Genomic DNA, 59,033 nt, shown 5'->3' on the forward strand with positions numbered 1-59,033 from the left:
GTGCCAGGAGTTGTGGGGGATAGGCTGGGGCTGGAGTGACTTTCGGCAGGATTTACTACTGAACCTGTGTGTGTGTCTGGGGTGAGGGGAGCTGATACTAATTTAAGTGGCTATAAAGCCATTCTCACGGTCCTGATGCAATGCTCAAGGTAATAAGCAAGTGAGTAATTAGTAATTAGGTTGTGAACTAACCTCTTGACTCAGGGTACTTACGGTACCACTTTTGCACAATCCATCCCCAGGCCTGCAGGAAAGGGAGGACAGGTCTGAGTCCAGGTTCCTGGGCAGGGCCACCAGCCCCCGACTCTGGAGCTCCAGAGGAGCAGAAGGATCTGGTGGGGACCCCCATCCCACCTCCTGCTGGGCTCCAAGGCCAGGAAGGGGAGGCGGAACAAGCCACAAAATCTATAGCCTAGATTTTGTTTTGTTTTGTATTTTTCTTTTTTTAAATTTAACATATTTCTATTGATTTTAGAGAGGAAGGGAGGGAGAGAGAGAAATAGAAATATCAATGATAAGAAAGAATCATTGCCCTAGCTGGTTTGGCTCAGTGGATAGAGCATCAACCTATAGACTGAAGGGTCCTGGGTTCGATTCCGGTCAAGGGCATATGCCAGGGTTGCTGGCTCGATCCCCAGTAGGGGGACGTGCAGGAGGCAGCCAATCAATGATTCTCTCTCATCACTGATGTTTGTATTCTCTTTTCCCTCTCCTTTCCTCTCTGAAACCAATAAAAATATATTTAAAAAAAAAGAAAGAATCATTGATCAGCTGCCTCCTGCACGCCCTACACTGGGCATGTGCCCTGACCGGGAATTGAACTGTGACCTCCTGGTTCATAGGTCCACGCTCAACCACTGAGCCACACCGGCCCAGCTTGTTTTTTCTTAATTAATTACTTTCAAAGTCCCTCTCAGGGCTGCTGTGTACAATTGCACGGTAGTGACTGAGCACCATCTAGCCATGTTGGCCGAAAGATGCCTCCTCGGTTCACTGAGAACTGAAGAGAAAGAACGCTGCAACATCTCTGCCCCCCCCCCCCCCCCCCCCCCCCCCCCGCCTGCCCAGAGCTGACCGCCCAGCAGGTGAAGCAGCAGGGAGCAAGGTGTGTTACTAGTAGCAGCTGTTTGGAGAGGCCAGTTTGGAGAGGCCACACAATGCATCGGGCCTGCTTTTGGAGCGGGCAGGCCAAGTCCTCCCTCCACCTCCCTCTCAGCAAGGACAGCCCCTTTTGACACTCCTCCCCATTTGCATATTTTTCCCACATTTTTCCTTCTTCCCCATCCCCAGTTACTCTTTATTGTTCAACTCCATTGTTTCCTAGACTTTATTTGTTTTTTCTTTTCTTAATTAATTTCAGAGCCCCTCCCAGGGCTGCCATGTACTAATACAGTTGTACATGTTATTCACTTTGCAAGCACCGCTAGGCAAGGCTCTTGGCTGCACCTCCCTTTTCTAATTTACATAAAAGTGCTCTATGGGCTGGTAGTAGCCCTGGACGGTCGGTGGACCAGGCACTGTGCCCAGCACGGAGACATCCTTCTGTCCCTTCCTCCACCGGGTTCACTCTCCTCCTCCTCCTCCTCCTCCTCCCCCCACTTCAGTCCTGTGCCCTCACCAGGACTTGGAGACTTGGTAGTGTGCAAAGATCATGGGCGCCCAGGTTCCACAGACTCGGCTCGCTGCCTGCGCTGCCCTTACCAGCGGTAAACTTGGGGCAAATGACCTAACGTTGCTGAGCCTAGAATGCCCTCTGTGAGGTGGGATTATAGTTCCCATCCCACAGGGCTGTGTGAGAACCAGAGAGGGCTTTGTTTAGTGCCCGACAGCAGTAAATGATTACTGTCCTCGTTCCTCCCCTCCCATCCCCTGCCTCCCACCGGCAGCTCAGGGCCATTTCCGGTTCTGTCCCATCACCCCAGTCTACGTCTGAGCACCCATTATATGAAAACACTAGTCCCTCACGGGTAAATAGCATCGTTTGCAAAGCACTTGCACAGACACCTCCCATTTGCCCTCTGCCACTCTGAGGGACGGACAGGAAAGGTGTCAGACTGACCGAGGGTTTTGTGGCTCCCGAGTGGCAGGGCTGGATTAGAACCTAAGCCCACGCCCTTTGTGCTGAGCTCCCCCCTGCCCCCGGTGTCCTATGGGGGTTTCTAGAACTTCACTGACACCCTCCAAGAATAAAGAGGGGAGAGGCAGGTGACAGCTGAAACCCACACATTAAAAACCTGTGTCCCGCCCAGTCCAGCCCTGAGCAGATGAGAGCCAAGGACAGGGAGAGGCTGTGGCACTGGCTGCGGTGGGAGGCAGACCGCTGTCTCATCTAACTGTCGGCTGACACAGGAAGGTGGGCCCCACAGAGAGATGCTGAGGGCAGATCACAAGCAGGGCACCGTGGGAGCCTGTGATGAGAGCCTGCGCTGGCATCTCCGGGGCTTTCCTCCCCTCGCTCACATCTCCTAGATTTTATGTAACGTGTCAGCGATAGAGGCCTCTCTCGCTCTGCGTGGGCCACGCTATGCTTAGTTGATCTCAGACTCCCTCGCTCTGGGCCGGGCTCACTGCTAGTACAATGGGCAGGCTCAGTGCCCGTAGGGACGGAGTGGACACAAAGATCGTAGCTCATTCCCCCGAACATCCCTTTCTGGGCTTTCAACGTGGTTTCAGGTACAGGGTGTCATTCCGACCTCCCAATGACCTGGGGAGACAGGCATCATTAAAGGAGGGAGATGTAAACTTAGAGAAGTAGGCGGTGACTGACTGGGGCCGCAAGGCCGGCCCTAAGTGTTGGAGCCTGGCCTTGACCCCTAGTCCTCTGACCGCGTCTACGTCCAAGGGTGGCGGCCCCAGGGGATGAGGCTGCTGGTGCCCAGGCTGAGTACGAGGCAGACAGGACGGTGTCTGCTCTAAGTCTCTGGTGAAAAGGGCCTTTTCTTCCTTCGAGGGAGCGGGACAGTGGGAGGGCCTTGGCCCCAGCCCCGCGGATCTCCCCGAGGGGGTGGAGGAAGGACAAGGGGAAGGAAGGTGGCATCGCAATGCCACATCTGTGCACTGTGCTCCCCGCCCCCGCACCCCGCCCCCTGAGCTGGGGATGGCAGCCGAGGCCTCTCCTGCTCCCGGCTTCTAGTTCATCCCCGGCACCTGGCCTTGTATTCGCATTTTGATGCTGGTTCCTCCCCTCCACACCCCAGAGACTGTTGCACACACATCCCCACCCCCAAGGCCACACAGCGCCTCTGGGGATCTCCGGCTCCACTGGCCGGCATCGCTGCCACAGGAAGCGGGAGCCTGACAAGGTGATTACAAGCTCCCCAGGGAGACAGGCCTGTCATTAGGAGCAGACATTCCACTTCCCGAAGCAGCGAGCTCCCTGTCACTGTCTGTTTCTGACAACTCTCTGCCCAGGCCTCCCTCCTGTAGGGGCCTGCGGGGAGGATGTGGGGCCGGTGCTGGGAGGAGAGGGGGTCCTAGGGCTCCTCTGTTGGGTAGGTTGACTTTGTCTTTGAGAGCTGAGGTCCGGGGGAGGTTAAACCAATTTAACAGCCCCACCTCCCACCTTCTAGAAAACACTAAGGGGAAAGGGAGGTTGGATGAGCTGCAACAGGTCATGGGACTCCTGTGGCACACCCCTTTGGGGGCCCCTCCCCCAAAAGGCTTCATGGAGGTGCAGCTCCCCTCAGTCTCTGTCTAGATTCCAGGAGGCTGGCACTGTGTCTGTGGTGAGGGGTGAGACAGGGCCTCCCACCGCAGGCAGCAGAAAGCCCAAGGCACGGCCCCCGAGGCCGCGTGTCCCCCCAACACCCAGCCCCTTAGACAATCCCTTCCCCACTGTAGACCCAGCCAGGAATCTGCACGCTTCCTCTGCAAAGGACCAAGGAGTAAATACTTTAGAGGCCACGTCGTCTCTGTCACAACCACTCAACTCTGCCCTCGTAACACAACAGCAGGCATGGACACAGTGCACACAGATGCGGATGGGCAAGGCTGTGTTCCAATAAAGCTTTATGGATGGACCCTGGAATTTGAATTTCGTACAATTTTCACACGTCATGAAGCAGTCTTCTTTTAATTTTTTTTTTCAACCACTTAAAAATGTGAGAACCCTTGCCCTAGATCAGTGGTTCTCAACCTGTGGGTCGCGACCCCTTTGGGGGTCGGACGACCCTTTCACAGGGGTCACCTAAGACCATTGGAAAACACATATATAATTACATATTGTTTTTGTGATTAATCACTATGCTTTAATTATGCTCAATTTGTAACAATGAAAATACATCCTGCATATGAGATATTTTTTTTAAAATATATTTTATTGATTTTCCACAGAGAGGAAGGGAGAGAGACAGAGAGCTAGAAACATCGATGAGAGAGAAACATCAATCAGCTGCCTCCTGCACATCTCCCACTGGGGATGTGCCCGCAACCCAGGTACATGCCCTTGACTGGAATCGAACCTGGGACCCTTCAGTCCGCAGGCCCACGCTCTATCCACTGAGCCAAACCAGTTTCGGCCTGCATATCAGACATTTACATTATGATTCATAACAGTAGCAAAATTACAGTTATGAAGTAGCAACGAAAATAATTTTATGGTTGGGAATTACCACAACATGAGGAACTGTATTAAAGGGTCAAGGCATTAGGAAGGTTGAGAACCGCTGCCCTAGATGGTTTGGCTCAGTGGACAGAGCGTCGGCCTGCAGACGGAAGGGTCCCAGGTTCGATTCTAGTCAAGGACACATGCCTGTGTTGGGGGCTCGATCCCCAGTATGGAGTGTATAGGAGGCAGCCGATCAATGATTCTCTCTCATCATTGATGTTTCTATCTCTCTCTCCCTCTCCCTTCCTCTCTGAAATCAATAAAAATGCATTTTAAAAAAATATGAAAACCTTGCCTGGACGGTATGGCTCAGTGGTTGAACATCGACCTACGAACCAGGAGGTCACGGTTCGATTCCCAGTTAGGCCATATGCCTGGGTTGCAGGTTCGATCCCCAGGAGGGGGTATGCAGGAGGCAGCCTATCAATGATTCGCTCTCATCATTGATGTTTCTATCTCTCTCTCCCTCTGCCTTCCTCTTTGAAATCAATAAAAAAATATTTTTTTAAAATGTGAAAACCCTTATTACTCATGGGCCCTCTGAAAACCAGTGGTAGTCTGGATTTGGCTTGGGGGAGGCAGTTTTCTGTGTATCTCTCCATCAGAGCAGCCTTGGGTATCGGCCTCCTTAAATAAAAAGATTAAAGGAGTGTAACAGTATCCAGGCTCTATTTTGCTATCTTTGGATAACCCGGTGGATTTACTTTCTTTTAAATGTATTTTTATTGATTTCAGAGAGTAAGGAAGAGGGAGAGAGAAATAGAAACATCAACAATGAGAATCATTGATCTGCTGCCTCCTGCACGCCCCCTACTGGGGATCGAACCTGCAACCCAGGCATATGGCCTAACCAGGAATTGAATCGTGACCTCCTGGTTCAGAGATCAAAGCTCAACTACTGAGCCTCGCCATCCAGGCTGGATTTACTCTTCAAACCAGCGCTTATTCCATCTCTATTTTGTGCTTTCGCATAATTCTCTCATTCTCCCCACAATCTCAGGAAGCCAACTGGAAGCACTTCTCCTTGTCATCTGAGGAAGATAAACGCAAAGAGGTACAGCCATTTCTCTGGGGCTGCACCATTACCATCTGGCTAAGCTGAAGTCCAAACCTATGCTTGGTTTCCTAGTCTCTGGGGCCAGCATCCTGCCCTCATTGTGGCTCTTACCTGCCCCACTGCAACCTCAGGCGGGTTCATGAACATCCAACAAAATGTTAGGTAAGCCCCTCCCAGATGCGGGGGATACATTGGTAAATGGGGCAGACAAGGCCCCCACATCTTGAAGTATACATTTCAGTAGGGAGACCGCCCTCATAACTAAATAACTCCAGATAGCTAGGAAGGAAGAGAGACAAGACGATGAGTTAGAGGGCCTGTGGGAGGGGCTAGGGAGGAAGTCAAGAAAAACAGGACCCTCTGAGGAGGTGACGCTTGAGCTGGATTGTGAAAATTAAGGAGCCCACCCCAGCAAGGTCTGAGAGGAAGGCACAGGAAAATGGAACCGCAGATGCAAAGGTCCTGAGGCCGGGCCAGCCAGTAAGAAAGATGAGCGCCAGGAATGGGAAGAAAGCCAGAGCGAGAGGAGGAGGAGGAGGCGGCAGAGATGGGGCTGGATAAGTGAGCAGAACCCGGACTGTGAGAATTTCATTCTTGTGCAACAGGAAGACACTCGAAGGAGTCGTCAAGCAGAGCAGTGACAGGATCTAATTTATGTTTTTAAAGACCATTTTGGGCCCTGGCCAGGTAGCTCCGTTGGTTGGAGCATCGTCCCAATATGCTAAGGTGTTGAGTTCGATCCTGGGCAGGCACATGCATGCATCAATCAGAGAATGCATCAATTTGTTATTTGGAACAACAAATGGATGTTCCTCTCTCTCTAAATCAATAAAGACAGATTTTAATAAAAGAAAATAAACACTTTGGGAGGTATAAGTTTGGCAGAGGGAAGTATGAATAAAATCAGTGAAAAAAGTGATGCTGGACACAAAGACGTCCGGAACAGAATAGAACAGGACTTTTTCTGTGACCACGATGGTGGCATGCAGGGCCTGGGTGGGAGGCTCCTTCTGACTGGTTGCATGCAAGGGGAACTCTGTCTCCCTCTTCCTTCTCTTATCTCCCCTGCAGCCACCCCCACACTAGAGGAAACAAGCCGTTTGACACCCAAAGAGCCACGGGAGAGAGAACCGGCAGAGTGAGAAGCCAAGGCATTTGGGAGGGGGGTGGCCTGCTGCCCTCCGGGCTCTTCCCAGCCCCAGCTCTGGCCCCAGCCTGGACCTGGGAGGCGCCAGAGGCGGGATGAGCAGATGAGAACAGGGAACAGGGTGTCAAGAGCCTGCATCCCCTTCTCTTCCAGAGGAGAGGCCCAAAGGGAGGCCATTCTTGGGAACAAGGAGAGGGGGATTCGATTTCTCCAGCGGCTACAGCTGGAGAAAATTCCGTGATAGGATCAGAAGGTTAAACATCTTTGTCAGACGAAAGGCGAGGCTGGGAGAGGGCAGAGCTGGGGCCAGGCCGTTTCTGGAAGGCGTTGGAGGCACCCAGGGCTTTGGCTCCTTGGGATTTAGAATTTGAAGGGAGGGTGGTTTGTGGACAGTTTGCATGTGTTTGGAGGGGAAGGCACCCTGCCCAGCACACCCCGATAACCATTCCAAAGAGGGATGCCCACTGTCCATCTTAGGCCTCTAAGAAAGCCAGGAGACGCTCCCCTTGAATGCAGAAGAGCCAAGTGGCCGCGGGACCGGGGTCTCCTAGGCCCCTTTGCCTGGTCCCGCTGTGCTTTGAGGCGACACGTACGCTGCAGAGGGGCAGCCTGTATCTCACCCCCCCACGGCTGAGGCCCACCTCCCTGCCTGCGCTCAATCCACCCTGTGACTCTAGGCTCCCTTAGACCAGGCTCCCGGCCAGCCTCGCTCCCAGGGGGAGGGGAGGGAGGAAGGAAACACGTTTATTCAGGGGCTCCTTTGAGGGAAGAACTTCATATATTCTGTTTTCTTGATTCCCTGGGACTCTTCTGAGAAAGAGATTTATCTTCATTGACAGATGAGGAAGTGGCATCTCAGATGTGAGTGCCTTGCCCGGAACACACAGCTAAGAAGTGGTGGAGGCGAGATACGGCTCAGGCCGGCTTCCCGCGAGGCGCTGGGAGTCACTTCACACTGCCATGCTGTGTCCCTTGCCTCTTCCCTCTCACCTGGATTTTGATCCCTGCCCTGCCTCTTGTTTCCACTACAATCTGCTGTCCCGTCATCCCGACTGCTTAGGGCCAGTGATGACTGTGCGTCTGTTGATCAATCCTTTGGTCAATCTTTTCTTCAGACGGCGCCTTGATGCTTGGCTGGTGGTTGGAGGTAACCACCGTCACCCACCATTCATTCTCTCCTCTTCCCTCACCCCGGGCCAGACAGCAGTGCCAGGGTGATGGTGCTCAGTCACTACCCAGGAACATGGGCCAAGGATCCACTGTGGGCCCGCATGATGCAGTTACTGGATAAACGGACCCCTTGATGATCACATAAAACCTAGACGTGAATGGCCATAGCGGCCATATGTGTAATCGTCCCAAAGTGGAAACAACCTGAACGTCTTCGAGAGGTGGACAGTTAACACGCTCTGGTCCTAGCACCGCGAGTGCCGACCCACCAACACAGAGGGAGGAGCTGCCGCGGCTCAGGGCACCTTGGCGGCATGATGCGGAGAGAACAGCCAGACCCAAAGAACCGTGTGCTATGGGGTTCCTTCCACATAACGTTTTTGAAATAAAGCTTCAGAAATGAAGCACAGAATAGTGGTTGCCAAGGACTAGGGATGAGTGAGGAGGCTGTGGATTTAAAGGGCAACCAGAGGGGTCCCCGTTCGCTGCCGTGTGGTCACTGTTCAGCATGGGAATGTGACCGTGCAGCACACGCAGGTGATAGCACCGCACAGACCTCCCTGCACACATGCACTGCGCGTGCACACGGACGCAAAGCAAAGTGGGGATTCGGAATAAGGTCAGGGGATTGTACTGGAGTTGACACCCTGGCTGTGACGTTGTGCTATAGTTTTGCAAAACTTTGTGACGGGAAAACTGGGCAACGCGCACAAGGGATCTCTCTGTGTTATTATTATTTTAACTGCCTGTGAATTTATGATGATCTCAATAAAAAATTCAATTATGAAGACAAAGACTTAAGAGATCCCCTGTGCTCAAGAGGCTTAGAGTCTCCACGTGCCCCGTCTTTTCTCGGCCTCTTCATCTAACTCCAGGCTGGATGCAGCTGAAGCAGGGTAAGTGGTTCTCCTGGGAAGAAATTGCCGAGTGGGCAGCAAAGGACCATCAGCTCTGCCTGCTTTTCCAACCCCAATCTCCTCAACTTGGGGATTTTTAAAAAATATATCTTTATTGATTTCAGAGAGGAAGGGAGAGGGAGAGGTAGAAACATCAATGATGAGAGAAAATCATTGATTGGCTGCCTCCTGCACATCCCCCATTGGGGGGTCAAGCCTGCAACCCAGGTGCGTGCCCTTGACCGGAATCGTGCCCTTGACCGGAATCGAACCTGGGACCCTTCAGTCCGCAGGCCAACACTCCATCCAGTGAGCCAAACCGGCCAGGGTGCCCGGGCAGTTTTTTAAAGGAGAAGTGGGAGCGGGGACTAAGAACCTTGGAGTAGCTGAGGACAGGGGTCAGAGAAAGCAACAGAGCTGCCCGCTCCCGGCCGCCCAGCACCGAGTCCCTGTAGGGACTGAAGAGATGGCTAGCCACGGTGGGGTGTGTCCTCTCTCTCCCTCTCGCTCTGTCTCTCCCTCTCCTCCCCCCCCTCTTCCCATCGTGGAAAGAGGAGAGGTGCCCATAGCCCGCACATCATCCTGAAATTGCTTCATGAGTAACTTTTCTGGGGAAGCGGCAGCCAGCTGTTTCCTGCCCCATGAACGCTCCCTCCTGCCCCCCTCACCTATAGCCCCTCTTGGGACTGTTTTCTCAAGCCCCCTCCCAGGGACTCTGCTGACTGAGGGAGGCCCTGGGGGAGAGGAGGGCTTGGCAGCCCTGTCCCAGGACCTCAGCCAATGCCCCCCCTTCGTTCCCCCCTGTGTCCCAGCCCCCCTCCAGCCAAGCTTGCAGCAGCCGGCTCTGTGGCTCGGTCCCCAGCAGCTGTACACAGCAGGGGTGGGGCGGCCACACTCCCTCTCACTCCCCGGCAGCAGCTGAGGGGCAGTGAATAAACAACTCAGCTTCCCCAGGGCCCTGGTGACACCGGCCTCTTTCCACCACCTAATCTCAGCCCGGCCTTGGTTTTCTCACAGCATCCGTGCCACAGCCCTGCCCCCGGCAGGCTGGCAGGCTCCTGCTGGGAGGAGGGCACGTTCCCTCCAGAGTGGGCCGGGCACTCCCGGGAAGGGCAGGGGAGGCCAGGAGCCCGAGCAGCTCCTTTCTTGTCCTTCCCATGACACCCACGACCCAGGGTGACACCAGGCACTGGGGCGTTCCGGCTCAGCTGAGAGACTATTTCCTTTCGTGAAGAGCCTGTCGTCAGCTGGGGCAACGGGAGAGCCAGAGGGGAACACGGTCTTGGGCTGCGTTGATGAGCAGAGCTCCCGAGAGAAGCCCCGTCCTGCCCCCCAGCCTCCAAGGCACACAAACACTCGATGCTCTGCCCGTCTCTCTCTTACACAGGAGCACAGCCGCATTCAGGAAAGAAACACTTCTCTGGCCAGGTGGCTCCGTGGGTTGGAGCATCGTCCTGAACACCAACAAGTGTCAGGTTCGATTCCCAGTCAGGACACACACCTAAGCTGTGGATTTGATCCCTGGTTGGGGCGCGTATGGGAGGCAACCGACGTACGTTTCTCTCTGACATCGATATGTCTCCTACCTTCTCTCTCTCTCTCAAAATCAATTTTAAAAAACATATCCTCAGCTGAGGATTAAAAAGACAATCCTGCTGTAAAAAAAAGAAAGAGAAACACTAGGAGTCTGAGCGTATATGGAAGAGCTTTGCAATCTTGTGGACTCAGGTGCAGGACCACCCCTAGCCGGCAGCCACTTCCTCTAGGAACTAGCTTGGCACCCTTTTTTCCCTACTGACGTTTCACATTCACTTTCCACTCACCATCAGCTGTCCGCCCTCCCCGAGGCTGAGCCGCCATAGGCCTGTCCTAGGCTGGCAGTTGGAGTCTATCCACCCAGGTGGGGTGTAAATTCCAGGCCTCTCCTAACCACCCCCGCCACCTCCTCTATAGGAATCCACTGCAGCCTTCGGAGGGAGTCCACACCACTCTCGACCCCTCTCCTCCCCAGTCCACCTTGTTATAGTTCTATTTCCTAGGCAACGCTCCCATATTAAATGCTTCCTGAGGGATGCTGGTTACCTATCGTTTTCACCAAGCGCTACCCCCACCACCTGCCCAGGGAGATGCGACCAGCAGGGAGCGTGTTGCTCTGAGACAGGCGGGTCTGTGCTCTTCCTGATGCCTGGCTGCATCCACACGTACCCTAAGCGCATCCGGAGCCTGCAGCGCAGCTATTTCACAGGAAAGTATAAACGAGCAGGTAGTGCCTGAAGCAGGCGCTTGGAGAGGCGCAGAGAGGGGGCAGCCAGGAGCATGGAGACCTGGTGGCGGGGCGGTTCCCGGTCCTCCTTCCCATCCCCTCATTTACCTACATTGCACCAGCACCCCACCCTCAAGACAAAACAGTCAGAAATGCAATTTCGCCCTAGCTGGTTTGGCTCAGTGGATAGAGTATCATCCTGCGGACTGAAGGGTCCTGGGTTCGATTCCGGTCAAGGGCACATACCAGGGTTGCGGGCTCGATCCCCAGTAGGGGGCATGCAGGAGGCAGCCGACCCATGATTCTCTCTCATCATTGGTGTTTTTATCTTTCTCTTCCTCTCCTTTCCTCTCCGAAATCAATAAAAAAAAAAAAAAAAAAAAGAAATGCAATTTCCCTCAGCAACGGGCATGACAGGGCCTGGGGTCCAGCATCTGAGGCTATGGAGGCCTTAGTCCTCCTCGTCCCCGCGGGGAATGACTGCGGGAGGCCTCTTGCTGGGCAGTGTCACCTCTGCTCCTCACAGCTCTGAGCCGCGTGGGTTACGGACATCGTGAACAATCTGAGAAGCTGAGACCCAGGGAGGGAAGCGTCTTGCCAAGGGCCTCGCTGGTTAGTGAGAACCAGAGCTCAAAACCAGGTCCAGGACTTTCTGTCGAGAGTTTGCATTTTTTGTTTTCATCATATCTCTCTTTCCATCTATTTTCGGTCAAGTCACTGCTCCCCAAGCTCCTGCTAGAGGCTGGATATTCTGGGAAGCAAGTGCAGGGAGCCAAAAGGCAATTGGTCGGTGTCAATAAAAAGGTTGACGGGGTGGTGGCTGTCAGGCTATGGGATCTGGAGCGCACTGTTCAACTGTCTCCACCTCAGTTTCTTCTTCTGTGACTGGGTATCGTGATATTGCCAGTCCCTCATGGAACTACTGGGAGGATTCAATGGTAGAAGGCATGGGAAATGGCCAAGAGGATTCCTCCATTCCTCAAACAGAAGCACTCAAAAAGAGAAGCTACTGTTAGTAGCAAGACAACATTGGATGAAGTACAAGTTAGCGAAATGAGTTATCCAGGGTGAAATGCAGGCCATTAAAGGAGCTATATGCATGTTCTCTTTGCTCCAGTCTTTTTAAAAAATAGATTTATTTTTATTGATATCCGAGAGAAAAGGGAAGGGAGAGATAGAAACATCAATGATTAGAGAGAATTATTGATCGACTGCCTCCTGCACACCCCACACTGTGGCTCGAACCCGAAACCTGGGCCTGGGCCCTGACCGGGAATCTAATCATGACCTCCTGGTTCATAGGTCGACACTCAACCTCTGAGCCACACCAGCTGGACCTCTTTGCTCCAGTCTTAACACGAACATCTGTGGTTTGTCAAAGACATTTGCAGGGTCCAGTTGTTTTTCCAGAAAGGGAATGGAAAGAAAAACAAAACTCAGAACCAAGACCTGAATCTGTGAGCGGTTCACTAGCAGGCAGGATGCTTATCCGAAGTCACAGGATGAAAAGCGGACGCGTCAGAGGAGGTAAGGGACAGTGGGGTTCATCGAGGAGGAAAGGGTCCGTGTTTTCGCCGGTGACTCCCGCACAGGGACGAGGCACCCAAGAGCGAAGGAAATGACTTCCGGGAAAGGCAAAGAAGGCTCCCACCACAGGGTTTCATGGGTGCTGTCGTGCCAGACAGACGGGTGCCATGACGGGTCCGTCTCAACATCACCGAGGCCAAGTTACCGTCTCCAATAGGAAAAACAGGGTGAGGGTTGGGTCCAGCGGGCCCTTTGGCCTGAGATAAACTAGCAGTGGTTCTCCAACTTTAGTGTCCATCGGAACCAAACAGGAGGCTTGTTATACCCAAGCTGCTGGGCCCCACCCCCAGAGTTTCTGATCCAATAGGACTGGGATGGGGCCGAAGAGAATGCACTCAGTGGTGCATGTTTTGAACAAGTTCCCAGCTGTTGGACCAGGGATCACATTTTGAGAACCACTGGTTGAAACTCCTCTATGGCCAGCCAAGGTGTATCAAATACAAACCTTAACGCAGGTCCCTGCTTTCCAATACATAGAACAGTTGCATTGAATTATTAGCCTTTTCCTCTCTTTTATCACATTGATTGGAAATTGACGTGTATTCTCAATTAAGAATTTTATATCGAAAACAGAAAACGAACAAACAAAAACAAACACCCCAAGTCAATCTCTTTTGAAAGTGTGATGGACGCACGGCAGAACTGACGGCCTGTCAAATGAGCGGAGAAAGGGCCCCCCTTATCCTTATTCCTCCTGTTGGTCCTTCACCAGCGGATGCTTTTGCCTGTGTGCGAACCCGCTAGCATTCTGACTCCGAAAATGTGAAAGCCAAGCCCGGGGAGAAGGCTATCCTAGTTTTTAAGCGACGTTTTCTTTTAATACCACACTCTTAAGAGGGAACAAAAACCCAGTTCTCACGACCTCACTTATCTGCAATGTTTAATGAAGGGGAAGCATGTGTCATGCACATTAACGGAACTGATGGTAATTGGGTTGAGAAAGTGAAAATTTTACTACAGACACATGACCAGTTTTATCTCCTTAAGGGAGATTACATGACAAGAGGGACTTTCGCCTCCTGGGACTTATCTTATCTCACAAGAAGCACACAGGATGTTCCTAAGATCAGATGGAAGAGGAATGACAAGATAACAGGCTCCTGACCAGAATTTCGGTATTTATATAGCCTGGCCGTTACTCAACTTACATAAATCAAACTTATTTTTTAAAAGGCCTCCTCACTATCTGCTGAAATGGGGTCGTTCTTCCCTAAAGACTCAAGAGAATTTGTGGGGGAGGAGGCATCCATCTCGGAGCTCCTCCCTGGGGTGCAGTTGTCGCGACGCTGTTTGTCTGTAACAGGGTCTCCTGACAGGGGCTCCAGTGTCCAGGGGCAGTGGCCTGGCACCAGCCAGACATTTCAGTTGAGCCCCTGGGTTCTGTCCCTGATGAGGGCTCCAATCGATAGTTTCGTGGCTTCCTTTCTGCTACTAAATTTAAAAGACCAAAGACACAAAAATATAATGATTTCATATACCAAGAATGTGCCCCCGGCAAGTATTTCTAATCCGTTTTGTTGTCCCAGTGAGTGTTCCCTCATTTGAAATGTATGTCCCGTAACTAGGAATACTGTTTGTAACCACTGGATGAAAATACATTTTCCCATGAGAAGCTGAAGAGTCAAACCCCAATCAGTACTGTGCAGTTACACTCTTCCAAGACCCCTTCCTTAGTGCAGGTGACCTGGGAATTACTGCTCCCCTCCCCTCCCCTCGAAAGCCACCCTAAACTGTGGCTGGTTAAAGTTTACCCTTTTGCAAGAGTGCTCTTACTAATAAATAACTCGTTTGTGCTTCAGAGACAAAGCGGAAGGGTTTTCAGTCCGGCCGGAATGGTGCTTTCGCCGGCATGGACCCTGCCCAGGGAACACTGTGGCCGTGGGCCGCCGTGCCAGCAGCACCGCAGTGCAGAGCTTCTCTCCTGGGCGTGAGGTGCACACAGCCTCGCTCACTCCGTCCCTTTGACGCGGGGAATCATCAGCTTATTGTTCCCAGTATATAAAAAGGAGAACCGGGCAAGAGGAGGGGGGAGATGGCGAGGCGGGTGCCAGAGCCGAAGACCACCCTGTAAACGGATCTGCCTCATCCACCAGAGCTCGGCTAAAGCAGGTCACGCCATGAGGAGAGGCGAGCAGGGTTTCAATGAAATGACCGGCGGTGGCTGTAGTGAGCAACGCTGCCGCGGAACACCTGCTGAACTTCTCATTCTTGTCACATACATTCCCAGGGATAATCCAGTTTTTTGTCATGCTGTAGTTCCTTCAGCCATAAAGGTACCCCAGAAATGGCAACATTCTCAGATCCAAACTCTATTTACACAGTTTTTCCCCATGGGGAGCAGGACAAAACTCTTCATGCTACACAGGCCCCAGGATTTTCATTGCCAATAAATACAGCTGGATGGTTCCGAGATGAACTCTAAAAGCAACACATGTGCTAGGCATTCCCCCTTCTGCCGTCTGGCATGAGTAGTGCGTCCCCACTTAGACTTAAATCTCCCCGAGCGGGCATCCGGTTCCCAGTGGCTGCTCACTGGCGTGGACTTCTAAAGAACAGTTAGTGACCCAGGAGACAAATACTAGGTCTTCTTGCTTCACTGGAGGGTGTGGGAAGAGAATGAGAGAAATGCAGGAGAAGGAAAGAAAGAACGCTTTGCTGATAGCCCAAGACTGGCCCATTGTGCAAGGCCCAGGACAACAACCACTCTCTTTCACTGCTGCTGTGTACATCCTGTCTACCTGAAGCCACACCAGCCCTTCCCTACAAGGGAGCACTGGAATAAGCCCTGCATTGTTCCCACTTTACCAAGAAATGCTATTTACCTTGTACCTGGGCCAACGGTGTGGCTCTCTGTAGGACAGCTGGTTCCCCAAGCACTTCTAGGACTACCTGGTTCATGTATGAACAATATATTTGCCTCAAAAACACTAACCTCATGGAAACTGTTCACAAAGGGAGAGAGAGGAGGAGGAGAGGAAAAGAGAGATAGTGTTAAATTAGGTCGGAGGCAGGAGGAAAAGACTCAATGGGGAGCGGGGAGTAACTGAGATGTGGCATGCATTAGATATGAAGTGAGGATACCAAAGCCCCAGATTATGTTCCAAGATCTAAACAGAGTATCAACTGAGTTCTCTGTGACTCCTAAAGACACTTAGGTTCTTATAAAAGAGCTTTACTGTATCATTATACTTTATTTACTTTTTAAAAAATATATTTTGATTTTTTACAGAGAGGAAGGGAGAGAGATAGTCAGAAACATCGATGAGAGAGAAACATCGATCAGCTGCCTCCTGCACATCTCCTACTGGGGATGTGCCCGCAACCCAGGTACATGCCCTTGACCGGAATCGAACCTGGGACCCTTCAGTCCGCAGGCCGACGCTCTATCCACTGAGCCAAACCGGTTTCGGCTATATCATTATACTTTAGAAGTAAAGCCATATATTTTTAAAAATTTATTCTCATTGATTTCAGAGAGGGAGAGGGAAAGATAGAAACATCAATGATGAGAATCATCGATTGGCTGTCTCCCACTGGGGATCAAGCCCACAAGTTGGGTATATGCCCTAACAGGGAATTGAACCTCGTTCTCCTGGTTCATGGTCGATGCTCAACCACTGAACCACACCGGCCAGGCAGTAAAGCCATATACAGTGGGGCCTTGACTTAAGAGTTTAATTCGTTCTGTGACGGAGCTCGTAACTCAAATTACTCGTATGTCAAATCAAAAGTGAACGAGTGAGACACGTGATGCTGGGCTGATGTTGTGGCGTTCACTGTGACGTTCACTGCGCCAACTAGTGGTGGGGTATCTGAAGCTGGCTCGTAACACAAATTTTAACTTGCAACTCAAAGCAAAAAAAATGGCCGAGAGACGGCTCGTATCTCGAAAAACTCGTTAGTCGGGACACTCGTTAAGTCAAGGTCCCACTGTATATATGTATTTTTTAAAATGTATTTTATTGGTGTGTTTTTTTTTTTTACAGAGAGGGAGGGAGAGGGATAGAGAGTTAGAAACATCGATGAGAGAGAAACATCGATCAGCTGCCTCCTGCACACCTCCCACTGGGGATGTGCCCGCAACCAAGGCACATGCCCTTGACTGGAATCAGTCCCTAGGCCGGCGCTCTATCCACTGAGCCAAACCAATCAGGGCAAGTAAAGCCGTATTTTAAAAATGCTTAATATTCTAATCCATAGGCTAAATTAGTGTATAAGAGAACCAATTTATAGTCACAAGTGAGAATCCAGTGTATGTCAGCATCTCTGCACACTTTTTGGGTAAAGACAAGTGTTTCACAATCTATTTTACATTAATTACTATAAATTCAGCTTACTGTTAGTGAGAATCATTTTTTAAAATTTTGTTTACGTCTTAAAAAAAAGTTTTTATTGACTTTTTTTAGAGGGAGAGGGATAGGAACATCCATGAAAAAGAATTATCTATTGGCTGCCTCCTGCACGCCCCCTACTGGGGATTGAGCCCACAACCCAGGCATGTGCCCTGACTGGGAATTAAACTGGTAACTTCTTGATTCACTGGTTGACACTCAAGCAGAGTTACACTGGTGGGGCAGTGAGAATCATTTCTTAGTACATAACCAACCAGAGTTACCAAACTGGTAGTTATCCTTAAATTTAGGCCATCATTTTTCTTGTTCCAAATGCCTTTCTACCTCCTTCAGAGCCTTACCTAACCCATCCACCCTAATCTCTTGTAGTCAAAAGAGTCCTGAGGACACAGAGTACATATTCTTGCTCGTACCCAAATTGGAAAAGTGTATGTATTAGATATGTTACATTCCATGTTAGCCAAGGATATGATCCCATACATTCTAATAAAAGGACGTGTGTGTACATACACACATATATATTTCACTGAATAGCTAAAACATTACCAATAATAGTTTATGTGTGTGTAATCTTCCTTGGTCTACTTATTCTGTACATTTTTAAACAACTCATTTCTGAATGCCAGCTTAGACCTAAATTAAAGCAAACTATTACTTCCAACATTTTGTTATCATGTTTTTAAGTAATTATTTGCTTTACTAAGATGGAAATTCTTGCTGCACCCTCTCACTCTCTGACCCCAGAATGAACACAGCATTTATTTCACAATATTTGTCCAGGACTTTAATATTGAAACAGGGGGCACACCTGCGAATAATTCTTTCTCCTGGTGGTGGCCCAGCCAAAACATGTCAAATGAGTACCTGTCCATTCTATCAAGTTATCGAGGGAAAGGGAAGCATGCCATCAAGATAAAGGAACACAAGCTACCACGTTACCTTGACAACAAGTCTCCGTATTCACTGTATGTGACCATGTATCAGTGCTGCTTGTGCAAGAGACAAGGCTTTTTGAGCTGGAAGGCAATTTCAAAAGGCAACACCTGCTCCAAACTAGGGCCAAGAATTTACAGCTGCATTTTGAAATATCAACATATGGGTACTTTAGTTTGGGGATGTTATCCATGGAGGATTTGGGAGTATAAAGAGAACATAAGCAGACAGATGTGCATGAACCACGAGATCTTATTTTGCACTTAAAATCCAGAAAATACTGCTGCTGCATACACTAGGATGTTGAGAGGGCCCACTGAGCACAGTACCTCTAACCCAGTGGTTCTCAACCTTCCTAATGCCATGACCCTTTAATACAGTTCCTCATGTTGTGGTGACCCCCAATTTCATTGTTACAAATTGAACATAATTAAAGCACAGTGATTAGTCACAAAAAACAGTATGTAATTATATATGTGTTTTCCGATGGTCTTAGGCGACCCTTGTGAAAGGGTCGTTCGACCGCCAAAGTGGTCGCGACCCACAGGTTGAGAACCGCTGCTCTAACCCAAGTAGGGTGCCCAAGTAGGATACAGTGGACACTGAGCCCAGGGGAAAGTATCTAAAAATGAGATGGGGCAAGCATCAGGGTCACTAGTTAAGTATATGGAGGACAAACACTGCCCTCTACTGGCAGAGGATAAGGGCTGTATAAACAAGATTTTCCTATAGAGTCACTATATTAAGACATCCGAAAATAAAAGTTTTAAATAAGTTAAAGTTTCCTATCTAGGGACAACAGGAATTTTCATGTAAGTTTAAGTATTTAATGAGAATTTTTATATCTCACTGAAAAGAATTTTCCCCATTGTCTTTGATGCAAGTCATTGAGCTGGTTCAAGCATGTTACTCAAGAGATGCTGAAGAACAGCAAAATACTCAAAAGGTTATTAGAAAGAAGATTCAAGGGACCCATTTATACAAGATAATGGGAGCTGTGACAACTTCAAGCACACAGAACTAACGGCCTGATTCAAACCCTTGGACCATACCTGCCACATCAAAGCACATCCTACCCGAACCAGTTTTTTCCCCTCCAACCAACAAAATTGGAGGAACAAACATCTGGCCAGTCTCACAGTTGTTGGGAAAACTGACTGAGGTAGTATGTAAATTGCACGTTATGAATTACAAAGCACGGAACAGCCAGTCTTAAATTACTGTATAGTAATGCTCAGGAATAAGAGTTGAGGGAGTTCCAAACCTATTTTACCAAACCTGTTTATCCCCTGGGTTCTGAAATCCTTTAAACAGATTGCATTTCTTCAGCATTGTACTGACACAGAAATCTGGTATGTTAATCATAAAACACCCACATATTATGAGGAAGTGTCTTGTTACATTCTTCCAAAGTCAACTTTCACCTGGGACTAATAACTCTATAAGAAATTAGCCAGAGGGACAAGAGAATGCAAAAAACACTAAATTTCAAAGCCAAGCTTAGTTTATATGTTAAATATTTGCATGACGAGGCAAGAATTTAGTAAATAAGTGGCAAGGCTGGAAAGAATAAAACCTGATTAGCTACAATATCAGCCCAATTCTAAATAGGACACTCTACCATATTCACCACCTAAGTAGTATTTTATTCTAAAATTGCAATATAATGTAGTTCCTATGGGTACTTAAAATTGAATGCAAATGTTTTGTGAGTATAATTATCCTAAATTAAGAATTTTGCCCTTCACACTTTGTAACCCTTTGACTTGAGACAAGACATGCTTTTCTTGTTACCAGCAAGAGTGACTGTTAGAGCCTAAACAATTCATACAGGAAGCAGGTTTTCCCCAATAGGCTGGCCTGGGAGCTGATAGGCCCAGGCGATCAGCTCTCTGTCAGTGTATTTGTGTGAGTATTCCAAGAAGTACACAGAGCACATATCTGGGTTATAAAAGCCCTTTTATAAAGCCATTTTTAAACAAAACAAAGTTTACAAAAGAAAAAAAAAGATACAGAAAAAGAATAACTTGCTTCATGTCCCAAAAAGAAGAAGAAAAAAGTAAAGGGGACAATGCCAACATGCTCAACAATAAAGGGTTCTTTTTCTTATTTTTTAATACAAAATACAAGCAAAGGATACACATACTTAAAACAGAGCTCAGGAGCAGACACGCAGTCCTGGAAACCCTTCCATAAAGAAAGCAGAAATTTGTTTTTTTTGTCTATGCAGGTACATACAGAGACTGGGATATGTAAAAATTAAGTATCACAAAAGACCATCACACGTCTACCAATGTATGTTGCATCTATAATTCACGAACAAAATCATGTTCATTTCAACCCCATTTCATTTAAATAAAAAACAACTTTTAAATAAAGTGGTTACATTCAAACTTTAACTTCCTTAGTACCATGCTGCAGATCTCAGCACTGTTAAGGTATTGCAAGAACGCCCAACCCTCTGGTGTCTGATCACATATCTAGCAACATTGCAGTATTAAGAAAGGGATGCCCCGGTCTCAGTCCATGGACTTACAATTAAACATATTTACGCAGGTTCCTCTTTTACCCTTCCTGCTCAGAACGTAAAAGATTAAGGACTAAAATTAAGGAAGACTGGGAATTTTAGAGCTGGCAAATGAAGTCTGAAAGATGAATCAAGGCAAACAATTTCTGAGAACGTGGCCGCTGCTTAACCTGACACGTCTTCAAGTCTTTCCTTAAATCTTACAGGAATTAGGTATTTAAGGTTTGCTGCAACATGGTCATGGTAAACAAACTAAGTAGAGCTCTTATTTACAAATCTTGTAACAAATACTTCTGGAGGGAAAAAAGAATTCACTAATTTCCAGAAGACAACGGTTTAATTGCCAGACATATACACACACTCACACACACACCCACACAATACTTCAGGGGTTTTTATACATGTTATTTAGGGGTAAGCTAAGTACTATACCCACTCCCATCAAAAAAGCAAAAAAAAAGTTTTACCCTCCCCCCCCATAAATCTAGAAAACGCCCCCCTTCACCCCTGATGTACAAAGTGTATGCACAATGGTGGCATTCCACCAGCCACACAAAGCATGCTCCCACAGATGTCACCAGTTCAGTCACTCCGTTGGCATGGCAACAGGCAGGTTGAGGGGACTTTTGTCAATAGTGGTTAATACACAGTCAGCACCACTGTGAATTTTGTGAACTAGGCTTTGAAAAAAAAGAAGTGTGACTTAGGGATTTGGGATTCAAAAAGTCATTTTGTATCAAGTTTATCCCAAGACCAAGGGAAAATGGGTTGCAGATTGAAATTTGGCTGTAGATAGCTTGCTGTCCCAATATTCAAATAAACTAACACCTTTTCCAAATAAACCCAGCGCCTAGCACAGAGAAAAGGACAATTTTCTAACCTCAAGAGCAACCAGATTTTTAGCTTTTCTCTTTCCCTTGGTAGGAAACATGTTATTCGTCTGCTTCAGCATCTACGCCTGAGTGCCATGGAGCCCAGAGCCCAGGCTCTCCCTTTGCAAACTCCTGAGGTGACGTTCTGCTTCTCAGCGCAGCCACAGGGGAAGCGGGCACAGAACCCATTCGAACTCCCCTTCTTCACAACAGTGACAAGGGCCACATGGCCTTTCATAAAGCTTTCTCTGTTGCTCCAGGTGTTAACTTCTGCCCTTGCCTAACACTCTCAAAGCATCTTCTAAACTGGTTTCTTTAAAGAACTATTCCCTTTCTCCAACCAGTACTCTAAAATTCACTTGTTACCTGAATGGTCATGGTTAAAAAAAGAAATGTTTTGGGGGAAAAAGTGTCAAGTTCAGTTTAGCTGACCACATATATTCACAAGAGTGTCCAAAACCTTACTGGATTATAACTTCCAATTCCTCTTGATTAGTTACCTATAAGAAGAAAAAGCTACTTGAATCAGTACCAAGAATAAGTATTGAATTGAGGATTCAACCTGGGGCAAACAGTTACTGTGGAAAAGAAAAAAAGACATTAAACCTCCTTTATGGAAAATCAACTACTATTCGAGATAAAAAGATTTCCACTCATTACCTCCCTAAAGGAGGACTCGCCCATTAACTTTCCTTTATGGACTCAATAGGGAGTGGAGATATGAAAGGCAGGTTTGTGGAAAGCAGGACAAATCCACCATTACTAAAATTAAAATGTATCCTTTGGGTCTAGTCCATTGATTCCAAGGTGGGGAGGGCTAAAAGCAGCAGCAAGTTACAGAGAGACTTAATATGTAAACTACCCATGTCAAGTTGTGTGTGTGTGTGTGTGTGTGTGTGTGTGTGTGTGTGTAGAGAGAAGTCTAGAAAAAAAATCGTAAGAACTAGAATGTAGTGTCAGTCAGCATAGCTGCCGAAATTCATGTTTCAGAGATAAACCTAACAGAGCTAACACAGAGAATTAAGTTAGCACAAACAAGCACCTTCGAGGTTAATGTCCCACTTCCTGAGCACTGCAAACAAGGCCGTGAAAGCTACTGCCATCTCACCAGAGGCACGCCAGGGAAAAAGAGGGAGATTAGTCAAGGGTGGTGCCAATGGCCAGCACTATCAGCTTATAGCTTGTAACCCAGCCTCACATCACATCAAGCCTGACTATTGAGCACCGGTTTCCAGTTCAGACACCACAGCTACCCTCCTATGTGCATGCATGATTTGAGGGGAAGACTAGAGTGTTTTAAATCAATAAAAAGTGGAGAGAACAAAGGTCATCCAGAGCCTGTCTCACTTGGGGACACAGATCCTTTTGTCCAGTCTGTTAGAAATATATGTTTTTCAATCTCATGAATTAAATTTTAAAAAAGGGATTGCAAACAAAAAGCCCAACCAAATGCACACAAGGAACTTAGAAGACAAAATTACCTCTAAAATATGTGCCTGTATCACATAGATGTTAGTGCAGATTAATATATTAGAGACTGTTACATAAAATACCGAGGCTAAAGTTTTAAAAGACCCCCTCCCCACCACTGATTTTCACAAAACATAATCTAAGAAAGCCCAAATGTTACTAGGAATGTAAGACAAAGCTATAAACCCCTAAGTATAGAAGTGCCTGGTGGAAACACTGAGCGGTCTCTTGTTAAAATTGGGCACCTAGACAAACCCACTAGCAAACAGAATAGCCTTTAGATAACAATCCAACTGCTATTTCTATTCAAGCTTTGCATTTTTGGCCAAGTACTGAAATCTTCAAATCCATTCTTTAACACATAGTGCAACAGCGAGGCGACTGTCACTAGGTGATGTTGTTTTTTTTTAAATCACAAAGAATACTTCTTAAAGTGTCTTAATAATCAGAGTAAAACTATTCCTTAAATAACCCTTTGTTCTAGGAACATCTGTAAGAAAGCTATGTTGTCCGAGAGTAAAATATGCTGTAATTAAAAGAAAGAAAATTGCATAAGTAAAATACTGAGGAAGCAAATCTAGATAAAAAGGCAGAGGTTAAATTTCACTAATTTTCAACTTCTCAGCACACTAAGGCCCCTAACCCTTCCTTCCAGAAGCTCATGGTATCAGGATGCGGAGGATGGAACGCACAGGTCTATCTCCTGACTGCTTTCATAAGGCATGTCAAGTCTGTTAACCGCACGTAGGTCTCCTGAACGCATGCTTTCTCTAGCCCTGCGGAACCCCTTACACTCCAAACAAGCAACATGAGCAGTAAGCAGACACACCAGTAAAAAGAAAAAAAGCAAATTAAACGCGTGGGAGCACCACTTAACACACTCCCATCAAACACAGGATGTGAAGTAGGTGAAGACAGAGCCAGGAGAAATCATGTCCTCCAGCAGGGCTGGTAGGCACTGGGGGTGGGTCTGCAGTGGCATCCTACATGGTAGCAGGAAGCCGAGAGATGCACTTCATACCATGGTTCTATGAAGAAATGGGAAGATAAGTGTATGAAAAAGAAAAGTTCTATCCGCAAATAAAAACAGAGCACAGTTCATGGAATCTGAATGCACACACATTTATGGCATAAAAGAATTTCAATTGTTTTCATAAAGGAAAAAGAAATCTCAAGTCTTTGTGAACAAGTTTCACATTAACCGGTAGTTTATTTGCTTATAACTAAACATTGTCAGTTTGAGAAGAAATCCACTATGATATATAGATCTTGCCATTTAAATTCTAGGTTTTGTTTTTTTTTTACCCTTGGTAAAAATTTATCCAAGAAACAGGATACATATATATTTTAAAACATGAACCATCGGAGAGTAAAATAGGAAATTAAGCGTGATTTAAGTTTTGGCGCTCCTTGTTTTTTCCTTTTCTTTTTTGTAGTAGAATAAAAGGATCACTGGCTCTGAATCTCTTTGAGATAACAAGTGATGAAATTTAAAAAAAAACCCACTCTACACAAGGTCAGGTTACCCACTCCCTGCCCTGCCCGCAAGGTAAAAAATAAACTTGTATTAGATGACAACTGATTTTTTTTAAGTCCAAGTAGAGAAAGAAGCAATCATTTTTAACTAAAATCCTTCTATGTTTTTTGATTACTGTTCAACTTGCTACTGTTTAGCAAAAAGCAACATTTCCATAGTGTTCATCTCAAATCTTATTGCTTTACAACTGTGGTATACCATCCTTTAAAAATAAAAAGATGAAGCAGTCAATCCAGTGATTAATTTGACATGGCTTTCATTGAAAAAGGGAGAGAGAAGAGGGTGGTAGAAAAGAAAAGACCAATAGACAAAAAGGTAAATTAAACATACAAAGATTTTCTTTAAAAAATAAAATAAAAAAAGAGGAAGTTATTTTCAACAAAAGGGAAAGAAGCACTGAAAGCCCGAGTCAAAGCCAGAGCCAAAACCATGTTCTATCTTATGTAGTTTTCTTTTTTGCCCCCCCCTTTTCCTTTTTTTTTTTTCTTTTCTTTTTTTAAATAAAATCTCTCCCAAACCATCACCACTTTTAATCCTCCCCAGATTGGGCTTCATCTTCGGACCCTTCATCCCCAGACTTCTCGGGCGGAGGGCTGGCAGCGGCTTTCTTCTCTGGAGGGCTTTCCGGCTCCTCGTCGTCTTCTTTGGGAGAAGGAGTCTTTTCCTTTGATACCTTTGAAGCTGTGGGGCGACCCACTTTCCCTTTGCCTTTCACAGGACTTGGCGTCACTGAGAAGAAAAACACCAATTTTGGGAAGGGAAGAGAAGAAAATATCTTTATAAAAACTAGCTAGAAACAAGACAATCTACAAGAATAAGATCTATAAAGACAACACTCCCAACTTGCTGGTTTCCAATACTTTTACCAGCACTATAATGTTATGTTAGCAGTAATGCTTATAATAAACAGGATACTGTACATCAAGCATGTCAAACTCGCGGGGTTCACAACGAATATTTTTGCGGCCCAGCCAATATAATGGTATGTAAGGAACGTTTTAATAAAAATTCCATAACTTAATTTTTTAATATCCTGTTACACATAATTATTAATAACTACGTTTGCTAATGACTGATTACTATAATCATGTTGCATTGATTTCCCTTAGGTGCCTTACGTGCAAGTGCACCATTTCTCTCCACTAATACTAGCAGCAAACATTTTAGCAGCCGACTGCCATGTCATTAGTCTTGGACTGATGTGTTTGGTGTGTGCAATAAGGAAATATTTCGCTTTCAGAGAACAAGAAAAATAGATTTATTTGCATGATGCTTATTAATTTGTGCAGTTATTCAGTGTCTGGTAAGTTAGTGTTCAAGAAAAAATATTAATTTTTATTAAGATGTTCTATCATTTTATGTTAACTATTACTCATTTATTTCAGCCCTTTGTATTCAGCATGGTCTCTATCGACATAAACCTAAGCTTCTATGAAAATTGAAGCTTTTTGTTTTTTTGCGGCCCATATAAACTTAAACCTTGTTTATTTGGCCCGTGTTAGCCTTTGAGTTTCATATGCTTGCTGTACATCATCCTTAGTGGCTTCTGAACTAAATGGTGCTTAAGTTTAAAAAGTGGGCTAAGAAGATTATGATAACCTGAGTAGAAACTGAAGCTATTAAGTAACTTTTGATAAGTCCAGAAATCCCAACAGTAAGAAGTGATGAGTAAAAGGTTTAAAAATCACCAGTTCCACTAGCCAGAATAAAAAAAAAGTAAATCTAGTCTGGCTGGGGTGGCTCAGTTGGTTCAGTGTTGTCCCATGCACTGAAGGGTTGCTGGTTCGATTCCTAGTCAGGAAGCAAGTAGAAGGCAACCAATCAGGGTTTCTCTCTCGATATTCCCCCCTTTCTCTAAGCATGTCCTCGGGTGAGGATTAAAAAATAATAACAACATTAGAAAACAAAGCAAAAGCTCATATTCATATTCTCAACAAAATATAAGTTAAAAAAAAAAAAGCAAATTTAGCTTTCTGGTTTAATAATAAACTAGCTCTGATTAGAACATTTGCCAGAAACCGCAAGGCCACAAGGAACATAAATATGTGATCAACTGTGGTTTTATTTTGGGAGCACAGAGGATGGTGTAGGATCAAAACACAGAACTTAAATGAATTACTGTAGATGTACATTTCCACAATTTCAAGTCTTTACTAGCTGCTGGAGTTGGGATACTGGTGAGAAAAGGGGCAGTAATAGTTGTGTTGATGCAGTATTTCTAACACTGTGCCTGGCACATATAGGTCATTCCTAAATCTTGCTTATGTTCAGCCATTGTTAAAGAACAGGGCTAAGCCCAGCCCTTAGTGGCACACCTTAGTGGTTGAGCCTCAACCTATGAACCAGGAGGTCACGGTTCAATTCCTGGTCAGGGCACATGCCCAGGTTGTGGGCTCAGTCCCCAGCGGGAGGCATGCAGGAAGCAGCTGATCAATGATTCTCTCTCATCGTTGATGTTTCTCTCTCTCTATCCCTTCCTCTCTGAAATCAATAATACACACACACACACACACACACACACACACACACACACACACACACACATATGAACAGGGCTAAGCCATCAGACTCTTCGAGAGTCTGGAGTCCTTGTTAATAAATGACACTTCTAGGAGTAGAAAACAGAATCCTTTCCAAATTCATTTATTCTTAATTAACTATGTGGCCAATGTCAAGCCTTAATGAAGAATTTCTGTAGAGAAAGTTTATTAGCTCATGAAATTTTTCAAAGCAATAATTTAATTTAATTCTGCAGACCTCACCTGTAGCCTTTAGCCTGGGTTTGGGCATTTTCTTTTCTTTTCTCTCAGGTTTGGACTTCTTAACCATCTTTTTGTTTTTCTTTTTTGAACTGCCATAGTCACTATCATCATCGTCTTCCATTAGAAAATCTTCATCGCTGCCGGAATCTTCTGAGAGGAAAGAAGAATTTCAACGTCCAACTTAATGTATATATCCTTCCAAGTGAACAAAGGGAGAGAACGCTAAGAATGACTGGAGGATGGGATCTGGGAGTCAAACACTCTTGGACTCTATTTACAGCTATACTACCAGTTTGGTTGGGTTGTCACTGGCCCCATCTGTAAAATGGGTTCAGCACCACATGAGGGATACATGACTGATTTGGAGAATAGGTTGAAAACAGGAAGGGATAAATCTTAATCTGAATGAAAACTGAAGCCATCCAGTAACTTTTGGCAATGTTATCATTCCCATACAGAGACCAGGGAAATGAAACGGAATCAACTTAGTGTGTTTGGTCCAACTATGAATAAATGAAACAAGAAAACTATTCATCTGAGTAACCTGTGAAACATCTGAATTCTGTTATTAACACTTTTTGTCAGGGGAGGAGGTCTACACCCTTCTCCACCAGGCCAAAATGCAAATCTTAATCACAACACCTGCCATGGAACTATTATTCTAACAACTGTTTATTAAGTATTTGAATACAAATAGACAGCAGTCATGATAATCTTTGAACCTTTACAAAATCAACAGATATCAAAGACCATCATCTCATCTAACAGTGAGTCATTTAAGGGACTGTTTGTAACATCTAGCATCCCCCCACCCCAAACACCAAAATAATCAAGATCACATACTGCAATCATGACCAAAGCAACAAGCCAACGTTACGCACTCTCCTGGAACTGTGCCTCGTCCTCTTCTTCCTGTTCTTCTTCACTGCCCACATCTTCCAAGAGCATCTCTCTCTGTTTAGAAGCTGCTTTAGAGGCTGCCTGCCGTTGCTGGCGCACATTTTTATGATCTTCCTTTTCATCCTCACTGTCCTCTGCAATATCAAAATTATGATGCACTGATCTAAGAGTTGTGTTTGACAACTACCTAAAAAAGCCAATGCAAACTAGCTCTGATTAGGAGAATATCTGCCAGAAAACACAAAGCCCAAAAGAAAATAAATGCATGTGGTCAAGTGTGATTTTATTCTTCGAGCAGAGGATGCTGTAAGGATCAACGCCCCACACCCCGCAACAACAAAAAAACCCACTTTCACAGGTGACTCTAATAAGCCACCCGGATTGAAAAATCACTATGAGCTCTTCAGAGACAGAAGCATCTTTGTAATGCCAATATTTACAGCAATGCCAGGCATTACTACAAAACTACTTACTAAAATGTCCACTAAATAAGTACATAAAAAGAAATACTATTTATTACCTGCCGAGTGAGAATCATCCTTCTTGGTCTTCACATCTTTTTCTTCTGAGTCTTCACTACAAGGGGAAGGAATAAGACATTTAAGTTATTAGATCAAAATCTAAGTGAATATAGATCTCTGGTATCTGACTTAAAAACATTGAAGAAAACTTCCTTTATATATAAAATTAAAACGATGCTAAGGAGTTTCCATTATTTCCCTACTTTACAGGGATGCTGGTAAGCACAATTTTTATCTACTTTTGGAAAATAGTTTCCAAAAACCCAAAGAGAAAAAGGAAAACATCTCAACACAGGCTGAAAATCTTTCACCTATAGATAATGCCTACTTCAAAAAATATTTAATAAAAAAATTCTGTTGTGCCCTAGCCAGTTTGGCTCAGTGGATAGAACTTGGCCTGTGGACCAAAAGGTCCTGGGTTCAATTCCGATCAAGGGCACATACCTTGGTTGCAGGCTGCTCCCTGGTCTGGGCCCTGGTTGGGACTCGTGCAAGAGGCAACCAATTGATGTGTTTCTCTTACATCAGTGTTTCTCTCTGTCTTTCCCTCTCTCTTCTACTCTCCTTAAAAATAATGGAAAAATATCCTTGAGTGAGGATTAACACAAAAACAAACAAAAATTCTGTTATTAGAGGAAGAATATAAAAATACAATTTTATATAAATTATAATATGCCTTAATATTTATCTAAAACAAAATATTAACTATATATATTTTTTGCCTCTAATATTTCTATACATCAGAAACATGAGCACATGGGTCTGCCTTGTATCCTGGAGAAAATAAAAGTGAGCTCAAGATCACTGCAAAATAAAATTAAAAATTGCAAAGTACAAAGAGCCCAGGCCAGGTGGCTCAGTTGGTTGGAGCATCGTCCCATACACCCAAAGGTTGTGGGTTCGATTTCTGGCCGGGGCACATACGGAGGCAACTGACGTATTCCCCCCCCCCCCCACCTTTCTTTAGCCTTGCCAAAGCAAGGCCTCCAAAAATTAGGTTGCCTCCCCAAAAAAATGGGAGAGAGAGAAAGTGACTGATGTATCTCGATGTTTCACTTTCTGTCCCTTCCCTCTCTCTCTAAACTCAATAAAAAGATATCGTCTGGTGAGGATTTTTTAAAAAGCTCAGTGAAAAGTTTTATAAAACAATTTTAAAGTCACAAAAATGCACATTTTATGTCCTCACAAATTTTAGCTCAGGAATATGGGTTTTAGTGTCCTGTCTTTGTCATTAACTAGTTTTATGATCTCAGGAAAATCACTCAGTACTCTACAGTGCTGAAATTTTATGATTCTATGAGAAATTCTGACAAACAAACACAAAAAGTCATACAGAAGCTTTCCTTTCTTAAATAGCAGGTCTTGCAAATCTCTTTTGATATTTCCCATAATCTAGACCACATTCAAAAGACAAGCTACCAAACCCAAGATTCCTAAGCAAAGAGAAAAAACAAACATATTTCTTTACTAAAGCAATCTGATCCAAGAAACACTAATTCTGAAACCTGTGATTTCTCTATATAAATGTTTTTATGCAAAATAAGCATTTAATCTCCAAGTCTATGACAATGATAATTATATCACTTTTCTCTAGTTCTTTTATTATTGAGTTTATAGAAACCATTGATCCTTGAGTCCCATTACAGCAAAGCCAAGTAAAAGCTAAACTTTTACATAGAGAGCAATGGAAAAATCAACACAATATGGTCTGAGGGGCCCTACCCAGTTAGTTTGGGCTCAGTGGATAAAGTGCTGACTTGTGGACTGAAGGGTCCCAGGTTCAATTCCAGTCAAGGGCACATGCCCAGGTTGTGGGCTCAATCCCCAGTGTGGGGCATGCAGGAGGTAGCCAATCAATGATTCTCTCTCATCACTGATGTTTCTCTCTCTCCTCCCTTCCTCTCTGAAATCAATAAAAATATATTTAAAAAAATATATATATAGTCCTAGGGAATAAACATATAAGTCACTTAATACAAATGGCAATCAGACCTGTATTTATTTCAACCTCTCCTGACATTGGAGAGAATACTAAATGACTACAACAAAAAAAATTTAGGCTATATATCAATTACATCGAAGGGACATAGTAACAGGCTGCAAAAAAGCTCAGCTCCCGCTGGTTTGGCTCAGTGGATAGAGCATTGGCCTGCGGACTGAAGGGTCCCGGGTTTGATTCCGATCAAGGGCATATGTTGGGGTTACGGGTTCGATCTCCAGTAGTGGTGTGCAGGAGGCAGCCAATCAATGGTTCTCTATATCTCTCCCTTCCCCTTTGAAATCAATAAAAATGTATTTTAAAAGAAAAAAGCTTATTCCTTTGGAGAAATACAATCAATATAATAAAAGACAGCCCTAACCGGTTTGGCTCAGTGGATAGAGCGTCGGCCTGCGGACTGAAGGGTCCCAAGTTCGATTCCGGTCAAGGGCATGTACCTTGGTTGCGGGCACATCCCCAGTGGGGAGTGTGCAGGAGGCAGCTGATCAGTGTTTCTCTCTCCTCGATGTTTCTAACTCTCTATCCCTCTCCCTTCCTCTCTGTAAAAAATCAATAAAAAAAATTTAAAAATATCCTATCTAATAAAAGAGAAAAATGGTAATTGGCGTACGACGATACCCTTTTCATTGGCTAATCAGGGCTATATGCAAATTAACTGCCAACTATGATTGGCAGTTAACTGCCAACTAAGATTGGCAGTTAACTGCCAACAAGATGGCGGTTAATTTGCATATGTAGGCACAATGCAGGGAGGCCAAAGGGAAAGCAGGAAGAAGCCCCCTGCCACTGACAGTGATCAGAAACCCAGGGGGGAGCTAAGAGCTGGGGGGCAGGGCAAAGGCGGCCCTGGGGCCGCCTTTGCCCTGCCCCCCAGCCATGATCGGAGAATCAGGCGCCTTTGCCGCCCTGGCCAGTGATAGCAGGAAGTAGGGGTGGAGCCAGCGATGGGAGCTGGGCATGGTCGAAGCTGGCAGTCCCGGGAGCTAGGGGTCCCTTGCCTGGGCCTAAAGCGGAGCCCACGATCGCGGGGCTGATGCAGCTGCAGGTCCCCGCTGCTCAGGCCGGACACCTAGGCCAGAGGCGTTAGGCCTGGGCAGGGGCGGAGCCTGCAACCGCGGGGAGCTGGGGGTTCCTTGCCCAGGCCTGACACCTCTGCCGGAGGCCTCTGGCCTGGTCAAGGGGCCGATCCGGTGATTGGTGATCGGAGGGTGATGAGGGTCAACTCCTCTGGCCGAGGCATCAGGCCTGGGTGGGGGGCGGAGCCGGGGTTTGGGGGGATATGATGGTCCCCTTGCCCAGGCCTGAAGCCTGGGTCAGAGGCGTCAGGCTTGGGCGGGGGGTGGAGCAAGCGATCAGAGGCAGATGGGGGTCCCCTGCCCAGGCCTGATTCCTGGGCCACAGGCCTCAGGCCTGGGCGGGGGCCAGAGCCAGTGATCGGGGGAAGATGGGGGTCCCCTGTCCAAGCCTGACACCTCTGGCGGAAGCGTCAGGCCTGGGCAAGGGGCCGATCCTGCGATTGGAGGGTGATGGGGGTCAACGCCTGAGGGCTCCCGTATGTGAGAGGGGGCAGGCTGGGCTGAGGGACACTCCCCTCCCCACACACACACCCAGTGCACGAATTTCGTGCACCGGGCCCCTAGTATATATATAATAAAAGATAGCTCGAAATTAGGCTGCCACATAAAACAGGATTAGAGAGATATACTATGAAACTATGGAAGACTTGTTTCCCCGCAGTGCAACTGTCTTATTTTTCCTCAAAATCAAATTTCTGAAATTCTCCAGAAAAGAAAATATTAGATATTAGCAATGCAAGCAAACATAAAATACTAGGTAAATGTATATACAGAGTATCGTTATTCTTGCAAATTTAGCATCCTGTAAATTCAGAATGGGAAGACTTCTGCCTATGGCTTTATTATAGTGACTTTAGGCTTGACGGTAAATATCTTTGAATAACTAGGTTAAAAAATAGACTCCGGAGTCCAATAAACATGGTTTCAAAACCTGTTGGTCCAAAAACTAAACAATCAAAACCCTTTGTTGGCCCATTTGCTGGGTAACCTTGGACAAATCATTGAACCCCGCTTAAGTTAATATTACTTTGCCTAATTAGAGGTGTTGTGAAAATTAAATGATAATAAATATAAATTAGCACATAATAGAGACTAACACATGACAATCATAAATGGTAGCTATCATCATCACCATCATCAAGAAATTCTTGCCACAGTGAGTATGAGAATGTATGGGTATACTTGTAAGAACAGAGGAGAAAGCTTCAGCATCCTGGTCTCACCACACAATTTTAGTTAAAATTACAACTCATCTGAACTCATTTATAAAACTAAGGGAAGGGAAACTTTCCCAAATTATTATATTATCTAAATAAAGGAGGATTATAGTCAGTAAAACTCGGCAGACTATATACACTTTAAATTCTGTAAGCTTTAGTTATGATTCTACCAGTGGTTTGTGACTGAATGTGAAAGGTCACTCATTCTTTGCTATTACTACAATGAAAATGTCAATACTAACCTTAGGTAACAAATTATATACTTAAAACAATCTTTCTGCTATGTTCAGAGGTCTAAACGTAGACATTCCCGGAGACCACCTTGGATTCCAGATTGAGTTCAAACAAGCCACGTGTCAATGTCTAGACAGAAGCCCTGCCTAAGTTAAGATAAAATATGCAAAATAATATTAAGCGAACCCGTAAGTGCCTTCTCAAAAGAAATGAAGATTCTCCAAATTTAGAGATCAGAAATTACCCTATCAGAGTGGCTGACAGAGTAATCAGGAACAAATTAACAATGCTTCTTGCCAAAAACAAAACAAAACAAAACAAAAACAATGCTTTACCTATCTTCCTGTGAATTCTTTCCAGATCGCCTTTTATTTTTAGCTTCTCGTGGAGATGATCGAATTTTCTTAGCTGGAGGACCCGAATCTCTTCCATAATCTTCATCTACACAGCATTTTTCAAAAATCAATAAACTATATTATGATTTGTACATGTAGAAATTACCACTGCATTTTCTTAGATAATTATCTCTCATGCTATTTAAATAATGAGGGGCAAGATTTTCCAAATAATTATTTTTTCATTAAAAAATAAAATAGCCTGGCAGGTGTGGCTCAGTGGTTGAGCGTAGATCAATGAACCAGAAGTTCACGGTTCACATGCCCAGATTGAGGGCCCAAACCCTGGTGTGGGCCATGAAGGAGGCAGCTGATCAATGATTCTCTCTCATCATTAATGTTTCTATCTCTCTCTCCCTTCCTCTCTGAAATCAATTTAAAACACACACAGACACACACACACACACACACACACACACATATTTTAAAAATAAATAAAATTCTTCTTTCCCAGTCTCACCACCTTATCATTTCCATTTCTGTATATTACCCTCTAGTCCTCATGTGTATGTTTTAATATATCCTTAGCCAAATATCTCATCATTTGTATATCTTACACTTTTTATTAAAGATTTTCCCATGTTTCCACACCTTTATATTTATTTGAAAACTATTATAGTAATATAAGCATTTTAGAATGTAAAGAACCCATGATTCTACAATGCTAATACAATTCCTGTTATCAAGTAAATTACTTTTAAAGTAGTAAGTATAGTATACTCTGGCACTTAAGAAAAATACCTCCAATTTCTTTCTTTTTAAAAATATGTGATTTAGCCCAACTGGCATGGCTCAGTGATTGAGTGTTGACTTATAATCAGGAGGTCACAGTTCTATTCCCAATTAGGGCACATGCATGGGTTGCATGCAGGCTTAATCCCCAGTAGGGGGCGTGCAGGAGGCAGCCAATCAATGATTCTCTTTCATCATTGATGTTTCCATCCCTCCTTCCCTCCCTCCCTTCCTCTCTGAAATCAATAAAAATCTTTTTAAAATTTTGATCTTAGAGAGAGTGGAAGAAAGGGAGAGAGAACCATCGGTTTGTTGTTCCACTTATTTATGCAAAATAACTTCAGTTTCAAAAACCCTATTAAAGAAAAGTACCCCACCTTAAAAGGTGATTATTTCCAAATGTGTTTACTACATCATTATACACGGAGCTTCAGCAATTATTAAAAAGTTGGCTACATTATAAATTCCATTATGGAATATCATAAAACCATTAATAGGAATTTTTCAAGTAACTTCTAATAACAGGAGGCAGATACTAAGTAGGGGTGGTATAATAAGTAAGGGTGATATGGTAAAGGGAGAGAACCCAAAAATCCCACAGCAAGACCTCAATTAGATTTTTAAAGGGGTCGGTGTGGCTCAGTGGTTGAGTATCGACACATCCAACAGGTCTCTGGTTCGATCCCTGGTCAGGATACGATGCCTGGGTTGCTGGATCAATCCCCAGCAAGCATGGTTCAATGGCAGGAGGCAGCCGGTCAATAATTTTTCTCTCTTATCCATGTCTCTATCTCTCCCTCTTCCTTCCTCTCTCTCAAATATCAATAAAAACATTTAAGGGAAAAAAGTCAAAACCTTTTTCAACAAATGGTTAAAATGGCCATTTGCTGGCTAATGGATCTTGAGTAGTATCTTTGCTTCAGTTGCGATATCTGCAAAATGGAAATAGTAATATATAGCCTATTTTAATAGCATTGTTCTGGGATTAAATTTATAAATGCAAACATTCAGCAAGCATTTAATAACTGGTTAGCTGCCACGCATCCAAAAACGCTTTTATCTCGCTTGCGTCTATAGACACTTATGGCGTACAAAGGTGTAAATGTTAGTATTCCCTGAGAGGCTGGATTATGTGGGTTTTAAAAAACAAAACAAAAAAACAAAACAAAACTCTTCCTTATGCATTTTTTAAGTTTCCCCAAAGTGCACATATTATCTTTATATAAAGTAAAATTAGATTTTAAAAAAGAAAAAAATAGTAGATGCATCTGGAAAGTAATAAAATTAGAAACATCTTATTCTTCTTTTAAAATATATTTTTATTGATTTTTTACAGAGAGGAAAGGAGAGAGAGAGAGAGAGAGAGAGCTAGAAACATCGATGAGAGAGAGAGAGAAACATTGATCAGCTGCCTCCTGCACACCTCCCACTGGGGATGTGCCCGCAACCAAGTTACATGCCCTTGACAGGAATCGAACCTGGGACCGTTCAGTCCGCAGGCCGATGCTCCATCCACTGAGCCAAACCGGTCAGGGCAGAAACATCATATTCTATAAAAACCTGTTCACAAATTGAAGTTGTTTCACAAAATACTCTCATCTTACTTTATTACACAAAAACGAAAATACTCTCTATTAAAAGGTACAAGTTTAAAATGGGATTATAGCAGGATACATTAACTAATAAAATAAACACTGCATGAGAATTATTGCACACTTAAACTTTGGACTGCAAAACCAAGAAAAAATTATTCAATGTTTACATGAGTAATTTACTAAGGAAAACTTAAAATCCATGCAAGTTCAAGGTTTATTTTGGGTGGCACAGATCTTAATGTAATTTAGATACATAAATAGTCTAAATATGAAAAATTAAAAACTTATTCCAAAAGCCTTATAAAAAGTACATAAACTAGTGATTCTTCCACTACTAGGGTTCAACTCATAATTTATTGAAATCACAAAACTTACCAGCATCATCAGATTCCTGAAACTGTGAATAATCAACGACCTTCCTATTTCTGTAGAAAAAAAAATTCTAATTAAGATAATAAAAATGTAGGACTTTCCAAGATATTAGCATACACATTTTTTTCCTAAAACAATCAGAACTATATCTCTGAAAAAAATTTCTCAACAAATTCCCATCTCATCCAAAAGACTTCATATGTATTTTTTTGTTTTTATTAATTGATTTTAGAAAGAGAGAGGAAGGGGGTGGGGGAGAGAAACATGGACTTATTGTTCCACTTATTTATATATTCATTGATTGATTTTTTGTATATGTCCTGACCAAGGATTGAACCCAAAACTTGGACATATCAGGACGCTCTAACCAACTGAGCTACCTGGCCAGGACATAAAATAAATGTTTTTCTTACTGCTATATACACGTATGTATGTATACCTGATAAACAAGGTTATTAATGAGTTTTTTCAAGATGAAGTGATTTTTAAATACTATAATACAATTACATTATAAGATATAAATCCTAGTGACAGTAAGTTTTAAGCCTTATGAAGGGGAAGAAAAAAATGGACTCATTCAAGATTTTTATAATCTCAAACAAACCTTAATTTGTATTTCCCTACTTTATATACTGGATGGGGCAAAAGTAGGTTTACAGTTGTGAATACTCAATAGTTTATTATTTACAGTGTATTTACAGTATATTATTATTTTCCATACAAACAATTGTAAACCAACTTTCGTTCCACTCTGTATAAAAGTGTCCATGTAAATATCCAGATAGCCTGGCTTTCAGAGAGCCTTAGAGGCACTGTAACTAAATGATACTGAACAAGTGAACTGAAAAGATGAAGAGAAACAAACCACCAACACTGAGCAGAGGGTTTTATAATAAAGATTAGACACCACTTAAATTCAAAGACAGGATGGTCAGAATCCAAGGACTGGCAGAACTACTATATAATATGCAAAAATGACAGGCGTAGGAATGAATTCTGAGAACATACTTGGAAGTGATGTTCAATGGTATAGACCAGCTGTGGGCCGGCCTGTTTGAAATGAACTAAAAAAAAAAAAAAAAAAAAGACCGTACCCTTTTATGTAATGATGTTTACTTTTAATATATATTAGTTCACACAAACACTCCATCCATGCTTTTGTTCCAGGCCCTCCGGTCTAGTTTAAGAACCCATTGTGGCCCTCGAGTCAAAAAGTTTGCCCACCCCTGGTATAGACACACGCTTGGCTTTAGAGAAAAAAGAAAGGCTCTTAAGGAATGTTGCCTTCTGTTTTTCTTTATTCTACCAACAATGAACCTTCTCAATTTACTGCCTCAATGGGTCAAGATGCAAAATTTAAAAATATGTTCCAATTACAGTTGAGCCTTTGAAGTGCATGAGTCCACTTATAACATTTTTTTTTATTTTATTTTTTTTTCACTTATAACATTTTTTATCTTCTAAACAGATGACATAAATTTACAGTATTAATAAATATAGTACAGTGCTGTAAATGTATTTTCTCTTCCTTACTATTTTAATAATATCTTTCTCTAGCTTACAAAAATCACATGATTATAGCAATAGATGCAGAATAAGCATTTGACAAAATCCAACACCCATTTTTGATAAAAATTCTCAGCAAAGTGGGAATAGAGGGAGCATACCTCAACATAATAAAGACCATATATGACGAAACTACAGCCAACATCATACTCAATGGGCAAAGCTAAAATCATTTCCTCTAAGAACAGGAACAAGACAGGGATGTGCACTTTCACCACTCTTATTCAACATAGTACCGGAAGTCCTAGTCACAGCAATCAGACAAGAATAAAAGGCATCCAAATAGAAAATGAGGAAATAAAACACTCATTATTTGCAATGACATAATATTGTACATAGAAAACCCTAAAGACCCCATCAAAAAACTACTAGACTTAATAAATGAATTTGGCAATGCAGTAGGATATAAAATCAACACCCAAAAATCGATGGCTTTTTAATACACCAATAATGAATTCTCAGAAAGAGAAACTAAACAAACAATCCCATTTATCATTGCAACAAAAAAAGTAAAATACTTAGGAATAATCTTAACCAAGGAAGTAAAAGACTTGTACTCGGAAAATTACAATACAGGACATTGGAAAAAGAGATTGAGGAAGATATAAACAAGGGGAAGAATATACCATGTTCATGGAGAGAATTAACATCATTAAAATGTCCATACCACCCAAAACAATCTATAGATTCAATGAAATCCCTAATAAAATACCAACAGCATATTTCACAGATCTAGAACAAATACTTCCATTAAAAAAAATTTAAATGGAACCAATGAAAGACTCTGAATAGCCACAGCAATCTTGAGAAAGAAGAACAAAGTTGGAGGGATCATAATACCAGATATCAAGTTATACTACAAAGCCCCGCAATCTAAACAGCCTAGTAACAAGAATAGGCATATAGATCAATGGAACAAAACAGAGACCCCCAAAATAGACCCAAGCCATTATGCTCAATTAATATTTGTCAAAGGAAGCAAAAGCATAAAATGGAGTCAAGACAGTCCTTCAATAAGTGGTGTTGGGAAAATTGGACAGACGGGAAAAAAATGAAGCTAGACTACCAACTTAGACCATACACTCAAAATGGATAAAAGACTTAAATGTAAGTTGTGAAACCATAAAAATCCTAGAAGAAACTATAGGCAGCAAAATCTCAGACATCTCTCATAGCAATATGTTTACAGATACATATTGGGACTACATCAAAATAATAAGCTTCTGCACAACAAAAGAAACCATCAACAAAACTGTTTGGCTCAGTGGCGTCCCAGGTTCAATTCCAGTCAAGACACATGTTTGGGATTACAGGCTTGATCCCCAGTAGGGGGCGTGCAGGAGGCAGCCGATCAATGGTTCTCTCTTATCATTGATGTTTCTATCTTTCTCTCCAACTCCCCTCCTCTCTGAAATCAATTTTAAAAAATGCTCAATTAAAAGAAAAACAAAAATGACTGAAGAACTTATTTGGCAATGATACATCTGATAAAGGGTTAATGTCCAAAACATATAAGGAAATGGGCATACAACTTAACAAAAGGAAAGGATCTAAATAGACGTCTCCAAAGTAGACATACAGATGGCCAAGAGACATACAAAAACTAGAGGCTCAGTGCACAAAATTGTGCATGGGTAGGGTCCCTAGGCCAGTGATGGTGAACCTATGACACGCGTGTCAGAGGTGACACGCGAACTCATTTTTTTGGTTGATTTTTCTTTGTTAATGGTATTTAAATATATAAAATAAATATCAAAAATATAAGTCTTTGTTTTACTATGGTTGCAAATATAAAAATATTTCTATATGTGACACGGCACCAGAGCTAAGTTAGGGTTTTTCAAAATGTTGACATGCCGAGCTCAAAAGGTTCGCCATCATTGCTCTAGGCCTAGCCTGTGATCAGGGCCATCTTCTGCCCACTTGTCAGTCCCCAGTCCTGCTCCGCTGCCACCCACCCCAGTTCCCCGTTTGCCACCCAGCAATTGGAGCCTGCGTGCGAGGGGGAGGGACCAAGAGGTCTGCCTTCCGCCTGCTCACCAGTCCCCAGTCCCACCCCGCCGCCACCCACCGCGGTTCCCCATGGTTCCCTGTTCGCCATCCAGTGATCGGAGCCTGCAGGCCAGGGGAAGGGACCAAGAAGTGGTCAATGCACCTCATAGCAACTGGTCTATCGGTCGTTCTGGTCATTACGCCACTATGGTTGCTGGCCTTTTATAATATAGGATGCTCAGTCACTGATCATCAGAAAGATGCAAATTAAAACAACAATGAGCCGAAACCGGTTTGGCTCAGTGGATAGAGCGTCGGCCTGCGGACTGAAGGGTCCCAGGTTCGATTCCGGTCAGGGGCATGTACCTGGGTTGCTGGCATATCCCCAGTAGGAGATGTGCAGGAGGCAGCTGATCGATGTTTCTCTCTCATCGATGTTTCTAGCTCTCTATCTCTCTCCCTTCCTCTCTGTAAAAAATCAATAAAATATATTAAAAAAAACAACAACAATGAGGTATCACCTCACATCTGTCAGAATGGCTACCATCAACAAATGACAAGTGCTGGTGAGGATGTGAAAAAAAGGGAACCTTGCTAGTGGGAATGCAGACTGGTGTAACCATTATGGAAAACAGTATGGAGTTTCCTCAAAAGATTAAATATGGAACTGCCATTTGACTCAGTGATCCCACTTCTGGGAATATATTCTAAGAAATCTGAAACATCAATCAGAAAGAATATATGCACCCCTATGTTCATAGCAGCATACTTTACAACAGCTAAGATCTGGAAACAGCCCAAATGTCCATCAGTAGGTGAGTGGATAAAGAAGCTATGGTTAAAAAAAAATAGCTGTGGTACATTTATATCACGGAATATTATGCAGCAGTAAATAAGAAGGATCTCTTACCCTTCGAGACAACATAGAGAGACCTGGAGAGTATTATGCTAAGCAAAACAAGCCAGTCAGAGAAAGACAAGTATCATGTGATCTCACTCATTATGTGGAATCTAATGAACAAAATAAACTGATGAACAAAATATATCCAGAGACATAGAAGCACAGAGCAGACTGTGGAATCTCAGAGGGAAGGCTGGGAGGGGGGTTGCAGTTATCAACCAAAGAACTTGTATGCGTATGTGCACAACCCATGGACACAGATAGAAGCGGTCATGGGAGGGAAAAAGGGGACATATATAATACTTTTAACAATAAAGATTATATGTACTAGGCCAGCAATCCCCAACCTTTCGGACCTCACGGACCACCAGTGGTCCGCAGACCACTGGCTGGCAACTGCTGTACTAGGCTATCGGACTTTAGACAATTTAATCCAACCTTATCCATAACTTATCCTCCCAAGGGAATCTAATCTGCCTGTTCTAAAAAAATTCTAATAACGAAACAATTCTCAATGAGGTGGAATCTGCATCTGAAGTCCACTCACCAATTCTATCTTGTCTACCTTCTGAGATTTACCATGGTCTAAATCTAACCCCTCCTCCCTTAAAAAATACCTATGACAGTTTCCACTTTTTCCTTCAAGGCTAAATAGTAAGAGTTCCCTTTAACTCTTCCTTACAACATATTCCAAGCATCCTCACAACCTAGTTGCTTTCCTCTATGCCACTTCAGATTAAAATCTATGCAAGTAGTGCCCCAATCTAAACATATTAAGATGGTTTTAAAAAGGTGTGTGGAGGAGGGGGAGCAGATCAGAATTATGACCTTACTCTTCCCATTTGTACTAATGCAATCCAAGATCTCAGTTGCCTTTTGGGGCTGTTATATCACACAATGGACTGGATATTGCAATTAAAATGACTAAAACCTCCTTTCCTCAAAATCTAAGACCTTTTTGTATTCCAATACTTCTACATATTTTTATCTTTCTCAAATTCATATTATCCGCAAACTTAATCTGCACAGGCCTTATAAGGCATCAGTGGAAATATTCTTCCAGGTTGATATCAATCTGTTAATCGGCCTTCTCTGGGTATGGCTACTGAGGCCCAAGTCCATCATAGAAAACTATCATTCTGCCCACATTTCTTCATTTTCCCCACAAGGACCTCATGTGAAACGCTGTCAAAATTCCTGTTGAAAGAGAACCCCATTTTTAATAATATTTATTTACTCTAATAAAATTTTTTAAAAAAATTTTAAATATATTTTTATTGGTTTCAGAAAGGAAGGGATAGGGAGAGATAGAAACATCAATGATGAGAGTCACTGACTGGCTGCCTCCTGCACGGCCCCTATTGGGGACCAAGCCAGCAACCCGGGTATGTGCCCTTGACCTGAATTGAACCCGGGACCCTTCCATCCACAGGCCCATGCTCCATCCATTGAACAAAACTGGCTAGGGCGTCTAATAAAATTTTTAAAAGCAAATGAGGTTGTTTAATGATAGTTAAAACATTTTAGGAATAAATCTTTTTTGTTCAAACAAAATACTCCCAGGAACCACAAAAATTAAACACACAATGTTTAATTTAAATAATTTTAAGAACATAAATTTATTTAAATTTTCCAACTTATGTTCTGTAAAGATAGGTTTTCTAAAGGCTTTCTGGTCAGATCAATTTAGATATTATCACCTTCGTTTAAGAAGGTTTAAATGTTTAAATGTTCAAGCTTTGAAAGATTTGCATTAAAGAAACATACTAAATTACCTATGTTGTAAAAACAAAATTTGAATCAAATGCCTGAGATATCCCTGAAAGCAAAAAACACTGACCTATGAGACTCTTTTTTTTTTTTTGTGAACCAATGTTGACTTTTATCAATCATTACACCAGCAGTTACTATGTGCCAGATATTTCACCTAAATTCTCATTTAAGAGCGCTTTCCTCCTGGCAGCATACCTACCCCCATTCTTTCAACCTCTTCTTGCCCCCAGGCTCATTACCTTTGCCTTTCTCTCTCCTAAGCTCCAAGGGCCCTTATTCTGCCTCTGTAACTTGTTTCCTGAGCTTACAATACCTATCTGGCTCACTTCTACTACCTACCTCTTTAACTTTTAAAATAAACTTAAAATCCTGCCGAAGCCAGTTTGGCTCAGTGGATAGAGCGTCGGCCTGCGGACGGAAGGGTCCCAAGTTCGATTCCGGTCAAGAGCATGTACCTGGGTTGCGGGCACATCCTCAGTGGGAGATGTGCAGGAGGCAGTGGATTGATGTTTCTCTCTCATTGATGTTTCTAGCTCTCTATCTCTCTTTCTTCCTCTCTGTAAAAAATCAATAAAATATATTTAAAAAAATAAACAAATAAAAATAAATAAAATAAACTTAAAATCCTAACTTAATTCTCACAATCATCTCCCGAGGAGCTAATTACTATCAATTTAATTTTATCGGAAGGAACCTAAAGCTCAGAAAGGCTAAGTAACATGACTACAGCCCAAGCCTCAAAATGGTAGTCAATTTTCCAACTCTAAACCCCACAGGGTGCTGATGATACTTGCTGCCTCTCAAAACTCCCTATACATTCATACAAATCTAACTACCCTATAGAACTGATGTCACTGAAGTTTCTGCATATTAACTACTAGAGGCCTGGTGCATAACCCTCCGCCTGGCCTGCGCCCTCTTGCAACCCAGGACCCCTCAGGGGATGTCGGACTGCCGGTTTTGGCCCAATCCCCGCAGGCCAGGCCGAGGGACCACCCAACCAGTGCACAAATCCATGCACCGGGCCTCTAGTATGCATAGAAGATCTTTGGTTAATCTCTTCCCACCCGCCCCCATCCCCTCTGAGATTCATCAGTCTGTTCCATGTTACCATGCCTGTGCATTGAGAATCTGCTCTCTGATGGTCAGTGTGTGTCATAGCTACTGAACAGGCAAAGGGTTGCTTAGGCTTTTATATAGATTCCCCTCGCCCCCCCTTTAAAACTTAGGACATTATCTTTCTCCATTCTTCTATCCCTCAAAGATTACTCATATGCCAAATACTCTCAGCATATAAGAATACTAGAGGCCCAGTGCACAAAAATTCATGCACTGGAAGGGAGGTGGTGGCCCTCAGCCTGGCCTGCCCCCTCTCACAGTCCGGGAGCCCTCAGGGGTGGGAGGCGACCTGGCGATCAGGGGAAGGCAATGTCCCATCACACCTCTGCTGTTGCCACTGCCGGCAGAGCAAGCCTTGGCTGGCCCTGGGCGGCTGGGCGGCTGCCATCAGAGGCTTGCCCACACCTTGGGCAGGCCCTGGGGGGCTGGGGGGCTGAGGAGACTCCAGAGGCAGGCGTGGCAAGGCTGGGCTGAGGGGACTGGGTGCTGCCATCATCTTTGAGGGCGTGACAGTCAATTAGCATATTCCCTCATTGGCTGTGGGTGCCACCATCTTTGTGACAGCATGACGGTCAATTAACACATCCCTTTTGTATTAGATTGGATTATTTCATAGAAGCCCGGATACTTGAACTTAATTCAGGGTAATTTCTTACAAATGCTTCATTTATTTTGAGCTTTAAGTTCCTTTTGGCTATGATATATTGTTCTCACTACATCTCATATAATTTGCTATTTACTATTAAACAAAATTTAAAAACAGTCACAGGATATAAGGCAAAAAGTAAAACATATTAAACAACAACAAAAAAATTATAGCAAAGAGCTCCTATAAGTTTTCAAATGGAAAAATCAAGTTTCTATTTTCTGCAGAAAAGGGAACAGTGTAAACTTCTGAATGATGAACTAGGCACATTTATTTATTAAATAATTGTCCAAATCCCTTACTAAACCTTCTTTTAAAAATCAACATACGCCCTAACCGATTTGGCTCAGTGGATAGAGCGTCAGCCTGCGGACTGAAGGGTCCCAGGTTCGATTCCAGTCAAGGGCATGTACCTGGGTTGCGGGCACATCCCCAGTAGGGGGTGTGCAGGAGGCAGCTGATCGATGTTTCTCTCTCATCGATGTTTCTAACTCTCTATCCCTCTCCCTTCCTCTCTGTAAAAAAATCAATAAAATATATTTAAAAAAAAAAATCAACATAATGTCTTAGTCCAGATGAAAAATATTAACTCTTGTACAGCACCCCTTATTTCCAAAATAATCACATTATCTCCATATAAGAGAAAATATATTTTTAATATATATTTTTTTATTTCAGAGAGAAAGGGAGAGGGAGAGATAGAAACATCAGTGATGGGACAGAAGCACTGATTGGCAGCCTCCTACTGGCGACTGTGCCCAAAACCTGGGCATGTGCCCTAACAGGGAATCATCAAACCTACTGGTTCATAGGTCCACACTCAACCGCTAAACCACATGGGCCTGGCAGGAAAATGTTTTTTAAGTCATACAAATTTCAGTGAGTATGAGATCAAGTATTACATAAGTAAAGTGGGCTAGATTTTTACCAACAGAAGTTTAGTGCAAACCATATACAATTAGGGACAGAGAAACCTCAAGCAAATGAAACTGAAGGGGTACCAGATGTGCACATTACCAAGCAGAGGCCTGTCTGTAGTAGAGGGTGTCTGAAACCTCAGTGGAATATTTCCCCTGTTGTATTAACCCTATCCCCAGGGACAAATCTGTAGCTCTACAAAGTCAGGTTTATTGACTCATACAATGAAGGCAATGACATCAAGTGTGGAGCATCTCACCAAACTGGGAAAATAACAGGATTTAGGGAAAGGTAGAATTTAGGTGAAATTTAAATGAAGCAGTGCCTTGGTAGGCTCAATAGGACTGTGTGTAAAGGGGTTAACATTAAGTCTGGACTGCAAAGTGGACCACTCATCGTATTTGTAAGCAAGGTAGATGTGGCCTTTGTGTCCAGAAACCCCTCCTCTGAAGCTCTGAAGTTGTAAATTGTGGCTGGTTCTCCATGTCAAAAGGACTTTGCTCTTTCTGACAAATGTGTGATGTTTCATTCTTATTGATCTAATTTCAATCAGACAAGTTCCTGATAGTCTCTGATTTCAGAGAATCATTATAAATCTTTATAGATGCAGCATGTCTGTGGAATTCAGAGAGCTGTGTCTATGCTCCTGACCCAATGAAAAGCAGGTGGATTTTTACTTCTCAGTAAAGCTAATTTTTAGTTTCTCAAGCAGTTCATCTTCTGGGTCATTTACCCTTGTTTAGCAGGTAACTGAACAGGTGCACAATTCAAAAAATAGAGATGCACTAAAAAGCATCTGAAAATGTTATACCCAGTTGAAACACTTTTGGCAACCTGTGGTCTCCTCAACCTAAATATTCCAAAGGCCTATGATTACGGCTATTTATGTAGCAGTTATTTAAAAGCATGGCAATGCAATTCTTCAAACAATCAGTTCCACTTTAAGAATCTATATAGTAATACATTTTTAAAGACAAAACAAAGGGATGCCCCAGTTTCACCAAAGTAGTCCTGTGGTAAATGTTTTCTTCTATTGTGTATAACATAGCAGTTGCCTAAATTAAGATTCTATCTCTAGTCACAACAATCCAAGAAGATACTTCTTCATCTAGTAATGAGTCACATTTATTTATTTATTTACAGTTAAAACTTTAAAAAAACAAATAGAACTAACACTTCACAGCATGCTCAGTAACTTCTTTGTTATTAAGTTCAAGCAACCAATTTTGCAATGCAACCCCCATCTGGACAGACTCTAAATCTTATTAACTCCAGAAGGGCACCATTCACATGGACTATAATGTAGATGTAATATGGATGATATCGCGGAGATACACAATATGGTGGCCTAGTTTTTATTTCTGGGAGTAAATAAAACCAATCTCCCTTCATTCAAAATTGCTTTCTCTTCATACTAGTTTTTAGACCTGAAAGAAACCTATGAGACAAAGTTTAAAAATTATAAAATGCTTTATAAATGCAAAGTGCTAGTATTCAAATGGAGTTCACCATTTCCATTATATAAGCCTAAGCAGAGGTTGGGTTTCTTTTGCTGGACCATGTTACTTTCCACAACAGTTCCACTGCTAATTGATTTAAAACACTAAAAATGCAACAACTTACCTTACTTTATAACTTCTGTCAAGCTCAAACAATTCCATTTTTAATCTTAATTTTCTTCTAATTACAATGTACTAATGGGTGTTATAGGTGTTGAATCTTTTCAAATGCCATAGTTTTCTCGTTTAGTCTTTTTTTTATGATGAATCTGATAGATTTTAAGTTTTATTCCTGGGACAAATACTAATTAATCATATATATTTTAATACACATTGTACTCAGTTAGCTAATATCCTGTTTGGCATTTTTGCATCTATACTTACACTAAAATGAACCCATTTATTGTCTTAGCATATTCTTTAGGTGGATTTGGAATCTATTCCCTTTAGTCACGAGGAAATGTCCTTGTATTATAAAATGTATAAACTTAAAGCAATACCACTTACCTAACATTCACATTTCTTCCTACAAAAGCTTCACACTACACTTCACATTTCCCTCTACATTCAGGTATCTTTTTTTTAATCCCTTCACATATTCTTCCATTCCTTCCAAAACAACTGTCTTTTTCTCCACCACCCTCCCTCCTCCCAAACTCAATTTTTTTAAAATATATTTATTGATTTCTAAAGAGATAGAAACATGGATGAGAAACATTGATTGGCTGTCTCCTGCACATCTCCCAATGGGATTAAGCCCACAACCTAGACATGTGCCCTGTCCAGGAATCGAACCAGAGGCCTCAAGGTGCATGGGTTGACACTCAACCACTAAGCACACAGGCCACCCCTCCCACCCCCCAGCTCACTTTTAAAGTTGGTCTTCCCTACACAAAAGTCCTATTATGAACTGTAGCCCCCTCCAGAGACAGCAAAGTGCACTACTATCATGAAAAGAGTAACGCTTCATGGCAGTATCTCACAGGAAAGACCATACTGGCTTTGGGCTGGCCACACTTGGGATTTGAATTCCTCCTTCACTTCATAATAGTTAGGTGAACTGGACCTGTCACGTAATTTCGTCAAGCCTCAGCTACCTCACATATGAAATGGAGATAATATACCAGTATACCTTGCCATAAGAGTTATTTCAAGATTTTGAAATATGTTAACATACCTGGCAGAGTATTTTGGTAAACCGGATTTGACTTAAACAATGAGATCATGAGTTCAATTCGGTCAGGGCACATGCCTGGTTGCAGGCTTGATCCCCGGGAGGGTGCATGCAGGAGGCAGTCGATAGATATTTCACTCTCACATTAATGTTTCTCTCTCTTCCTCTCTCTCTCTAAAAATGAAAAACAAAAACACAACACAGGCACATTTTCTGTAAAATATTTTCTATAAAGAATAAAAAAAAACACCTATGCATGCAAAAAATACTTGCCACTGAAGAGATTACTAAACTTAAGAAGTCTGACCATCTTCATGCCAAATACTGGGAAGGAAAAACTGGTGCCATGGAAAGAACGCCAGGTTTGCATTCAGAAAACTTGAGTTCAAATCTTGGCCATGCTTTTAATAGTCTATGACCTCAAGTAACATAATCTTTAAGCTTACTTCATCATCTGTTATGTAGGAATTTTTAAAAAATCCTATCATACAAGATTGTAATGAGGATAACACAAGTTAGAGTGAAAGCCTCTAGTAAAGTGACTCTATTTTCAGTAAACTACTCTGAAATGTTGAACAATTAACTCCCCCTATTATTCAGGCTTTGTCAATTATGTGAGTTTTTTAAAAAATATATATTTTATTGATTTTTCACAGAGAGGAAGGGAGAGGGATAGAGAGTTAGAAACATCAATGAGAGAGAAACATCGATCAGCTGCCTCCTGCACACCCTCCACCTGGGATGTGCCCGCAACCAAGGTACATGCTCTTGGCCGGAATTGAACCTGGGACCTTTCAGTCTGCAGGCCGACGCTCTATCCACTGAGCCAAACCGGTTAGGGCTTGAGTTATTTTTGAAAGTAAAGTCTACAGAAGAGTTTACATCTTCTTAGAGCAGCGGTTCTCAACCTGTGCGTCGCGACCCCTTTGACAGTAGAACGACCCTTCACAGGGGTCGCCTAAGACCATCCTGCATATCAGATATTTACATTACAATTCATAACAGTAGCAACATTACAGTTATGAAGTGGCAACGAAAATAATTTTCTGGTTGGGTCACATGAGGAACTGTATTTAAAGGGCCAGAAGGTTGAGAACCACTGTCTTAGAGGAAAATTATATGTAAATAGTAATAAAATGTACAGATCCACAGTTAACGCCCCCCGCCCCCGAAATCTGGATGTAGAGAATAAGAGATATAAAGGAACCAGTCTAAACCACATTTACTAGGCTACTAAACTTTTCATGTCTTCCTGTGCATACTTGGTATCATAAATCCCAAGCTATCAGAAATTTCCAGTTTACCCTTTAACTTTTTGAAACTAATATTCTGGTGAGAGTATCAATTTTTAGAATCTAGATATATCTCAAACAGAATTTCCTTGGAAAAGAAATCCGGAATCTTGGGAAAGCTGTTAATTCTCAGCATAATTATAAACATAAAAGTTATTGAGCCTATAATTTCACATATAAACTTTCAATGTTAAAGGTTCCCTGCAATCTGAAGTACTAAACCAGTGGTCGGCAAACTGCGGCCCCTTGATGTGGCTCTTCCACAAAATACCACGTGCGGGCGCACACGTACAGTGAGATTGAAACTTCGTGGCCACACTCAAGGGGCCAAAGAGCCGCATGTGGCTCGCGAGGCACAGTTTGCCGATCACTGTACTAAACAAAAGACAAGATATCGCCCTGGCCTGTGTGGCTCAGTTGGTTGGAGCATCGTCAGGTACACAAAAAGGTGGTGAGTTCGATTACCAGTCAGGGCACATACCCAGTTTGTGGGTTCCATCCCTGGTTGAGATGCAACGGATCAATGTTTCACTCTCTCTTCCTAAAAGTCAATTAAAAAAAAAAAAAAAAAGACAAGATATCAAGCACACTTACCCTACAAAGAAAGGAGCAAATAAATTGATCTGAGTAACTTGGATCATGTACAAGCTGAATTTCAAGAAACCTGGTTTCTAGTCTGAGCAAGTCGTAAATCTCTCTGAACTTTCTCATCTTTTACAAGCAATAGCATTTTTCTTCCTCCCTCACAGTTAGGAGTCATGGAAGCACTTTGAAAAGTTAAGTTCCATACAGCTCTAGCTGGTTTGGCTCAATGGATAGAGCATCAGCCTGTGGATTGAAGGGTCCCAGGTTCCATTCTGGTCAAGGGCACATGTCTGTGTTGCAGGCTCAGTCCCCAGTAGGGGGCCTGCAGGAGACAGCCAATCAGTGATTCTCTCTAATCACTGATGTTTCTATCTCTCCCTCTCTGAAGTCAATTAAGAAAAATATATATTCAAAAAAAGTTCCATACACTACAATTATGTCAATATTTATCAGGAAGAAGGTGATAAAGTGATAACTATACAGAAAGGGGGAGGGGAAGGATGAGCAAGACTGAATGAGAAATCTAGGTTCTCATCTAGACCCAATCTGGCACCCACTAGTGTGTGATACAAGGCACTTCATTTGTTCAGGTTCCCATTAAGTCCCTTGAAAAATAAATTAGCTTAATTTTTTTTCTAACTCCAAGACTGTAATTTTATGCTATAAATTTGAATCCAAGGCCTAAAATATTTGCGCTCCTTTATGAGTCAGACACTGTAAAAGGTAAGGATAATAATACTATATGTTACACACATCTGTGGAAATCCCTGCTGTAGCTTATCCCCATTTGAAAACTAGTGAAAGCAGCTATTAATAAATCTTCTTTAAATGCTTAGGTTAATGTGAAAATGAATATTTACAGTATGCTGAAAACCAAATAAACCTCAAAATTACATATAGGCCTAAGGGAAGAAACATACTCCAAAACAAGATGTGCTGATACTATTATTTCCCAAAATGATTTTTTCTGTTTTTAAACAAGGCTGATTATTCTGAATCAATGTCGACTATTAATTTTTTATTAAATGCCCTCAGGTACATAGATCTTCAATTACACCTTGAAGCAAAAGCACTTCCCTAAGAGGACTTTTTAAATTGCAAGTTTAACAAACCAGCAAATTCAAATTTAGTTATTTCTGCTTTATTATTGGTCTTGAGTATATTAAAGATTTCAAAAAATAGTTACAGACTTTATCACCAATAATTTCAAAGTGATCCCAAAAAAGCCCACAATATATTAACTTCATGCGTCATTTAGGAGCAAATACAGAGTTAAAATTATTTTTAACACATACTGAGCAAGAAAAAGGTTGTGCAGAAATCCCAACGCCTCCAAAAAACTTATAGAGCATGCTTAATATATTTGTCTCCACCTGGTGATATTAAAAATCCAGTTTTCAAGTAAAATAAAGTTCTGCTTGTGTTCCAGTATTTAAATCTGGAAACACATTCAGGCATGTAAGAACGTCACATTAAACCCATCAAAGCCTAGTGGACTTGTTAAAAAGCAGAGAAAAAATAACGGTACAATTTCACCACACAGTAATTTACTTTGAGGAAGACAGAAGGTCCAACGCAGATGAAACAAATATTTGATAATTTGACCTGATCCTCAAGAAAATATTCTACATAAATGGATGGGATACATAGGTAAGTTTTATGCCCAAAAAAAGGTATTCATACGGTAACCTGAAATACCTATTCAGACTCCTTGCAAAAAGTTGGCTAAACTCTTCCCGGTGGTGATGGTGAGTTATCAGAGACGGAGGTCGAAATGAGAAGGCAGGAACGCGACTCAGGTAGTTAGAACTCGCCTCGCGCGGGGCACGCAGGGCCACACCACCACCAGCTGGAGACAGACGGACGGCCTAGCCGGGGAAACAGGACAGAGGAGAACAAACCCCGCTCCGGGGGTTGCAAACCTCTTCACAGCGCCAGGTCCGAGCACTTCCGTTTCTCACAACACTTGGAAGAGGGGAAGCAACTCTTACACACGTTCAAACCGTACCTTTACGCACGGATCCAGAAAACACTATGCAAAGTAGCCAACTCCTTACATCGAAAACGTCCCGGACATCACATGCAAAGTCGTATTGGCAACCGCTCTCCTTCCTCCTTCCCGAGGCCCCCGCGGACCGCCTTCAGCCACACCCCTCCACAAATGGCACATTCCATACCACCGCCGGGAGGACGGCGAAGGACGAGCCCACCGTCCGCGGGGGGACAGCGAACTTGTTGAAATTCTCAGAATAAAGTCCAACGGCGAACCGAACAGAAGCCCTTCATTATTAAAGTTACCGGGGTAAAGAGAGGGTTACAAAAACCGCGCGACGTGTACGCCGCTGGGAGTCGGGAGCTAGCGGGACCGAGAACCGCCCGGGATCTGGGTCGCGCTGCCAACCCGCACCTCCCGGAGGAAGGGCGCTTCCCCGAGGGCGGGCACAGCGAGGCGGAGGGTCAGGGCGACCTCGGGGGCTCCCACCCGCTCCGAGCTCCGAGTCGGGGGAGCGGCAGCAGTCATTCCCCAGCGACCCGCTCGGAACTCACACGGGCCGGAGGGCGCACAGGACGGGCCCCGCCCACGCCCGATGCCGGAGGCGGGGCCCGCGGCGGAGCTGCCCTCCTCCTCGGCGTGGAACACTCCGGGCCGCTGGAAAAAGTGCCGTGCGCCCCAGCCCCCAACGCGAGCAGAGGCGGGGAAGGGGCGAGACGGGTGTCAGCGCTCCTCCTCGCGGAAGGTGGGGGGCCCTAGCCCGGCTCCGCCGCAGTCCCCGCGGCGGGCTCCCGGGGGCCGGCCCCGAGGAGGTGGGGCCTGGGTGGGGGCACTGACTCCACACCCCTCCCCCTCCGGCCGCTGGCGGTGCAGGGAGCACCCCGCCCGCGCGAGTGCGGCGGGTGGGGGAGGCAGCCGGGCAGCCCGGAGCCCTGCCGCGGAGCGGGGAGGGGAGGAGCGCGCATGGGCGCACGGCCGCCACCCCCACGCAGCACCGCGCGCCAGCGAGGCCCCCCACGCTCAAGGGCGCGCGGGGGCCCCCAAGGAGGAGGCCGCGGGTGGCAGGGGAGCGAGCAGACTCCAGGTCTGTGCCCCCCACTCCTTCGCGGTTCACCCCCACCCCCCACCTCTCCCACCCGCTCCGGGCCTCAGACTCCGCACTGACCTGACAGGCCGAGACATGTTCGCTGTCGAATCAGGACCGAGTTGAGAAGCCAAAGACCAGGACCCCCCCCACCCCGCGCGCTCGGCGCCCCACCCCCCCCAACTTTGGCCGAGGGGGCCGATACCGCAGAACCCCGAGCTGCTGGCTTCTCAAACAACGCCGCTCCTCGGTTCAGAGGCCCGTAATCAGACGAAGCCCCCGTTCCCCCGTCTCTTCAAAATGGATGAATCAAACCAGCCGAAAATGCGCCAAAGCCGCCGTGCAACCAAACCCGCTGGGGCTGGTGGACGCCGCCCACAAACGCCCGGTCATTGGCGGTTGGTGCCAGCTGCGCCGAGCTCATTAGTCCATTTGAATCATCACGTCCCCTAGGCCCCGCCCCGCGCTTTCATAGGCCCCGCCTCCCCCACTGGGTCCTGTTAGTCAAGCTGCTCTGAGAGCGCACGGCTGCAAAACAAAAATGGTCGCTGCGCAGCCCGCCCCCTGGTTTCCACTCCAGAGTTGCAGATTCGTCTTGGGTCGCGCCTTGGAAGGACTAGGAAAAAAGATTTATATAGGAGATAATGTCATTTACTGTTAGTGTCACTATCTTTTATTTCGCCTGCTTGATCATCTGAAACCACACCAACAGCAAAACCTAGGGGATAGGCTGCTGATTCGTCACTAAAGCGCTGTTTCAGAATTGGAGGGAAATTCCATAGGTTCAAAAAATTTGATCTTAGACCGGTAAGCCCCTTGCCCTGGATTTAGTATTTAGCCCTCAGGGGTCTAATCCCGCTGCTGGAGTAGAAAGGCAGGATCATAACGAAGGGAAAACTTCACCCCCAGTTTCCATTCTCCATTCTGGACCTTGGGAGACACCTCAGGGTCACCAAGCCCGGATCTTGGACATTACTTAGGGGGGCCTAATGACCAGGAGTATGAACTCTGGGGCCACAAGGTGTTTTGGTGTGAAGGTCCACAGCTTAACAGCCTCAATTTTCTTATGTGTAAAATGGGAAGCAATAATACCTTATAGGGTTATTCGGATTAAATAACTTGATACATGGAAAATGTTTAGGAAAGTCTCTGGCGCACAATAAACATTAAGCGCTTAAAATTGTTAAGTGCAATTTTTAAAAAATATTTTTTAATTGATTTTTTACAGAGAGGAAGGGAGAGGGATAGAGAGTTAGAAACATCGATGAGAGAGCAACATTGATTCAGCTGCCTCCTGCACACCCCCTACTGGGAATGTGCCCGCAACCAAGGCACATGCCCTTGACCGGAGTCCAACGGGGACCCTTCAGTCCGCAGGCCGCCGCTCTATCCACTGAGCCAAACCGGTTTCGGCAAAGTGCAATTTTTAAAAGGTGACCTGATCCCTAGATAAAGATGGGGGGACTGGCTCAAGACTCAAGTCAAATAACTTAGGGTAACTCCGGTCACCCCAGTAAAATCCATGAACATGTGTTGGATGCCTGAACTCTCGGAGGCAGAGCTCAGGATCCCTATGGGAACAGCAAGGTGTACCCCACCATTGCAAAGTAGACACAGGCAGCCTGTTGATAACCAACTGCAGATATATGCCATATCAAACAAACCCACCACTGTCTGCCCCCTAAAGTGTCCTTCATAGGCTCTGCTATTCTAAGGGGAAAGACCAGCACAGGGAACCAGCCAAGCATTAACGTTACCTTCTGCCTCTTCTACACCACTCCACTCTTCCTCCTTTGAATGTTTCTTTTGTTGTTGTAAAAAGACTCATAACACAAAATTCACCATTTTAACCACTTGAAATGCATAGTTCAGTGGCATGAAGTGCATTTACATTGTGGTGCAACCATCACCACCAACCATCTCCAGGACTTTTTCATAAAACCCAATGGAAACTCTCCCCATTAAACACAAATTCCCAGCCCCTGGCACCCACTAGTCTACCTTCTGGTCTACTGGCTACGTCTCAAACTTGTGTAAGAATTCTAAACTCCGTTTCTTCCCAACCTGAAATGCTAAACTCCCTTTCTCCCCACCTCTTTCTCAATTTGTATCCAAGTCCTACTTTCCTTTAAGAAATCTTTCTCGATCTCTTTCTTCTTTGAACTTCTATGGCACTGATCTTTATATCCCCCACAACTCCTACGATAATACTAGACACATAAAAGGTATGTAATCTAAAATGATTATACAGCCCTGATCGGTTTGGCTCAGTGGACAGAGCGTCAGCCTGTGGACTGAAAGGTCCCAGGTTCGAGTCCGGTCAAGGGCATGTACCTGGGTTGCGGGCACATCCCCAGTGGGAGATGTGCAGGAGGCAGCTGATCGATGTTTCTCTCTCATTGATGTTTCTAACTCTCTATCTCTCTCCCTTCCTTTCTGTAAAAAATCAATAAAATATATTTTAAAAAAAAGTTTTCATTATAAAGGTACTAGAGGCCTGTTGCACAAAAAGATTTATGCAATAGGCCTTCCCTTCCCCTGGCTGCCGGCACCCAGGCCTTCACTGCTCCGGCCAGAGCCGCCTTCAGTGCCTTCACTGCTCTGGCCGGAGCTGCCTTCAGTCTTCGCTCCTTCGCTTTGTGCCTATGTATGCAAATTAACCACCATCTTTGTTGGTGGTTAATTTGCATATCTCACTGATTAGCCAATGGGAGGCATCGCAAAGGTACAGTCAATTACCCTGTTTGTCTATTATTAGATTAGATTAGAATACCTGTATGCCCATTTAATAAACTCTTTTGTTTCCACCATACTGAAAAATCATATGGAAAAACTTAAAGGATGCCACCACCAAACACACACATGTAAAAGGGGAGGCAGTGTATGATAGTAAAAGGCTCAGTTTCTGAAGTCACACTACTTAAGCTTAAAAATTGTGCCACTTGCTAGCTATCTAACCTTGAGCAGTCTTGTTTTTTTGTGCCTCAGCTTCCTTATTTATATATATCATAGGGTCTTTGTAAAAATGATCTATGTGAAGTGCTCAGACTATTTGGTTTATGGCAACATTCAGATGTTAGCTGCTGGCAGCAACAGGTGAAAATGTAATGGCTGCTAAAATCCCTGTACTTTCCAACAAGAGAGCTAATACTCAAAATTAAATGATAGTCACTGCATTTTGGTGACATATGTTAATAAGTGGAACTTGTCAGTTAAGCATATTATATCTGTAGTGCCTGCTATTCAAAGGGCACTAATTTGGCTCCAAATTCAATTACTCATTCTCTATTCCACACATGAACATGGTCTCAAAATCTAACACAAACCAAGAGTTTCAAACCCAAAAGGGGTCAGTCTGTTCCTCTAACTGCCTGAGCTTATTTTCTAAAATAGGTTTTTCAGGTTAAATGTTCCCCAGAAGCCTGAAGGGCAGCATGAAGATGGGGAATTAGACGACTTGCAGTGATGTCTTGGCTTCATTACAAATTCAACCAGCTGCCTTTCAGACAGTCAGATTTAGAGGAATTCGTTCCCTCAGCCATAAAATGGGAAGAATTGTTTGCTTTATTTCCAAGATAGTGTAATAAACACAAACAACTTACATATCGGAGGAAAGAGTTTAATACTAAACCAGACATTGGTGTCCAGAGCTACCCTTCTCCTATCACGATAAATCATAAAAGCCTACCTTGTCTCCTTTTCCTATTTGCTTTCTCCTCTTTATTCCCACTGAGTTCCTAATCAGATGGACTTTGAGTATGAGTCAAGTTAGAATGGAAAGGAAAGGTATCAAAAGCACCATTATATAGTAAAGTACTACTATTAAGTGCATGTGGTGGTTAATTTTTTTTTATAAATATATTTATTGATTTCAGAGAGGAAGGGAGAAGGAGAGAGATAGAAACATCAATGATGAGAGAGAATCATTGATTGACTGCCTCCTGCACACCCCACACTGGGGATGGAGCCCGCAACCCAGGCATGGGCCCTTGGCCGGAATCGAACCTGGGACCCTTCAGTCCGCAGTCAGATGCTCTATCCACTGAGCCAAGCCAGCTAGGGCATGGTGGTTAATTTTATGTATCAACTTGACTAGACCCTGGGGTACCCAGATATTTGATCAAATATTATTCTGGGTGTTTCCGTGACGGTGTTTTTGGATGAAATTAATACTTAAGTCAGTAGTCTGAGTAAAGCAGATTGCTCTCCCCAGTGTGGGTGGGTCTCATCCAATCAGTTGAAGGCCTAAATAGAAGAAAAGGTTGACTTTCTACTGAGTAAGCAAGAATTCTCCCGCCTGATGGCTTTCGAACTGAAGTATCAGCCTGCCTGCTGTGGGTCTTAAACGGGGATGTCAGGACTTGCAGATTTTTGGATCTGTTAGCCTCCATAATTGCATAAGCCATTGAAATAGTAAATCCTTTTACATATATATTCTCCTATTAGTCTCTTTCCCTGATATAGAGCAATACTATTATTACACTGAAACTCTGCAGATAAAATTTGAAAGAATTCAGATTATGCTTGAAAGCCAAAGAGAAGGTGGGGTTTTTCTAATAACAATGAGCCAAGACCGGTTTGGCTCAGTGGATAGAGCGTCGGCCTACGGACTGAGGGGTCCCGGGTTCGATTCCGGTCAGGGGCATGTACCTGGGTTGCGGGCATATCCCCGGTGGGAGATGTGCAGGAGGCAGCTGGTCGATGTTTCTCTCTCATCGATGTTTCTGACTCTCTATCTCTCTCCCTTCCTCTCTGTGAAAAATCAATAAAATATATTAAAAAAAAAACACGAGAAAAAAAAATGAAAGTCATTGGTGGATATGCTGGTATTTTTAAGTCTTTGGTATTTATGGCGGAACTAAAAAGACGCGTATAGTTCTTTAGAACACATCTCTTCCTAGTGCAGCGGTTCTCAACCTGTGGGTTGCGACCCCTTTGGGGGTCGAATGACCCTTTCACAGGGGTCACCTAAGACCATCGGACAACACATATATAATTACATATTGTTTTTGTGATTAATCACTATGCTTTAATTATGTTCAATTTGTAACAATGAAAATACATCCTGCATAGCAGATATTTATTTACATTATGATTCATAACAGTAGCAACATTACAGTTATGAAGTAGCAACAAAAATAATTTTATGGTTGGGGGTCACCACAACATGAGGAACTGTATTAAAGGGTCGCGGCATTAGGAAGGTTGAGAACCACTGTCCTAGTGGTTTCCTACCTAATCCAACTTGCATGTTGGGGGGTTGTTTGGCTGTAATAAATGAGTCACTTATACAGCTGAGGACTCTTCACACATAGTGAACAAAACGGGTGGAGGGGAAACTTCCTTGGGCAATCTGGTCAATGGAGTGTATAGAATACCGTGGAGATTTTTACATCTTTTAACCGTGGCCTTAGATCATGTCAAAAGCAGGCCACACTGCCTACGGAAGGACAACGAAGGGCAGGAAAGCCTCACGGAAGATGGGGCATTGTCTTGAGGACAGAAGACAGACCACATAAAGAAAAGAGTTAAATCTGGAAATAATGAGGAACCCAAACATTCTTTGGCAATAGCTACGGAAAGGGAATTAGGGAAATCTCTTGGAGTAACTTTGGCTGACTGGTAGTAACAAAAGAGCAGACCTCACTTACCGCTGAGGGGCCTTGCTTGGCCTGTGGTCTCTTTCTCTCTGCTTGTGTGGTCACTTAGCTTTCTTGCCCAGAGTAGAAAGCCTGGCAGGGCGCAATCCCACAGCCCAGTTTTCAGCCCTTCCTTGTCTCTTAGAACATACTGCGGGGAATGCTTGTTTTCTTTTGGGCCACAGACCAGCTGTGGTTGGAGGGACATCTTGTCTCAAATACGGAAACTTCTCTAGGGAAGGGCTACAACGGTACCCAGGTTCCAAACAATTGTACCTGAGAGGTGGCATCCAAATGATAAGATCTAATAATTTTTTTTAAAATATATTTTATTGATTTTTTACAGAGAGGAAGGGAGAGAGATAGAGAGTTAGAAACATCGATGAGAGAGAAACATCGATCAGCTGCCTCCAGCACATCTCCCACTGGGGATGTGCCTGCAACCCAGGTACATGCCCTTGACTGGAATCGAACCTGGGACCCTTCAGTCCGCAGGCCAACGCTCTATCCACTGAGCCAAACCGGTTTTGGCAAGATCTAATAATTTTAATATAATCATATTTCAAGTCCTGTAAATATTTTCTTCTTCCTTAATTGTTTTCCCTTTTCTTTATGGATAGGGACATAGA

General features: G+C 43.9%; 1 protein-coding gene across 2 annotated transcripts; it reads right to left on the reverse strand.

Moving 5' to 3' along the window:
* Positions 1 to 19,953: 19,953 nt before the first annotated feature.
* NUCKS1 (nuclear casein kinase and cyclin dependent kinase substrate 1) lies at positions 19,954 to 53,016 on the reverse strand. Of its 2 annotated transcripts, none has more exons than XM_059673892.1 (7): positions 52,847 to 53,016; positions 36,227 to 36,276; positions 33,465 to 33,570; positions 28,600 to 28,655; positions 28,061 to 28,213; positions 27,180 to 27,329; positions 19,954 to 25,146 (listed from the first exon to the last, which is right to left on the reverse strand). In XM_059673892.1, the coding sequence occupies exons 1-7, from the start codon at positions 52,861 to 52,863 to the stop codon at positions 24,947 to 24,949; spliced, it is 732 nt and encodes a 243-aa protein (XP_059529875.1). In that variant the 5' UTR covers positions 52,864 to 53,016; the 3' UTR covers positions 19,954 to 24,946. The 2 variants fall into 2 exon arrangements, with proteins under 2 accessions (XP_059529875.1, XP_059529874.1); XM_059673891.1 differs by lacking the exon at positions 52,847 to 53,016 and adding an exon at positions 51,746 to 51,780.
* Positions 53,017 to 59,033: the final 6,017 nt, after the last annotated feature.

The sequence above is a fragment of the Myotis daubentonii genome, chromosome 18, assembly GCF_963259705.1.
Source record: "Myotis daubentonii chromosome 18, mMyoDau2.1, whole genome shotgun sequence".
Taxonomy (NCBI): domain Eukaryota; kingdom Metazoa; phylum Chordata; class Mammalia; order Chiroptera; family Vespertilionidae; genus Myotis; species Myotis daubentonii.

Bases quoted from the DNA above. Each gene is read 5' to 3' on its own strand.
- NUCKS1 (XM_059673891.1), bottom strand. From the start codon at position 51,765: ATGTCCGGGACGTTTTCGAT. The intron at 33,571-36,226 runs GTAAGTTTTGTG...AATGCTGTGTAG, and splicing joins TCAGGAATCTGATGATGCTG to ATGAAGATTATGGAAGAGAT. The intron at 25,147-27,179 runs GTGAGGTCTGCA...TTTTCTTCTCAG, and splicing joins ACCCAGGCTAAAGGCTACAG to TGACGCCAAGTCCTGTGAAA.